We start from the raw sequence: 55,005 nt of genomic DNA on the forward strand, positions 1-55,005 counted from the left end.
TAACATTGTAATTATTAATGTTACTTTTGAAATGTAACTTAATTCTTCACTCATTATTCAAAAAGTGACCAATGACTGCACTAATTCTAATCAATTATTTCCAACCTGTAATTCCCCCTTAGTTTAATGAAAGTGACCTTTTTTTTTTGTTTTGCCAAGATTGAGAAAGGAGGTTCTACATGAGGGGTGAGCAACTCCATATGTTTTTTCCCTGCAGCTCCTATTATCCCCCAGTACTGGCTTACTTGGAACTGGCTGATGGGATCTGTTGGTAAACTATTAGATTTCCCTCCTTCCCTTCCCCTTCTAAATGGTGCGTGATGAAAGGATGCAACTTACTTTGCTCTCATTTGTTTGGTAGCTGCACACCTTTCGAGGCTGGAAGAGGGGGAAGTAAGGGCAGGATTGGGGGGAGGGCAAAGCAAGCAGAGAAGGAAGTCTGGTGGAGGAAGGGATGGAGAGATGAGGAAATGAAGATGATGAAATTTCACACTGAGAATTGTTTTCTTCAGTGCAGTATGTGCTACTTGTTATATTCTCTTCCAATGAACTCAGGACGGCTGTACATCACTTTTGTCCCTCCCACTTTACCTTCACAACAACCCTGCATGGTAGGTAAGTAGGCAGGGAAGCCAGACTTGGCTCTTGGTCATCCTGTGAGCCTAATAGCTCCAGGGGGGCTAGAACCTCATTTCCCCCCCAAGTCCCAGAGGAGCACTCTCTAACTATGGCACCACGCTAAGTGTCTAAGCCAGGGTGTTCTGGAAGCCCTCTTTTTCCTAGGCAATACTGTATGAGTTGCAAAGGGTTGTATTTCGCAATTGATAGGATCAGTACATCCTACCTAGTAAACAGGAATTAGGATATTTATTCATTTTGGGTCATGGTGTTTAAACATACCCTTTTTGAAATGGTTTACACACCGTCTAAATGAGTGCATACATTTCGGAGATGCTCCAGAGGTTGCTGGCTACCTGCGCCAAAACTAAGGGGAGCAACCTGATCATTATCCTTGCCGCGCTCCACAGAACTGAATGGGCACAAAACGCGTAAGGCTGAGCGAAGCTAGGCAGGTTTGCACGCCTTAGATTACACAGGGACCGTGTTTATGACGACTGCAACGAAGGGAAAGTACGTAGTCCCTCATCATCGATATATCAAAGACAAGAGTCAAAGCACTCCGCTTAAGTCACTCAACCTATTCCGACGGCGCTGGACCGACACCGAAGGAACGCCGCCGCTCTACCATCTGCCCAGCCCTACATATGAAACCCAAAGGTAGCTCCCCGTCACGTGTCTACAACAGAGGGCGGGGCGCTCCTCGCCAATGGCCCACCTTTTCCCGAATGAAATCTGGAACTCCCAATCGCCTTCTACTTTGAGGAGCAAAAGGCAGAGCTTGGAGAAAAGGAGATGTAGGATTCAGGAGGTGTGTGTGACTGACAGCGCTGCGGCTCAATCCCCGCCGGGAGGTTCCCCCCGGCCCTCCTACCCGTCTCCAACCATGGGCGGGGGTGGAACAATGGAAAGAAAAGGAGGTGGAGGCAGAAAAATGGCAGCGGCGACGACTGCGGCGGTAGTATTAACGGCGGCGAGAGGCGGCGGTCTGAGGCGAAGCGCGACGTCTACTGCCTGCTGTTGTTTTCCCGCGCTGTTGCTGGCGGCGTCGCTGGGCTTGTGTGAGTAGGGGAGAGCTTTCCGTGTCGAGGTGGTGGGGGGAGAAGGGAAGGGAGGAGAACAGGGCGGGCGAGCGGGGAGAATAAGCCCTGTTTCCCCTCCGTGAGCCCCGGCGTCGTAGCCAGAACCGCCTTAGGCGGAAAGAAGGAAATGCTGGCGGGCGGCGGCGGCGGCGGCGAAGCCCCTTCGGCTGTGAAGTACCTGAGAGCACAAGCGGGCGTCGTGGGGAGAGGGTAGTTCGGGTTGGGGATCCGAGGAAACAAGCGGAGTGAAACGCGCCTTCTGTGAGAGGGACGGTGTGGGGTCGTGTGAAGGGGTCGAGCTCCTTCCCATCCCCCTCGCAGCCCCTCTCTCTCCCTGCGGTGCCCCCCGAGGCGCTCCTGCCGCCTCATCCCTCACTCTCATCTTTTTCCTCCGGAAAGGGAGGATGGGTGTTGGTGAACGTACGTGTCATGATGGTGGCTGCTTCTACGTGTGAATTGCTTTGCAAAACAGCCAGGTCTGAAGAGGGGCGACAGAAGAGGAAGCTGTTCCTATCCCTTCCCGTTTTTCTTCTAGCCCTCCGCCGTGAAGGTAGCCGCGGGCACATGGTTTGCTGTGCATAGATAACAGGCATTAAGTGCTGATCCCGGGGCGGGATAGCCTTTGCGTCCTTGACTCTGTAGTAGATACGCGGCACATATCTTATCTAGTATTGCCGAGGTTGGGTATGGTGCTGTGAAGGTTGCTTTTCGGCTTCCTGCGTTCACACGTTGCAGAGAGTTTTTGCTCAAATGAGAAATCTGGGGACAAGAACAATCCCAGGAGCTGGTATAGCTGTATCTGGACCCAGTCCGATTTGATGAATAAGGATTTGTTTCTTTGAGTTCATTGCAGGGCTCAGCCCAGAACGGATCAGCATCACAGACATATATATCCTGCTTGTGATGTCTCAAGTTTGAAGGCACCATAAGACCTGAATAATTATTATTATTAGTAAGACATGAACTGCTTCTTTACATATGCTGAGAATCAGCCTGCTTCTCATCAGTACACTGGTTTGTTACCCTAGCAGTTGGTCGCACGGACCTTTAAGGTGTTTTTTCAATGCAAATAGATTTGGGTCAAGACAGTTAGTTATGGTTATCCAACCGTGAAGAAGTGTCTCCAGTTTGATGCGCTATTTTGAGCCCAAGTAGAATTCACCATTGCATCTTTGAATACTTAAATGCCTTATGTTTCTATGAACTGCTTCTAGTATATGTATAGATGCTGTGTGCTCACAAATATTCTCTTGCCCCTTCTTGCAGACAATATTGGATCCTTCCAGTCTGAAAAAGGATTGATATAGAATAAATCTATTTGTTATATGGGGAGCGGCTTCCTGTACTAAGTAACAAAGTTTTGTTTCTACAACGGACTGTGCTTTTAGCTTATGCATATTCCATCCTAGAAGGATGCTACCAGTTTGAAACAACCTGTTATTACTATCAAGCTGTATTAGAATGAAAGTGTTGGTATTAAGTCTAGTGGACACTCCAGGTAGTACTCTGTTTATTTCTTTAGGAGCCAGGACATTAAAGAGCAGTTTGCTAATGAACACTTTAGGCTTAAATGTCTTTCTTGGATGTTCCAGGTAGTTCATGTGGAGACCTGTTTTGAGTTTGTAGTAATTTTCAAGAGAGGTAGCTGTGCTAGAGGGGCAGCTACATTAGTTATTTACAGTGCTGTTCTCATCAGATTTGGCACAGACAAAATCTAATTTTAAAAAGTGACGACACAGTGTAAAGGTAAGCATGGGGAAACCTGGTGTTTTTCACTGAGGAATCATGCCTTTTTGTTCAGCCAGCTGGGTTTATTTTGCTATGATTTGGATGACATTGCTTTTCTCTGCTTTCTGACATGCATAATTGACTGATCCAATGCAAAGGTGCAGTTGTGGAGATGTCAGTGGGTTCACTTTTACATCTACTTCTTCAGCCTAGTGCAGACCTGGGCAAAATGTGGCCCGAGGGCCACATATGGCCCGCGAGCTGCTTCTGTCTGGCCCGCCGGACATCAAAACCATTCATAGCTTTTTTCTAAAGTTGATCAGTTGCTTATCTTTAACATACAGCAAAAAACCTCTTTAGTATTTGTGAAGATTAACAAGTTTAAAATAAAAACAATCTCAACATTACTGTTTCATTTTATTTTTAAGTAAAGTTGGTTCGGCCCCCGAACACAGTTCAGATTTTTCATGTGCCCCCCCCCCTATAGAAATAAATTGCCCACCCCTGACCTAGTGCCTGCTGTCTCCCCTCTTCCAAATAATTTTTCAATGTTTTTATTATGCTTGCAAAAGGTAGTGCACTACCAGAAAAGTATTATGTCACTTCAGAAAAATCAAAATGAAAGAGAAGAGAAAAGGTAATCCTGGTGGAAATTGCTAGTGTTACAGCTTTCTGCCTCTGCAACATGTGGACAGCTGCAGCAATTATACCTATGGAAAGCAGCATATATGTGGTCAAAAAACCTTTGAATCAAACTGGGTTTTCCCCACTGTCTAGTTGCACCCATAATTCGTTAAACCTAAAACAGAGTTAGTGTGGTGTGGTTAGGCCAAATAATTTATTAAAGTAATGCTTCTTTACAAGTTGTTGTACATAGTTTTTCTTTCTTTAATAGACTGTTGTGTATGTCTATACCTCTGAAAAAATGATTAAAATGTTGGATATTGAAAAAAGGATATTGCAGAGGCAAACATTATTTTAGGTTACAAAGAGCCTATTTTCTACTTGTTCCAACAGATCTTGTAATACTTGTCCATCTACTTAATTTGATCAGAATTTAGATTTTTGTCACTGCTAAACTGTAGAACAGGCTTGTCCAACCTGCGGCCCATAGGCCGCATGTGGCCCAGGTCGACTCGTAATGCAGCCCAGTGCAATTTTTTATTTTTAAAGAAATTCCAAAGTTTCAAGTTACACTGCCGGCGATTGCGGCTGGAATGCGGCCGGGGCACGTCACAACGGTAGGGGGGGAGAGAGGGAAGGAAGGAGCGGGAGAGGAGGGGATGGGGGGCTGCGTGACTGTATTGCGCTGCCCCTGTCAATAGGTGGACCCCCTCCCAGCCCCATAAAGCCACTGGAGTCAAAGCTGGCAGCCTCTGCTATCTGAGATCGCAGCTGCCGGTATGCGCGCTTGGAGCGGGGCTGCGGAGGACGGCTAGGGCTGCCCCTCCATGCGGCCCAAACCAAATTTTCATCTTCTAATGTGGCCCAGGGAAGGTGAAAAGTTGGACACCTCTGCTGTAGAAGGAAAAGAATGGCAAAAATATAAGTGGGATTAGAGTGGTCATTAATAAAAAGGAAAGCAATTTTCTTCTGGTTTACTTTAATCTTGTGCCCAGAGAACATGATTATGAAGGTGAATGGATTGTTCTCTTTTTATAACCAAAATGTATTCGTAGTGTTTGCCGAAGTAGATTCATCTCATATCTCAGAAAGTCCAAAAAAATAACTTTCAGGATAAGCATGTGTAGGTGATACATAGCGGTTTTTAAATTCCCCTCCTGTGTTTCTAGTTCTTGTGCTTAATGTAACAAAGTTCCAGTTTTTATATTTTTGTCAGTACTTGTTTATGGGTGGGAAATGACATCACAAAAATTAATGATGTTTCTAAAATTAATCATTGTTTGCTCTGAATGGGAACAGAATTTGCAATCTGTTGAACATGGGGGGCCTTTGTGTTTTGCTTTGAAGAATGTTTCTGTTAGACTAGTAGATGCAAACCAGTGAACAGAAACTTACTGAAAGGCTTCTCCAAAGCAACAGTTTGGAAAACAAGATGGAAAATATTTTCCCTCCAGTGAGCTTACTAATATAGAGCAAACTAAAGACACATTTGCTGCTATCCAGTAGTAAGCGGCAACTAAAATAAACCCATTGAATCGGTGGGGATTTGGTGAGTCAACACCCGTGTAAGTTCCATTGATTCAATAAGCCTACACTAGCTGCAACTTACTGTTGGATTTCAGCCATTATATTCTTCAGTTGAATTGCACATCTTTTTAAACATGACAAAATAAAGATAAAGGAAAAATTAAGGGTTGCTTGTTAAGGCATGGTCACAAAGTTCCAATCAGATAAAGGACCATTTCAACCTGGTTTCAGTTTTGTTAGAGCAGGATCATACAAATATTGTTTACACATAGTTTTGGGAGAACAGCAGCATTCTTTCCATCATCTTGTTCAATAAATTCTAGGAGCACTGGTTGGATCCATTAATTTCTATTTTTTTTCTGCTACAGATTATTCTTGTCAGCTAAACATTCTTACAGAAGCTATAGCTATTGCCATAGCTCATGCTGAGGCTGCAGAAAATAAATTATCCAAAAAGCAACTATTAAGATGTTTGTGCATATGCACACACCTTTGCTCTGTTTATGTATGTCTGCTAGTTAAAAATATAATTTGGATTACAGTAGAAATTGACCTTTAGTCTTGTGCTCATGATTTTGCAACAATAAGGTAGATGAGTAAATTATTTGCCTGATGATGATGATAGCTGACTTTGTGACTGACTTGTCAGATAGTGGTTTGAGAAGACATTACATTAAGTCTCAATTTTGTTGCCTCTTGTCTTTCAGCTAGTTGAATGTTGGATGTTTATGGGACACATTCTGCAAAGATGAGTTATAGACTAAGCAGGGCAAAGTGAAAAGATGAGCTGTAATTGTAGTAGTAAAGATGAATCATGACCAGGAAGGTTGTTGTTATGAAACATGAAGTAAGGTTTGTCTAGAAAAACTTCTTCCAGACCAAGTAAGATTTTTCCCCTCATCTGAAAGAACTGTATGTGGCTCTAGTCATGGAAAAACCTGTTTGTGACCCGTTACTCTTTACCTGTATGCCTGGAAGTCAACTATTATTTGTTGCAGATGATAGTTATCTTTGCTTATGTTGGGCCTTTAGAAAGTAACCCATGGCACTCATGCTCTGTCTTGTAATTTTCCATGCTAGACTTGATTATTTGGACTGCTGACTACATCTAAGCATCTTTCAAAATGTTCAGCAAAGAAAAAGTGATGTGGTCATTATGCACAGTCTAAAGACAAGGATGGGTGGTGTCTTTATTTTAAAAAATCACAAGCCTAAGCAAGCTTTCAACTCTGCATGAATCTTCATTGTGGGGCATAGCAGAGCTGTGGGTTGTGCTGAAGAAACAGCAGTGGCAAAATCCATGGGCAGATATGCAGGGCATATTTCCTTGTTTAAAGCAAGTTCCAAAATGGTAGCTGCAGAAGTAGTTCAGAGGTGGTAGGTGTGATGCCCAAGCCTCCATAAGGAGCGTTTAGCATTCTGTCAAGAGAGTTTGATAGGCCACTTACCTACCACCTTTGCACTGAGGCAAGTCTTAAGACCTCAGCAATGCGTAGCGTAAGCCCTTTGAACAAATCTGACCTTAAAAGAACACTTTGCTTTTACCCAGTACTTTGCAAGTAGAGACATATGGGCTTGTGATTCCTTAGAACTCACAACAGCCCAGTTAGGTAGAACTCTTAAAGATAGCTAGTTTGTGGCCCTTTCCACCTCCTGGATTTAGCCAGACCCTGCTGTTCAAGAGACCAGTTCTTTTGTAAGAGTTGTTACAATTAATTTTTATTAGAAAAATAGAGTAGCATAGAATCAGTTTATATTGCATAAGCTTTAGCATAAAGAACATATTCAAAGATAATTACAGTTAAATAAAATAGCTAATCCCCATTAAAATAATAAACAGTACTAAGGTGGGCTACAGTGGGCTAGCCCCACCTCCTTCTTTCTTTTTACTTACATCCTCTCTCAATCAAGTTCCTTTCTCTCCCAACTTCATGGAATTGAATCCCGGAACAGAACTTCTTTCACATAACCCATCCTCCATTTTCTACACTCTCTAACTCCTCCCTTCTTGACAATTCTGGATGTTAACCAATTAGTCTCAAGGGGCTGTAACACCTTCCTCTTCCCTTAATTCCCATGAAAGTTCAGGTGTTTTATCTCTTCTCCCATTAGCTTGGAATGTTGTCTTCCATGGCCCCTTGATTCGACCTTCAGCTCTATCTCGAACCATGTTGTACCAATCTTCAGGAAAACACTCTCATGGCACTTAGAAAAACACATTCCAATGTCTCTCAAATCATCTTCACACAGAACTTGTCTGACTCCATCTTACATTTCTCTGACTACATAACCTATCATCATGACACGCCACCCTTTAAATCATGACAGTAGAGATAATGTTTAACCTCTGATGGTGTGGGTTAGAATGTCACTCTCAGTCTTGTTAGACAAATGCTTGTTAGTCACTCAGTAGCCCCATGGTCCTGTATTAAAACACACAGTCCCTTTTAGGCTGGGAATAGTTTGCAGGACTGCAAACTGGGGAAAACGTCCTCCAGTGGCTAGGTTGTACTTCTCATTTGGCTACAGTTGGCTTGTCTAACATGTGGACTAAATTTTATCCAAGCTTTTCTGAGGTGAGATTTTCCACTTTCTGGAAGCCTTTTCTGTTTGCCTTTCCTTTTAGAGTGACCTTCCTTAAGGGAAGCAACTTCAAAATACTATAATCTTAATCTAAGAAAGAATATATTACAAGCCAGGAAGTATACATTTTTATTACAAGTAATGGTTATTCTAATTGTTTTACAGAGAAGGGCAGTTCTCATTGTATTCGCGAAGGCTTTCACGGCCGGGAGCTAATGGTTGTTGTGGGTTTTTCGGGCTCTTTGGTCTTGTTCTGAAGGTTGTTCTTCCTGACGTTTTGCCAGTCTCTGTGGCCAGCATCTTCAGAGGACTTCAAAGTTCCTACTCCAGTCCTCTGAAGATGTCAGCCACAGAGACTGGCGAAACGTCAGGAAGAACAACCTTCAGAACATGGCCAAAGAGCCCGAAAAACCCACAACAACAAGCAGTTTACATTTCTTGTAATAGCAGATTAGTTTAAGGGAAGACACATAATGCCTGAGAGTGGCATTGTTCCCACAGGCATATATCCCCATCTCCCTGTGAAGTGTTCTGCTGATACATGTGACCGTTTTTTAAAGGATGCTTTTTATTACATAAGGGGAATTTGCATCTAGGAAATGTAAAGATGACAGGTAGTTGAAGTCTAGCATTTGTCTTGATGCTTTTTTGGCCACTATTACTTCAAAAGAAAGGAAGGAATCAATGGATCAAGTGAGTCTCTTTGTTCAGATTTATTGATAGACAAGAGGCCTTAGAGATTGCAGAAGAATATGAGGGAGTAACAGAACCAGTGGTGTGTCAGGAAATGGAAATATTGAATAAAGATTAAGGAGCTAATGTTCTCTGGGAGGCCCTCCAGTAGGCTGTTGGTAGGACTTAAATAGATAACTGTTCTTGACTGGAAGGTCCAGAATCTTCCAGCCAGTATGGGCCAGTGGCTAGAGGATTTTGGGGCTGCAGTACAGACATTAACTGATAAAAGCTGCAGATATAGAATATTGTTGACCTTTCACTCTGTGGCCACTCTTCAGCAATTTGGGTTAGAATTGGATGAAAGAGACTTGGGTTCAGATCGCTACACATTCATGAAGGTCACTAAGTGATCTTGACCCACTCACTAGCGTTTTGTATATCTCACTTTACAGGATTGTTGTCAGAATAACAAGGTTGGGGAGAGACATTTTTGTGCTCATCAAAATGGAAGAATACAAATGTAACAGTAAAAATCAGTAAAATGCAAATGGGTCTGGAGAAAGGCCTGTATATAGGGAATATCCAGCTCAGGGAATATCCAAAGACGCTGACAGTTTTCCTTGACATTGAGTAACAAGGAGCAGTAGAAGTGGGTGTCGTAAGCATATTGGCAGCACCTCACTCTAAGGTTCTGAATGAACTCTCCCAGTGGTTTCATATGGATATTAAATAATCTAGGACATTAGATGGAGCCATAAGGAATGCCCTACGCCAAAAAATCATGGCCTGTGCCATCAGACAGTGTTTTCCCAACATTGTGTTTTTAGATGGATTACAGTACGTTTGCAGTCTGACTCATGCCATTTGTCTTCCAGTGAGGTTCCAGTCGCTGCCACTTTGGTTTCATTGCTTTCAACTTCTGTTGAAAAAGGAAGCTGAACCAGCTCAGCCGGGGTGGAGCCATGAGGGATGCCACAGGCCAAAGAATCATGGCCTGTGGCATCAGACAGTGTTTTCCCAACACTGCTTTCTGAGTGTGTCTTGATAAGGAAGGATTCAAACCAGTCTCATACACTGCCCCAATATCCAACCTGACCCGGTGATCCACGAGGATGCCTCCAGTAGTATTGAAAGCTGCTAAAAGGTTTGGACAAACTAATAAGGTCGTGCTCCCCTTATTTAGTCTTCGCCATAAGTCATCTACCAAAGTGACCAAAGCAGTCTCTGTTCCATATCCTGGCTGAAAGCCAAAATGAAGTGGGTTGAGAATCATGTGTCATCCAAGACTGCCAGAGGCTGGAGAGCTACCCCCTTTTCAGCCATCATAGCCAAAAATGATAAATTTGAGATTGGTCTATAATGAGTAATTTTTTGGTCAAGGAAAGGGCTTTTATGGCAGCTTCCTTTAGAGACGAAGGGACAGAACCTTCCTTTAAGAAAGTATTTATAACCTATCTTAACAGTGGCATTGGTCCTATTTTGATAGATATGATTAGCCAGGAGAAGCAAGGGGCAAGAGAGCAGGGGATAACCTTTGCCTGGCAGCCTGTCCACATCCCCAAGATCTACAAGCTGAAAAGAATCCCAGCTAGAAGGATTAGCAGTTGCCAAAGTTATATCAGTGTCACCTATCCAATTATGAGAGTCCAGGTTAAGGTGAATCTCATGAACTTTATCTGCAAAACTTATAGCAGTTAGCTCAAAGTGAGGTTTGGCAGTTCCTCTCTGTTCACTGGTGAAGAAGGCCTTGCAGGGTTTGGAAAGGCATACAGTGGTGCCTTGCTTAGCGATGTTAATCCGTGCAGCAAAAATCGCTGCTAACCGAAAACATCGCTAAGCAATTTTTAAAAGCCCATAGGAATGCATTGAAACCCCTTCAATGTGTTCCTATGGGCTTCGCACTCACCTTAAAGCGAAAATCCTCCATACGGCGGCCATTTTTGCTGCCCGGTATGCGAGGAATCCATCTCTAAACACAGCGGGCGGCCATGTTTTTTTACCTGGTGGCCATTTTGGAACCACTGATCAGCTGTTGGGAAATCGCTATGTGATGATCGGTAAGCAAAACAGGGTGCCGATCATCGCAAAGCGATTTTTTCCCATTTAAAACATCGCAAAGCGATATTTCCCCATTTAAAACATCGCAATGCGATCGCAAAAAAGATCGCAAAAAGTTAATTGCTATGTAATTTCGTTGTTAAGCGAGGCACCACTGTAATTGGTCTGCGGTGTGCAGAGGCAATAGTAGGAGAGACATAGGCTTCCTTAGCAGCTTTTTTCTTTGCAGCATGCAAGGTTCCTCATAACGTGTGTGCCTGCATTAACTTTGCTCCCTCTGCACAGGGCTCCTCCCCCTCTGTGTGCCAACAGCAATAATTTTCAGCCCTTTTGGTTGAGGTCATGACAGAACCCCACATGGAATAATTACACATATGCTCAAGGTAAATTAGAACGTTGGTGGTATGCCTTTTTAGATGGATTACAGTAAGTTTGCAGTCTGACTCATGCCAGTTGTCTTCTAGTGATGTTCCAGTTGCTGCCACTTCGGTTTCATTGCTTTAAACTTCTGTTGAAAAAGGAATCTGAACCAACTTAACTGGGGTGGGGTGGGGGTGCTTTGGAGCAGTCGTGTCATTTGCCTAAATATTTTTTTAATCCACAGATCAGTCAGGGCTTTGACAGAACCACCAAGAAATAAAGTAAGAAACTCTTCAAGTACATTCAGGAAACAGGATCCATCAGGTTTCTGTGCAGACCATCTTAATTGGCTCATCATCCTGCAGAGGTTCACACCAGCTGTCAATCTAAAATTAGCCAGATGGTGATCTGTCCATGACAGTGGAGTCACATGTAACAGATCAACCTTCAAATTACCAACTCCACTAATAGAAAATATATCCAAAGTATCCTGCTTCATGCATGGTACCGGCTAATAAATGTCAATAGTTGTCATGGTAGATATGAAATTTTGAGCCACTCCTGGCTGAGCAACGTCGATATAAATGTTGAAATCCTCCAGCAAGCCTGGGTAGTCCAACACTAGACCATTGATCACCGCAGACAGCCCAGGAAGGGAGAGTGTTGGACAGTGGGGCAGTAGAAAGTAAACTGACTCCCAGAACTTCCGCAGGTACCTGTCCACAGCAACATATATTCAGAATGGGCATATTGCTGGATAGAACATAGGGTTGGTGAGACTGAATATTCATAGACTGTAGCTATGCTACCTCCCTGCCCTCCAGCCCTAACCTGCGGTACCACAGAGTAGCCTGGTGGACATTACTGGGCAAGACAGGCTTCTCCCTTCTCTCAGCCAGGTCTCTTACAACCTAAGACAGTGCTTTTATTCAGAATCAAATCCTAATTGATTAATATTTTTCTTGCAACTGACTCTTGTAGTAAAGAAGAGGATTTTGGGGCTGAAAGGTCTACTTTCATTGTCACTGTGCCTTTTTTGGCTAGATTCTAACCTGAAAGGAAGGAAGGACAACAGCCAATGGCTTGCCCTTTCCTTATAACAGGTTAGAATCTCTCACTCTTATCTTTTCCTACCTGTACTTACCGTATTTTTCCATTTATAAGATGACCCCCTTTCCTAAGCCCCCAAATTAGAAAGTTGCTGCCTTCCCTGTACAAAGCGATCCCTTTTTTTTTTGTTTTATACACGGAAAAATACGGTATTTGAAAAAATGGTTCCTACACTCTCTTCATGTTTCCACATTCCCAGATACATCCTACTGGCCATAAAGATTAAGGCATGGCAGTAAGTTTAAGTAAAGAAGGAAGGAAGGAAGGAAGAAAGAATGTAAGAAAGAAAGACACCACCCCATTCTTGCAAGACTACTATTCTGGGCAGATTAACAACAAATTAAAACATATGTTAAGCAATCAATAAACAATAAGATTAAAACATGTAACAGCATAAAAATAATAATCTCTTTTAAAGCCACTCTTTTTAATCCCCATAAGTGGCTATCCCAAAAGGGGAGCTCTTATCAGGTCACCTTGGTAATGGTGGGCCTTGTCCTTCACCAATCTAACTGATATCCTAGTCTCCAGAGGTGGAGGAATTCCAGATGGGTCAGAGTGCAATTGCTGGCTGCAGAGCAGCTGACTCACAGCAGCAGAAGGGGCCTGGTCCTATGACACACTGAACTGAAGGTTACATAGGTAGGTGTTCTCCAGAGAAGAGCAACCATTAGATGACAGAACAGCTGCCATACACCACCTTCCCTTGGAATAGATGGCAGTGCTTCTGTTCCTGGATGTGTAGCCTACTGCAGGACACAAAAAATGTAGTAGTTCCAACCCTGTGATGAAATCTACTAAAGAGCATAAGAGATTAATTTAATTCGGTGCTTGGTGTTTACCTGCAGTTGTTGTAAACACCAAGAGACATTTTATTTTTAGTCAGAAACAGCAGATAGTGTTACGAAATCTTTGCTGTTTACTCCTGAGGAGGTGGCTTGCTAAAACAGTCACCTGTGCCCTTAAATCTTGGAAGCCCACAACTGGAAATAAAAGGAACTATAACCAGATGTTACAGTTAAATCAGGTCATGCTTTATGTCTGCTTGAATAATGAAAATGGACAATTATGGCAGCTTCACAGAGATATAATCTATTTCCCGAGCCAAGTTCTGAAATTGGGCCTCAGTCTGTCAGCTTAACTACTATTAACTTGCTACCAATCTGCCAAGAAAGTCATAGTGACCTTTAAACAATCTACTATTTCTTATATTTTGATAAACGTATTTCATTTCACCCCCTCTGACCCCCCGGGTGAGTCTAAAGGTTCCTGGAACACACCATAGGACCCTTTGGGGGCTCACCCCGGCCCCCCTCGCTCGGTCAGAGGGTTCGAATTTGCCACCTTCTGGGACTCTTTTGAGGCTTGGACGTGGTGGAGCTGCGGGTTAAACCGCAGAAGCCTGCTGCAGGGTCAGAAGACCAAGCAGTCGTAAGATCGAATCCACATGACGGAGTGAACACCCATCGCTTGTCCCAGCTCCCGCCAACCTAACGGTTCGAAAGCATGCAAATGCAAGTAGATTAATAGGGACCACTTTAGTGGGACGGTAAGTGTTCCATGTCTAAGTTGCACTGGCCATGTGACCACGGAAGATTGTCTTCGGACAAAAACGCTGGCTCTATGGCTTGGAAACGGGGATGAGCACCGCCCCCTAGAGTTGAACACGACTGGACAAAAATTGTCAAGGGGAACCTTTACCTTTACTTAAGTTTCAGAAGAGTCCCTGAAGGTGGCGATTTTGCCCCTTCTGACCCCCGGGGGGCAGGGTGAGTCTCTAAAGGGTCCTGGAACACACCCTAGGACCCTTTGGAGGTTCACCCTGCCCCCCCGGACCAGAGGGGGCAAAATCGCCACCTTCTGGGACTCTTGAGGCTTGGGAAGCTTCAGAAGAGTCCCTGAAGGTGGCGATTCCGCCCCCTCTGGTCCCGGGGGGGGGCAGGGTGAGCCTCCAGAGGGTCCTGGAACACAACCTAGGACCCTTTGGAGGCTCCCTCCACCCACTATGGGGCCAGAGGGGGCTAGGGTGTGTTCCATAAGACGGACCTCTCCGTAAGGCTCACCAAATTTTTAGGAGAAGAAAACAGATTAATTTTTCCCTGTTTTCTTCTCCTAAAAATTTGGTACATCTTGAGGAAGATGGTTTACCACTGAAAATTAGCTGGCAATTTGTACAGTATTTAGTGGTCTAATAAAGGTATCATTTGCCCTTACATCTATAAATAGTGGAATAGAGGAGAATGTGGGTGGAGGGAAAGCATGAAAAGGAGAAAGATGTTTGAATGGATCTTGAAGAAGGAAAGGGATGACAGGAGATGCCACACATACCTGCTGCTTGTAAGGAAACTTGGGCCAAGAGAATGTGGCCTTCAGCTTTAAAAATGTTCCTCATCCTGATATACATGGACACATTTGGTGTTATATTTTGTCAAGTAGCATCTGACTTACAGTGATGCTGTAAGGGCTTTGAAGAAATAGGAGATATTCAAGAAGTGATTGTCTTGTGTATGTCTTAAACCAGTGGTCCCCAACCTTTTCTGAACCACGGACCAGTTGGGGAGGGCAGGGTGTGTGTGGAGGCATGGCACCCTCATGCTTGCGGATGGGCGAGGCACACTCGTGAATGTGTGGATGGGCGGGGCACTCTTGTGGGTGCACGGGGCACCCGTGTGGGTGAGTGGGCCGTGCGTGTGTGTGGGGTGTGGGGGGAATGTGGGGTGGTGGTGGGAGATCTGTCTCTGCGGCCCAGTCCTGCCATGGACTGGCACTGGGCTGCAGACTGGGGGTTGAGGACCCCTGTCTTAAATAATGAGTTTAAGAAACCCGCTGGTTGACTTTTCCATTAGGACCACCAGGTTTTACATTCTATTTTTCCAGTTTTTTATGAAGAGATTGTGACTCCTCTTATAGTTTTGTAGTATTTCTAGATCTTCAGCTAAATGCATAAAATACCGTATTTTTCGCTCCATAAGACGCACCTTTCCATAAGACGCACCAATTTTTTAGGAGAAGAAAACAGGAAAATATAATCTGTTTTCTTAGCTCCATAAGACGCACAGACTTTCCACACCCCTGTTTTGTGGGAAAAAAGTGAGTCTTATGGTGCAAAAAATACAGTAGATTTTTATTTGCTTCAGTAAAAAGAGACAAAATCATATTGATTGTGGGGGGAGTTAATTGACTGTTTTCTAAGAATTCTTCACATGCCTAATTCAGGGTTTTCCTTGCTTCTTGCAAGTGAAGATTTTGAAATGCTTATGCAAGGGATCCTGCACCCGATCAGTAGTATAGAAAAATGCTAGGCAAGAAACATTCACATAATGAGGCTGGTTTTTGCATCAAAAATTCTGAAATCTAACTTACTACTACTACTTTCTTCTGTGTCTAGTTTGACAGAGCAGTGGTTCTTCAGCTCCAGATCTGCAGAGGTACCAAAGAAGCATTGTGCTTGGATTGTTACAGAGAGTCTTAAGGAGCCATAGTATTGGCCTGTTTTAAATTAGATTTAAATACCATTGAAGTAGTGATATTGAACGTAAATTTTATCTGAAGCTACAGACAACCTCTGGAATTTAATGTAGTTACTGCTAAACTTATAGGCTAATTGACTGATTCTGTGTAAGGCAGCATTCTGTGTTTTAGTAGCTTGCCACTGGTGTTCATTGCCTATTCCATGTATCCATTATTTCTCATCATTCAATTTCAGCCACTGTTTTTCTTGAAACATGAGGAAGCATAGTGGCTTGAAGTTCCACCGGAGGCTTCTCCTGTTATAACCTAATCTGAGGTTTCATGTTCTGTTTCCGACTACCAGTACTTCACTTGTGCTATCATGTATATCTTATTGTAAATGTGCAAATCTGGGAGGCTCAAATAATGATATGGCTATTTAGAATAGGTATTATCACCATGCCTCTGGTTCCCTTAGGAATTTCTTGAAGAGTTGACCTATTTGTCTAAAATATTTCTGAAGTATTGTGGAGGGTAGACCTGTGTGGATATAGTCTTGATAGAATGTGCATTTGAGGGGTGTGTACAGTTGTGTTCAAAATTATTCAACCCCCAATGCTGTAAAGGGGTTTAGGGACTATAGTGTACATTTGGAATTGTATTCAGAATGAAATCCTACAAGGACGTTTTAAAGAACCAAATGCAACTAAAATAACATCAATTGTTTATGTAATACAGTAGTAAATGTTTCTTTTGTGGTTTCTTCATTGCCACAATTATTCAACCCCTTAAAGACTACCACTCTGAAGAAGCGAGGTTCATTCAGGTGTTTTTGATCAGGTATTGAAAACACCTGTGGATGTCACCGAGCACCAATCAAGCATAATAAGCACCAATTAGGCAGCTTTAAAATGACTGTGATACTCAGCTCCTTCTAGACATTTACTGGTGTGGTTACAAACATGGTGAAGTCAAGAGAATGGTCCAGGAAGACAAGAGAAGAGGTGATTTGTCTTCACAGGAAGGGCAATGGCTATAAGAAGATTGCAAAGAAGTTAAACATACCAAGAGACACCATAGGAAGCATCATTCGCAAATTCAAGGCAAAGGGCACTGTTGAAATGCTACCTGGTCGTGGAAGAAAGAAGATGCTGACTTCGACTGCTGTGCGCTACCTAAAGCGTAGAGTGGTGAAAAGTCCCCGTGTGACTGCTGAGGAACTGAAAAAAGATTTGTCAGATGTGGGTATAGAAGTTTCAGCTCAGACAATAAGGCGCACACTGCGTAATGAAGGTCTCCATGCCAGAACCCCCAGGCGCACCCCCTTGCTGTCTCCCAAGAATAAGAAGAGTCGACTGCAGTATGCCAAAAGTCATGTGGGCAAACCACAAAAGTTGTGGGATAGTGTTCTGTGGACTGATGAAACAAAATTAGACCTGTTTGGGCCCATGGATCAACGCTATATTTGGAGGAGGAAGAACAAGGCATATGACGAAAAGAACACCTTGCCTACTGTGAAGCATGGCGGAGGGTCAATAATGCTTTGGGGCTGTTTTGCTTCTGCAGGTACAGGGAAGCTTCAGCGTGTACAAGGTACCATGAATTCTCTTCAGTACCAGGAGATATTGGATGAAAATGTGATGCAGTCCGTCACACACCTGAGGCTTGGGAGACATTGGACCTTTCAACAGGACAATGATCCCAAGCATACCTCCAAGTCCACTAGAGCATGGTTGCAGAGGAAAGGCTGGAACATTTTGGAGTGGCCATCGCAGTCATCAGACTTAAATCCGATTGAGAACCTCTGGTGGGACTTAAAGAAAGCAGTTGCAGTGCGCAAGCCTAAGAATTTGACTGAACTGGAGGCTTTTGCCCATGAAGAATGGGCGAAGATACCCGTAGATCACTGCAAGACACTTGTGTCAAGCTATGCTTCACGTTTAAAAGCTGTTATAACTATAAAAGGATGTTGTACTAAGTACTAAGATTGAATGTCACTTGGGGGTTGAATAAAAACTAATAATGATGTGAGCACAGAAAAGACATTTGTGGTTATTTCATTATAAACTTAAGGTTATATTTCTCTGACCTACAAGTGCTTCTTTCATGTAAATGTAAGCAAGATGACTGAATGATCAAAATCAATGTCAAAATGGCCAAAACATTCAATTTCAGTGGGGGTTGAATAATTTTGAACACAACTGTATTTTGTCCTCAAGACTTATTATAGCTCTGACCAGTTGGTTAATTCCATCCTTATTTGGATTAGTAGTGGTGGGGGAAAAGAGGTTTTTTTTGGTTCCACTTTAGTACACTCAGTTAAAGGTAGTGAGATTAATAAAGATTAAATTCAGAATATGAATTCTTCATTTGGGATCTATGTCCACCATCCATCTGTATGTCCTCTTTTCCAGTTATGATGAATTACATGGCATGCAGTGAGAATGCTGAAAATTGTCTGCTTGTTGACATATGTTTTTGGAGGAGCGGTGTTGTTTTGCAGTTGTCTTTTAGCTCATGTCCAAATTGGACAGGTCTCTGTTTTCAGGATTGCTTCAGATCATTTGGATGGAACCAAACATACTGTCTTTAAATTTGCTCTTTAAAACTAGTGTGTATTAGTGCATGTGTGGTTCTTTTCTTGTCTGGATTCTGCCTCCTTCCCTATGCTGTCAGCCATTGTATATGTAGCTCCAGGCTCCCTCTTCCCCACCATTGATCTGCAAACCCTGAATGTGAGGGCAAAGCAAAGTCAGCATTCTGCCCTGAGGTGGAGATGACTGTATAGCATCTACCAGTGAAGAGAAGAGTGTTTTTGAAGGATCTGTAGTTGTTTGCATACCTGCTGCCTTTACTTCCCCTGGTGAAATGTGGCCTGTAGATGAAGAATTGGGTCGTCCTTCCCTGTGCTGGGAGTCTTCTTCTGTGTAGTTCTAGGTTCCCTATTCCCCACCCTTGGCCTGTAACATTTGTGTGTGGGAGAAGGGTATAAGGACGGAGGTCTTGTAGAGTGGGGCTGCTGCTGCTGGGTTTGCTGCCAAAGGTACTGAACTTGTCCATGTAGGTGCATGTACCTGTTTTGGGATTTCGATTTAGAGAAACATCAAGGTGAGGGCTAGATACGCTACTGAAGAAAGGGGAATAGGGAGGAACCCAAGCTTATTTTCCCATTTGCCTATGTTTGTTACTGTTGTGGAGGTCATTGTTTGCAGGCAGGGGGATATGCTTCCAAAAGAGGGAGGGTTGTCAAGAGGACAGAGAGTAGTCATTGTGACTACAGAAAGGAGATGAGATATTTAATAGGAGAACAACTTTGTTTTTATGGGGCAGAGGTGAGGAGTAGGCTGATGATTTTCTTGAAATTGCCTTCTAGTTCAGATAACCTAGGTGGCAGATTCCTGGATTGAAGATGTAGGTAGGTGCTGTTAAATGCTATACAGTGGGGTCTTGACTTAAGAACGGCTTGAGTTAAGAACATTTTGACTTAAGAACCACTCTCATAGGAAAATATTGACTTGACTTACATACTTAGATTTGAGTTAAGAACTGAAAAAAAACCCACGTGGGAGGCAGGGAAAGTGCAAAATTTGAACTTTCAGTTAACTGTTGGCCAGTGAAAAGGGTGCCTGTCTGCTTCTTAACGCCTCCCAGCGTTTAGAGAGTGGATTGGGAGTCTTCAGACTGCCTGGTACTGCCTGGACTGTATTTTCCCTGCCTTCCCTGAACCTTTCTTGACCTAAGAAAAAAAGAAACAAAATATCCCCCTCTAGTGGTCGAAGGCAGAATAGCAACTTCCCATTAGTTTCTATGGATGGAAAATAGCAGATACGGATCAAATGGTTTTCAATGCATTCCTATGGGAAATGCAGATTTGACCTGAGAACTTTTTGACTTGAGAACCGCCTTCCAATACGGATTAAGTTCTCAAGTCAAGACCCCACTGTATTGGTGAAGGGTGAGATCACAATCATTCAGAATCTGATCATGGATGAATACACTGGCTTGGCTTGTGTTTTAGAAACCAGGCCTGATTAAGCTGGAGTGTGGGTGTGTCAGTCTCTTTTAGTTTTGCCTGTGTTGGTTCTCTATACAGCACCAAGCAAGACCTGGAGTGGGCGTAGAACAGAGTTGCAGTAATGTGTTGAGATTCTGTCCCGCTCACCAGGTGCCGTGTTCTGCCGTCTATTGGGTTTGAGTATGTGCACTTGAAAGTGGGTGCTTGAGACAGAATAGGGATTATCTTAGTGTATTGTCATCCTGCTACATGGCAGCCTCTTTACCTATAGTGGTTTCAGTGCTGGTGTTGGAGTCCTCTTAGTTTGTCCCGCTGGACAACTTCAACATCTATGCTGAGGCCACCTTATTGGGAATTGTGATACTATTTAAAGAGGGAACATAGTTTTGCAGTTTTAGTAAAATCCAAAGCTTTTGTTTATCTTGGGTGGGAGTGAACCCCATTCTTCAATCTCCTTTCTCAACATTTATTTAATTACTGATGTAAGGATCAGGTTGGCTTCATTTCTACTAATGGCAGCTCTTTAATTGATTATTGAGTGCTCTGTAACCATTCCTCAATCATTAGAAGGCATTTAACTTTGTAGTATTTGCTAGCATTGTTACTTATGGGTGCCATTGCTGGTTCCTATTGGTCAACACAACTTTTTGGTAAATATATAATGATCAAATTATTTAGACATGTGTGATCAAGCTTACAGAGTGTCCCAGTTTTCAGAGAAGATGGAAATGACAAACATATTGTGAGTAGATAAGCTATGTGCATAATTTTTCCACACCTCTTTGACCCCATTTGACAGATTGTTTCTTTTGGGTTGTTAAACTTGTAGCGTGTATCTTGCCTATCTTTAATATACCAGCATTTCATTCTGAATTTACTATAAAGAGCCTAGTATTCTGATTTTTGTGGTGTTCTTCATAGTCCAGGTTTCAGCTGTGGACATCTACACGCCAGGAGAACTCTCTGTGGAGAATGGGACAGAGGCAAAGCTTCCATGTACTTTTGCATCATCAGAAGTGATCAGCAGTGCAGCTTCCGTCACCTGGAGCTTTCAAGCAGAGGGATCGACTACATCTGTTTCGGTAAGAGGTTGTGAAGAAACTTGTACAGTGGTGCCTCGCAGAACGGACGCCTCGTAGAGCGATGAATTCGCTCTACGGGGCCGTTTTTGCGATTGCAAATGCGATCGCAAAACAGTGCCCGTATAGGCGGGAAATCGCAGAGCAAAGGTTGGTTAGCTCCTCGCTTACCGACCTTTGCTTTGCGACCCGACAATCAGCTGTTCCGCGGCTTCAAAATGGCCACTGGAACAGCCGAAAGGGGCCGGGGCGCAGCGTTTTCGCGCCCTTGGTAAGCAAGGGGAGAGCGCAAAAACGCTGCGCGCAGCCATTTCGGGGCTTCCGGCAGCGTTTTCGCGCCCTCCCCTTGCTTACCAAGGGCGCAAAAACGCTGCGCCCTGGCCCCTTTCGGCTGTTCCGGCGACCATTTTGGACCCGCTGGATAGCTGATCGCAGCCATTTTCGCGCCCTCGTTCTGTGAGGGGAGGGCGCAAAAATGGCTGCCGGCATCGCTGTACGGTAAGTAAACGTGCCGATTGGAACGCATTAAACTACGTTTAATGGGTTTCAATGGCTTTTTTACTTCTGTACAGCGATGTTTCACACAGCGAGGGTTAATCCGGAACAGATTAACCTCGCTGTGCGAGGCACCACTGTATTTCTAGAAAAGCTTGTACAGTGGGGTCTCGACTTACGAACGTAATCCGTATTGGAAGGCGGTTCGTAGGTTGAAAAGTTCGTAGGTTGAATCTGCATTTCCCATAGGAATGCATTAAAAACCATTTAATCTGTATCTGCTCTTTTCCGTCCATAGAAACTAATGGGAAGCTGCTATTCTGCCTTCTGCCACTAGAGGGGGATATTTTCTTTTTTTCCTTAGGTCAAGAAAAGTTCAGGAAAGGAGGGGGGAGGCAGGGAACAGTTTTAAAAGCACTTTTGAAATCTTTTTTTCAACGAAGCCAATTCTAAAGCAGCTTTAAAGCATGTTGTGCTGATTTTTTCAGCACAAAGACACACAGGCAGGCTTTTTAGGTGCTGAGCAAGCCTCCCCAAGCCTCTTCAGAGCCAGTCGATCAGCTGTTAGGCGGGGAGAGGAGGGGGCAGGAGCAGAGAAAAGCACAAAATGGCTGACAGGCTCCCTTCTGGGTGTCGGCTTTTATCTGTTTGCTGCTCTTTTTCCTGCAGTTCAGGGGCTACTAAGGCCTGGTAAGTGACTTTCTTTTATTTACTTTTAAGTTTCTGACCTTTTTTCCCCCTCCAGAAGCCTCTAAGGGGAGGGAGGGGGCACTTTTTTTCCTGTTCGCAACTCGAGGGAAGTTCTTATGTTGAGTATGTAATTTCCTATTGGGCGGGTTCGTAAGTCGGAAAGTTCATATGTAGAACCGTTCGTAAGTCGAGACCCCACTGTACCTTAGGAGGTTATATATTTCCTAGTATTTTCCCCCTGTCTTTTCTGCTCATTTTCACTGCAGATAAAAGTATATGTTTGGATTGCTGTCTTGGTATAATATCTCACTATTGATCATGTTCTGTTTATTCTCATAGATAGTCCTTCTTTTTATGCTACAAAACGGTTTGCTGGCAAAAGTATTGCTTGGGAGAAGGCTTGTTTGAAGCTGAGGGCAAAATGAGAACAAAATGTTTGCAATGGTAGTAGATTTCGAAGAGCAGCTGTGTTACTGTGTTTCAGCATGTGGAAGAAAAATGGAGTGGGGAGAGCAAAATATTTTGGTCTTTGAAAGACTAACGAATTTGATTGGTGTTTGAGGTCAATCCATTTCTTCAGACAAAAGAAGAAGGTGGTGATGGCTATAGATCCTAAAGAAAAAACTAAAAGCAACAGCAAACTGGACTCAGTGGGGGAGTGTTACATCTCACCCTGGCTGCTCACAGATCCTTCAAGATCTCACTTTTGTGTTACTTGGTTCTCAGTGCTTCTTGTTCTTTTCAAGGGGCTAGAAATCTGTTCTTTCTGTTTCTAATGAAGATTGGTATCCTTGAGCATCATCTGATAAAGCAGTGGTTCTTAACGTGGGCGATAATGCCCCCCAGGGGGCGATTTCATTTTTCAGGGGGGCAGTAGAACGAAAAGGGGCGGTGTGGGGGTGCTGGAGCAGAAGGGGGGCGGTAGGGGATGCTGGAGCAAGCCAAACCTGTGAAGATGGCTGCAGCCTTTTTACAGTGTGCATGAATATATATTTTCCTCCAATTTTAATTTAGTTTCAGACTTTTTGTCTTGAAATTTTTAGTTCCTGCGTTTCTTTTTAAGCCCTTTTTATATTTCTTTTTGCATCTTAAAATTCACTTGCAACTAAATAATTAAATGTTACTTTTTGGGGGGCATTTCATTTTCTTGGAATTTAATTTTGTTTTCAGGGGTCATTGGATTTAAGTGTCTTAAATAAATAAATAAATAAATAAGATATCATCACCGTGGGGAGGGGGGCGATGATAACTTCCTCAATGGCTTAAGGGGCGTTTCTTTCAAAAAGGTTAAGAACCACTGTGATAAAGCACCAGTATTTCAATTTAATATGTGGTGTATTGAAGAAATTCAGCAGATGTGATAAATGTAGTAGGAGATAAATAACTTTTTAATGTATTATAATATTTTGTATTTTTTTTATAACAGTTCTTCTATTATTCCAATGGGAAAGCATATCCTGGAAAGAGTACACAATTTAAGGACAGAAGCAGCTGGGCTGGAGATCTTAACAAGAAAGATGCATCTATAAGTATAGCAAACATGCAGTTTCAGGACAATGGAACTTATATCTGTGATGTTAAGAATCCTCCAGACATAGAAGGGACTCGGGGAGAAATCAAAGTCAGAGTTGTGGAGAAAGGTATAGTAGGCCCTGGTAAGAACATGCTGCTATGAATGGTTGAGTGAATGCTTTTATTATGTGATGAATTATTTCACCAGAATTTCTCAACTACATTTAAGAGTTCTATTTCTGTTGTTTTTGCATAAAGTTTGCTATGTTTATTCAAATTATTTTGTCCTGGAAATAACAACATCTCCTTAAAGAGCAATGGGAACAAATGTTAAAAGACATTCACAGTTAAAAACATTGGTCTGGTTTTCACAATCAAGTTTAGCCAGAAGAGTTACACTTGGAAACTATGATGTTGATGCTGGCTTTGAGGAAGGCTTCTGCATGAAATTATCAGGGCCCATCACTTGATGTCAGTCTTGTACACAAAGAAAGTATTCCTCTATAGTTACTTATCAGTGAAATGAGAAAGTAAGAAAAGAAAATAATATGGAATTACTGCAGTATTTAGAAGAAGAGATATCCTGAATGTAATTGTCCACCTTAAACTCAATGAATCTCTGGGTCAAAATGACATGGTGGAGTTTTTTGTAAGAAACTTATACCCTATACACTTCCCCATTGGGTAACTAGTTCACAAAATTCTGTAATATAAAGATGTTTCACAATCCTGAAGATACCCCAACTTCAAAAATGTAGACAAAATACAGAAGTGTGGGTTTATATAGACCAATAGAGTTAATTATTCAAGATACAGAAATCTTCACTGCAATCCTTACCAGAAGCCTTACACTGGCCCCTGATTACACTGATGAAGATAGGCTCCAAAACATTTGAATAAATGTTGATCAATCAGACAACATCTAAACATAATTGATGTTGCCACAAAACACAATACCAAAACAGCTAATGTTATTGTTGTTATTTTCTAGGCATTTGAGAAATGAGAATGGATTTTTAAAAAAAAATTATTTAAAAAAACAATTTTGGAAATAACTTTTTACAAATTATTGATGGATTAATCAAAACTCTGATACCCAAGGAATCTCTAGGTGGCAGTGGTGAATTGGGATTTTTTAAAAAATTGTAATTTGCATGTTTCCCAATTAGAGATGGGGTATTCGTATTTGTGTGGCCTATTGTTGTTTGCACCACACTAATCGTGAAAGTAGCTCAGCCAGGGCCTCCCTGCACTGCTGACCAATCTGTTGAGAAGGTGGGATGATGAGGCTTAGTGCTCAGCTTCTGAGTGGTCTGCAGCGCATGGAGGTGTGGTGTGAATGATGACGGGCTGTGCGCAGCACTGCAAGCAGTAAGTGGACAGACTGGTTTGGGGGGGCGTGTCCAACCCAGCTACCTGTGGTGGTGGTACTAGTATTCATCTCCCCTGGGAGACAAATACGGATATTCCATCTCTATTCTTGATTGTGTCAGTCTGTTAAAGTTATTTGCCAGAAATAACAAAATAATTTTTCAGATTAGATTAGATTAGATTAGGAATCCTTCAGTCTCAAGAGACTATGGTAACATGCCCTGTATGGAGGACTTGGAACAGCATCTAGTGTGGCTGAGAAGGCCAATTCGAGAGTGACAGTCCCTTCCACACTGAAGACAAATATAATCTGTACCCCGTCCAGCTCCCTGATTTTGTTGTTTTTGTGACTGCCTGTTTGCCTCGGCCTGCTGTACAAGTGTCTCTTCAAATTGGGAGAGGCCATGATGCACCACCTGCCTCCAGGCTGAACACTCAGATGTCAGGGTTTCCCATCTGTTGAGGTCCATTCCCAAGGCCTTCAGATCCCGCTTGCAGATATTCTTGTATCGCAGCTGTGATCTCCCTCTGGGGCGATTTCCCTGCACTAATTCTCCATACAGGAGTTCTTTTGGAATCAGACCATTAGCCATTCTCACAACATGCCCGAAGACCTCGCTGTTTCAGTAATGTATACATGTTAAAAATTCCAGCTCGATCTAGGACTACTCTATTTGGAACTTTGTCCTGCCAGGTATTACCAAAAATGCGTCAGAAACAACGCATATGGAAAATGTCCAGCTTTCTCTACTGCTGTACACAAAGGGTCCAGGACTCACTGCAACACAAGAGTGTGCTCAGGACACAGGCTCTATAGACCTGGATCTTGGTGTATGCTATCAGCTTCTTATTGAGCCATACTCTCTTTGTGAGTCTAGAGCAGGGGTCAGGGAACTTTTTTACCTTCTCTCCCCCCCCCCATTTATATACACTGGCATTATCCCCTTGATTCAAAAGGAAGGAAATCATACAATATTTGAATTAAAAATATTATTGAATCTACACGGGCTGTGTACCGAACTAGCAGGATGCACCAAATTTAATAAAGATGTGCACTATTTTTGCTGGAGCACATTACACTTCAGCCATGGTGTGGCATAAGCAGTAGTAAGGTGTCCAATGTGCCTAGCAAGTTGCATTAAATTTTTGCTAGCTCACAGAGGATTTAATCATCATCAGTGGCTGCCAGAGTGGTGCTAGCAATGACATGCTTGCTAGAGACAGCCAACGCAGAATTGGGGGGGGGCTTTCCCTACCACTTTAATCATTCTGTGTGTGGTGTGCAAAAAGGAACAAACCAGGCTAAAGGTCATGTCACACACCCTGGTGCCATAGCCCAATATCAAAGGACCAGTGTGCTTTTTTATCATCATCAATGGAAAACTCAGCAGTGGCCAGAGGATTGGAAAAGATCAGTCTACATCCCAATCCCAAACAAGGGAAGTGCCAAAGAATGCTCCAACTAATGTACAATTGCACTAATTTCACACGCTAGCAAGGTTATGCTCAAAATCCTACAAGGTAGGCTTCAGCAGTATGTGGACCAAGAACTCCCAGAAGTAGAAGCTTGATTTTGAAGGGGCAGAAGAACTAGAGACCAAATTGTTAACATGTGCTGGATTATGGAAAAAGCCAGAGAGTTCCATAAAAACATTTACTTCTGCTTCATTGACTATGCAAAAGCATGGCAGAAAGTGAGGAAAACTTAAGGAACCTCCTAATGAGGATGAAAGAGGACTGCACAAAAAATGGTCTGGAACTCAACGTCAAAACAACTAAGATCATGGCCACTGGTCCCATCACCTGGCAATAAAAGGGGAAGATAGGGAGGCAGTGACAGATTTTACTTTCTTGGGCTCCATGATCATTGCAAAGGGCCACGAAATTCAAAGACGCCTGCTTCTTGGAAGGAAAGCAATGATAAACCTAGACAGCACCTTAAAAAGCCACCCTTCCCCCCACCTTAATTTAAGCTTTCTCTTTTGCTTGCCTCTTCTTTTTCATAGTTTTGAGTCAGTCTCTCTCACTTCCTCTCCCTCTCACACACATACACATCCACCCACCCACCCTCCCTTTTCTTCATACATTTTCTCCATACATTTAAATAAGCTTGATGAAGCCGTCTGTCTCTTGCACCTTCCTTCCCTCCTTCCCTTGTTAACATCCTTTCCCACCTCCTGCTTGCTTGCAGTCATTTACGGAGGAATCAGTTATTCAGAAGCCCTGGATTGATTGATTGCCCGGGCTAATCCACAGCTGTAATCAATCAAGCAGGCTTATCTCCGATCTCTCTGAAAGAACAGGATTTAGAAGTGCCCTGCTGCAACCAAGAAAGTAACAGGGAGAGGTGGCTTACAATTTGAGGTTTAACTGCAAGGGGAGGGGGTGGGAGGGAGGGAGTAGCATTCTGTTAATTACCCCCAGGATCTTAACTTTTACCCAGTTTGGTAATTTACCCCTATTCCCCGACCACTGGTCTAGAGAACATGGTAGCTGCTTTGCCAATGCGTTTATCCGCTTCAATATCTAGGGAGAGAGTGTCAGATCACTGAGCCAAGGTACACACATTCATGAACAACCTCAAATTCTTGTGTGGAGATGGTAATAGAGGGAGGTGAGTCCACACCCTGGCCCATGACTTGTGTTTTCTTCAGGCTGATTGTTAGTCCAAAGTCTTGGCAGGGCTTGCTAAAATGAGTTGTTGGAGGTCTTCAGCATAGTGGGCAACAATGGCTGTATCATCAATGAAGAGGAAGCCCCACATACATTTCAGTTGGACTTTGGTCTTTGCTCTCAATCTAGAGAGATTAAAGAGCTTTCCATCTGATCTAGTCTGGAAATAGACACCTTCTGTTGCAGTTCCAAAGGTGTGCTTCAGCATGACACCAAAAAAGATCCCAAACAGGGTTGGCGCGAGGACACAGCCCTGTTTCACTCCGCTTTGGATGTCAAAGGGATCTGATGTTGAGCCATCAAAAAGTTCAGTGGTCTTCATTCCCTCATGAAAGGACCTGATGATGTTAAGGAGTCAAGGTGGACATCCAATCTTGGGAAGGATTTTAAAAAGGCCATCCCTGCTAACCAAATCAAAGGCCTTTGTGAGATCTATGAAGGCCACAAAGAGTGGCTGTTGTTGTTCTCTACATTTTTCCTGCAACTGTCTGAGGGAGAATACCATGTCAGTGGTGGATCTATTAGCTCGAAATCCACACTGTGATTCTGGATAGACTCTGTCTGCAAGCACCTGGAGTCTCTTCAGTGCAACACGGGCAAGCCGCTTCCCCACAATGCTGAGAAGAGAGATGTCACGGTAATTATTGCAGTCACCCCTGTTTCCTTTGTTCTTATGCAATGTGGCGATGTTTGCATCCTTTATGTCCTGTGGTAATCCCCCTTCCCTCCAGCAAATATGAAACACTTCATACAGTTAGGTGGTAATGATCTCTTTACAGCACTTCAGCACTTCAACAGGGATGTTATCCATTCCAGGCGTCTTGCCGGAGAAGAGGGATTCCAAGGCTGCTTTTATTTCTATTAAAGATGGTTCGCTGTCCAACTCTTCCAAGACAGGCGGGCACTCAATGTTATTTAATGCTTCAGTGCAAATAGTACAGATTCAAACCTAATTAGCATTGGTTATGATACAAAACTGGGATGTCTGTGATCTCTCCTTTTATTGTCTTTTTCAATGAATTACTGGTGTAAGGCTTTGTGGTGTTTGCCCTTGTGGCCCCTGCTTGTCTTTACCTCTACCTATTTTCCTAACCAGCTCTATCTCTCTCAGTATCTGTTCCCTCTCTCTCTCTGACTAACCAGCCCTATCTGACTCCTCCTTCTCCCGCCAAGCCTCATGTAGCTGCTGACTCCACCTCTCCAGTCCTCTCATAGGTTCATTCAAATCAATTCATGAATATGAATGGTATGAGTGATGTGGGTGATCGTCACAGGCTTCTGGAAGAATATAGATACTAAAATTAATAGCAGATAACACAAAATTAGTTTGTTTGCAGATGTTTTAGCAGCTGTTTATAAATACTGTAGAATGTAAAGAATCATTACATGTAGCATGAAATGAGGTTGAAGAGTATGAATGTCGTTACAGTGGACCCTTGACTTACAGATGGCTTGACTTACAGACTTTTTGAGTTACAGACTTCTCTGGCCGCAAAATTTAGATTTGACTTGCAGACTGAGATTTGACTTACAGACCAGAAAAAAACCAAAATGGAACAAAAACGGCCTGTTACGGGATTAATTGGTTTTCAATGCACTGTAGGTCAATGGAGACTTGACTTACAGACTTTTTGACTTGAGAACCGCCTTCCAATACAGATTAAGTTCTCAAGTCAAGACCCCACTGTATATCACTGGTTGTCAAATTTTTTAACATCTTGCACCTCCCTTTGACTTCTGAGAAACCTCCACTTCCCTACTTATTCTTTACTATTAGTTTTATCGCCGTGGGTTTTAAATCCATAATTTAATATTACAAATAAGGAGTATAGCAGAAAATTATTTTAAATTAAGAGTAAGTACAAATAGTTCTTGTCACAAAAATAATGAACATATATACCCATTATATTTGTTGCTATGCAAATAAAATCAATGTACTCAACTAGCAATTTATCACAAATCTTTATTTACTCTTTCTAGCCTATAGATAAGTGTTCTGTTCCATATTCCTCACTAGCCTGTACACAAAAACTACTAAAAGCAACAATAATCCCACCATATTGCGAAACTTTTTCAGTTCTTCAGAAGTATTTTTCAGGTTTGGGTGACAAAATAAAACAAAGGGGCTGAAATCCTGTTGAGTAGCTATGAGGGCAGAACTCAACATTAAGGCTGCAGTAGCTACAATAGCACCATGGCAGAAAGTGCTATCCAGAAGCACTTTTGCCAGCACGTTGCACTGTTAGTTGCAGTGGGAAGCATTTAACCAATTGTGCAATTGAATTGCAAAATCTCTGTTGCCTGGGTGTAGTGCCAAGTAAAGTTATGCCTGTGTAACTTTACATTGGGTAGTAATGATCTGGATTCTGACCTGTATTATGGAAGTGTAGTTTGTCCTGAAAGTCTTGCCACTCTGAGGGATTTGCACTTTGTTTAATTCTAGTTACTTCATATTTTTGTTGTTAGGACTAAGATGGCTCAAAAGAGGAAACAAACTTCCAAATTCTTTAGAATACTTTGTAATAGAAGAGACGGGAGATCTTTAGGTGTTCCCCAAAGGGGAAATAAATGCAACTAAGAAACAATAAATGTTGGCATTTAAAGATTAAATGGGCAAACTTTAATTGTCCTTGCTGAGAGAAGTAGTTGCCATAAAAACAAACATTTTTGCCAAAGTTGTTATATTTCTTCTATGATCTGCTTATTTATATCCCAGACAAGACCTTAAGAAACTAGCAACAGATCATAATTTTTTTTATTCATGACAGTAAATGACAAGATTAAACAAAAAATGTGTACCCCAGTTGGTGGAGATGTAAAAATCTAGAATGTTGCTCTACATTATGAACCATTCCTACAAATAATCATCGTTATACACAACACCTGGGAAAAAGTTAACAAACCATGGAACAGGATGCTAAAATATACATTCAGTGTTTTGTAATTTGTAAACCAGATATTTTAAAAAAGATGGAAACCCCATTATTATGTCTCACCATAAAAATTTATGAAAAATTGTATATTGACTTGTTCTTCTTGTACTTCCAATTCATCTTTTGTAATATGTGTTATTCTACTGCCCTGGAAAAATAATAAGTATAAAAACTGAAACTATTTAGGGGTCTGCCACAAAACAGGTGCTCAGATTAAAATCCATCTACAAAAACTCAGTATTGTCCACCAGATTCTTCGTTCTAGCAGAAATCAGGAAGTAATGCAGTTTGAAGAGATATTTAAGCCAATTACAGCCAATATAAAAATTTGTAGTCACTTTAATATAGAAGCTTTTAATATCAGAATTTATAGGCACAACAAAGTTAAAAGGGATAGGAAAAATACCTAAATGAAACCAGAAGTAAAAAACCTGGCACTTTTTAGGGACTTAAAAATAATTTCAATTCTTTTCAGACAGAATGAAAAAGAATGCCATAAATAAGTTAACTATTGGTATTTTTATAAGCAACAGTAAGCCATATGTATGGCACAACCTTACCAAAATATTAGAGGGGAGTTAATAACACACACATACTCTGTTGAAACTGTAGTGTTGTCAACACACTGTGAAACTAAATTATTTCAGGAATGTACTAATCATAAATCAACATGTTTGTACAATAATTGTACAATAGCACTGCTGTTTGTATTTGATTAAAATGCAAGCTTGCCTTGTGAAGAAATATTGACATTTGTGATGGTAGCAGCCAGCCGAGTCATAACAAAAATATTCAAAGAAAAATATAACTGTTTCATTGAGTCTTTGGTATTATTATCTGTGGACAACAGAACTAATTGAAAAATTTATTAAAATTCAAAGTTTTGTGGTTGCACAATAAATGTGTAGATTACTTCATTAAACAATACAGTAGTACAGTACACCTTCATCACCTGCAATAAGGAATAATAGTCACCACTACCCTGTTTTCCCGAAAATAGACAGGGTCTTATATTCATTTTTGCTCCAAAAACGCATTAAGGCTTTTTTTCAGGGAATGTTTTGTTTTTGTCATGTACAACCATCTACGGTTACTCAAATGCAGTCATGTCATCTTCTGGTTGCTGCACAATGGTGGAGGGTGGGATTTCACTTAACTAGGGCTTATTTTTGGAGTAGGACTTAATAGGTATTATTTCTCTCTGTCTCTCTCTCTCTCCCCCGTGTGTGTGTGTGTGTGTGTGTGTGTGTGTGTGTGTGTGTGTGTGTGTGTGTGTGTGTGTGTGTGTGTGTGTGTGTACACACACGTACACATGCTCATATGCTGCCCCAGGCATTAGTCTGTCCTGTTTTTATCAGTCTCTTGTTTTGTGAGCTTACCTACCACATGCTTATATATGTGCATATATTTATATATTTTTGATAGAGACGCCCATAATTTAATGTAATCTCTATTCCCTATGTAACATCCTGCTATCTGATAAATTGTTTCTCTGATGTTGAGCCAGCTGTCAAATAGTATAACTGTGCATGCAAAACATGGCATGTGCTTCACAAAAATACTGAACATGGGCTCAGTTGTTTCATAATTAATGTTCTGAATATTTTGAAGGGCATGCCTTGTGTTGTGTGTGTTCGTGTCCTTCATGCTTTACAAGAGGCTTTTGTATTTTATACTGTAATGTAAATACAGAGAACAGAATGTTTACGCAAGAAGTGGTATCCAGTGGGTAGCTGTAGGCACGTCCATCTACTTTTCATAATTTTCTCATGGGTTGCTAACAGGTTAATTCTACTTTTGTATGTTGAAAAATGGCACTGAAACTTAATAATAAAAGAGGAATATATATCTGCAGAACAGGCTAATTGGTGTTACTTTGGTTTTGATATGTAAAGACTGCAATGAACATACAGTTAATGCTGGTGTATCCTTAATTTATGCATTTAAAGTTGAAGAAAAATGTTCTGATCATTTGAAAAAAATGAACTAAATGATACAAAAATGTGTGTTTTTTATCTCTCTCTACAGGTAACTTGCGTGTATTTCCCACTGCCCTTGTGGCAGGAAGCATTGGTGGAGTTTTGGGTTTCATTTTGCTCATTGCTCTTACTGTGTGTGCTGTGTATAGAAAGAAGAATTCTAAAAAGCATTACTCTGGGTAAGATTCCCCCTAATTTATTGTTTAGATTTTTTAAAAGGCCAGAATAAATGAACCTGGAAGAGGAATTGTTAATTTTTTATTTCCTTATACTACTAAATTGACTGAAACTGCTGAGAAGTTAACTTCTCTAGACCAAAAAATGATAATTTCTTTGTGCACATACTTTTCCCATTTGTAAAGGTTCTAATAGATCTTTGTACATATTGGGTGGGAAGAGTATAACACAAAGCTGTCTAGAAAGGCAGTCTTTCTCTTTCACTCTTTTCTAAAAGTAAGGAGAAGAAAGACCGGGCACATTTGATATCTGGTGTTACTTTCTTTTTGAGTTTGGGGAATGGCTGCCAACTTCTTTACAACAGTCTGCTTGCCAGAGGTTTCCAACTACAGCTTTGGGAAGACGGGTCCTCTGCTATCTTCACTGGCTTCACCATTTGCATGAATTCCCTTTTTGTTCTTGCACTCAGGCTAACTTAATTTTGCTTTGTTTTGAAGAGCTCTTATTGGAAATTGTTATCTAGTTAGCACATATAGTTTTTGATCCAGGGCTTTTTGAATGTCATGAAAAATGTTGGGTGTGTATGTGTCCTTTTGTGAAGTGATGGTGGATCTTTTAAGTCCACTTGATGGCACATTATTATTATCACTTAGCTCTAACAGAAATACAGCTGTGTGCTCACATCCATACAGTATATACAAGCCTGAATGGCCAGTGCACACATACACAAAATGTCCCTTCTTTGAGGGTTAGCTATTTCACAGCCCAACTCTTTCCTGCTACATTTAGATCCAATAAATTATATCAGTAAAGTCTTTAACTTGTCAAATTATTGATGGGTGTTTTAATTGGCAACTTCTTGTATTTTACCTTTATTTCAGCTGGTGATCTTAGTAGTTGCAATAGAGATCAGTGGTAAGACTGAATGTGTGCAGTGAAGTTGTGTAAGCTTGGACTGTAGTGTGGAAAGCTTATTTCCTTTATGCACGTGTCCTTTGTGTTAACAGCTAAATGACAGCTTACACTGATCTGCACCCAAATATCCCAAATCCTAATACTAGTAAATAATTTCTGTCCACTGAAACTGTTCAAGGATACTTTGAGAGTTTGATACAATATTACTTTTCACCTAATTTTTCTATTGCTATAATAGTCTTTCAGCAATATAAAAATTGATCATGACTCTATTAGTCATTCTCAGTTCACACCAGTTCCATGTTTCTGCTGGTTACTAAATGACAATGGGGAGGGTGTACGTGAGTGTGTGTTCTCCTTAATTACTGAGAGCAGCCAAAACAATGTTTGATCTGCTTCCTAAATGAAACTAACACTATTAGTATAATGGATTGATTTGGGGTGGGTGGGTGGGAATCCTTGCATGGCTGTATACAATTTCTGTTCTTACTCTGATGTTTTGGTTTTTTCCTTTCTGCTTTGGTGTACTGCGATCGGATCCTGCTCTTATCTTCCTCTACTTACAGAGATCCTGATATAGACGCAAGATTGGGAATGTAACAGGGCTGGGTCTCCTCTTCCAGTCCCACTATATATCATGGTAACTAATCACCTTGGTGATTGCTCTTTGGTACTTTGTTTATGTGAGTGTTCACATTTCTGCTTCCTTTGCTGATTACCCGCCTAACATGACTCCATCACTTGTGCTGGAATTCTGTTTTGTAGACTGTTGGTGAAGGGGCAGCACATCTCACATACTGCTTGAGTTTTGTTGTATCATTTCTCTGTTCATATCAACAATGCTTCTTATCCTCAGAATCACTGACCCATTTTGGCAACAGATTCATACTTGTAAATGAATGTGGAAATTCAGAATCTTTCCACTGTGAAGGGAGAAAACAAAGTAGTTTTCAGTATTTCAAAATTCTCTGTGCACAGATAGTTCAGTGTTACCTTTCTATTTAGTACAAAGCTGGAAAGAACTCCAGACTTTTTTCCTGGCCTCTTGGTGTGCGATCTTTTAGTCCCAGTAATAATAGAAGCCCACATATTGGTGCTTTCTCAGTGCTTTATTTCCTTGTGTACTGCTGCATATATCATTTGTCTACTTATTTTCAATGTTTAAATATTCTTGTTGGATAAGAGAAAATAATGGCTTGCAGGAAACTGCTTTTTGCTTCAAGTCTTCGTCACATTGTCATGATCCATGTGTGCTTGTCCATGCTATGTATGTGTTGTGTTGAGAGGAAAAGAATGTGTTGGGGCAGCCTTCCTCAACAAAATATCCAGAAGCTGTTTAGATCACAGCTCCGGTCATTACAGACCATTGACAGTATTGGTTGGTATTGACATGGGTTGTAATTCAAAACATTTTATGGGCATTATGTTGAGGATGGTAGATTTATGGAAAGGGGGTTAATTGAGTGAGGTTATTTTTTTATCATTGGATCAACTAAATGTTTAGTGGCTTGTTCAACAGGAAAAGCCACTCCCAAAGGGACTGTTAGGGTGGGTGAACTTGGAAAGGGAATTTAGCTTTCCCCTTCCACTGTTTCCCCCCTCGTCAATCCATCCCATGTATTTTGGCACCTTCCTTGTTAGGGAAGAAACTTCTTTAGAAAAGAAATTATCAATCATGCAGTTGAAATTCAGCAGGAGAAGGAACTAGAAGGCATATTCGGCTGCCATGTGTCTGATACCAGCCATCCCTCCAGATGTAGACTTTTTACTCTTAAGTCTACATGTGCACATCGCCCTGACTACCCTTTTTGTAGTTGGCTTTCAAGTGTGTGTGCATGTACATTTTAGGAATTATGTAGGGAGTCAGTGTACTATTTAATTTAGATATCTGGTTCTTACTTTTTAAAAACCAGCAGACAGCTATTTCTGAGATGATTCCTGCTGTTTAAAGTAACAGTGAGAGAGTGCCTGTTCAAAGACATTGCTCAAGCCCTTTCCAATTGACTGGTCTCTTGAGTTTCTACAGAAACTTAGCTTTTACAATCAGCAGTTCAACTGATTGAAGTTGTTAATATTTTAAATATAAACCTTCCCAAGTCAAGACCTGTTTTTTGACTTTGGCTACCATGAAAACACAATACGTGTGTTCTTATTTCATTTAGCCAATGGTTTTATTTAGCCAATTCCGTGGGACAGTCCTTCATAATAGCTGTCCCACGGAATGTTTGTTGTAGGTTTTTCAGGCCTTCAGGAATACATTATCCCAAGGAAGTTTCCAATGCAAATTAAAATTAAATCAGTTTAAAATATAAAATACTTGAAATAGGAGTAAAAATTTCATTTGTGTGCTTAAAATGCAATATCCTTCCAATAATAGACACAAACATAAAAAATGTCCAAGAGAATAAGTGGATGTCTGGCAAACCGTTTTTAGGAAGGGAATTTGGTAGTGGTTGAAGTTGTGTTGTTGAGGGTCTGTTCTGGCTGGTGCAAAAAAAAAATATAGCCAGTAGACATTAATTTTCTGCCTAGGAAAGAAAGGAAGTAATCTTCAAGTATGTACAATGGTGCCCCGCATAGCGACTAATCGTCGCTATCCGGAAACATCGCTATACGGATGGAAAAACCCCATAGGAACGCATTAAACTTCGTTTAATGCATTCCTATGGGGCCCAAACTCACCGTTCAGCGAAGATCCTCCATAGCGCCGCCATTTTCACTGCCTCGGTAAGCGAGGGCAGTGCGAAAATGGTTGCGGCAGCCATTTTGGAACCGCCGATCAGCTGTGTGAAAATGGGGCCTTTGGGAGGACCAAAGCCCCCATTTTCACACAGCCGAAGCGCCCGCGGCGAAAATGCCGTGAAAAACACACGCACACACCACAAACATACCCCCCCCAGTCCAAACCCACCCTCCAAAACCCACACAGAATTTTTTTTTAAAAAAGGACTTAACAGTCCGAAGCCTCCCGGCGCTCTGCTGGCTCCGCGCGGCTGGGGACGAGCAGCCAGGGGCCTGGCCTGCTCTAGCCTCCTGGCCCTGCGCTGGTTCCGCGCGGCTGGGGGCGAGCGGCCAGGGCCCTGGCCTGCTCTAGCCGCCCAGCCCTCCGCTGGTTCTGCGCGGCTGGGGGCAAGCTATACGGATGGAAAAACCCCATAGGAACGCATTAAACTTCGTTTAATGCATTCCTATGGGGCCCAAACTCACCGTTCAGCGAAGATCCTCCATAGCGCCGCCATTTTCACTGCCTCGGTAAGCGAGGGCAGTGCGAAAATGGTTGCGGCAGCCATTTTGGAACCGCCGATCAGCTGTGTGAAAATGGGGCCTTTGGGAGGACCAAAGCCCCCATTTTCACACAGCCGAAGCGCCCGCGGCGAAAATGCCGTGAAAAACACACGCACACACCACAAACATACCCCCCCCCAGTCCAAACCCACCCTCCAAAACCCACACAGAATTTTTTTTTAAAAAAGGACTTAACAGTCCGAAGCCTCCCGGCGCTCTGCTGGCTCCGCGCGGCTGGGGACGAGCAGCCAGGGGCCTGGCCTGCTCTAGCCTCCTGGCCCTGCGCTGGTTCCGCGCGGCTGGGGGCGAGCGGCCAGGGCCCCAGCCTGCTCTAGCCGCCCGGCGCTCTGCTGCCTTTAGAGCTTTCAAAGGGGTTCCTCCAATGTCGGGGAAAGCCCTTTGAAACCTCTGAAGGCACTGATCGCGGCAGCGAGGACCCCCAGGGAGGTCTCCCATGGTGGCCCTGGGAGACCTCCCTGGGGGTCCCCACCGCCGTGATGGGCTGCTTTGGAGCTCTCTGAAGCCAAAAAGGCAGTGAGAAAACGCGGGAAATTCAAACTTCCCGCACTTTCTCCCTTCCTTTTTGGCTTCGTAAGCAAGCCGGCAGCCAGGGAGGAATCGTCTCCCTCCTTGCAAGCAACGCTTGGTACTCCTTGTGCCGGCTGACCTCAGCCCAGCGTGAGGAGGACCCAGCGTTGCTTGCAAGGAGGGAGACGATTCCTCCCTGCCTGGCTGGCTTGCTTTTCCAAAGGAGAAGCAAGCCGGCGGCCAGGGAAGAATCGTCTCCCTCCTTGCAAGCAACACTGGGTCCTCCTCGCACCAGCTGACCTCAGCCCAGCACGAGGAGGACCCAGCGTTGCTTGCAAAGAGGGAGCCGATTCCTTCCTGGCCGGCCCTCCCCCCGGCCGGCATTTTCAGGGTGAGCGCATCGGAGTGGCCGCGGGAGAGCCCTCTCCTGCAGCTGCTCTGACGCGCCCGCCGGAAAATGCCGGCCGGCCGGCGCTTCAGAGCAGCCGCGGGAGAGACCTCGCCTGTGGCCGCTCCGACGTGCCTGCCCCGAAAATGCTGGCCGGCCGCCGCTTCAGAGCAGCCGCGGGAGAGACCTCGCCCGCGGCCGCTCCGACGCGCCCGCCCCGAAAATGCCACCCGGCTGGCTCTTCAGAGCAGCCGCGGGAGAGACCTCGCCTGTGGCCGCTCCAACACACCCGCCAGGGGCCTATGGGGAAACATCGCAATGCGATCGCTTTTGCGATTGCAAAAAATGAATCGCTATGCGGATTCGTTGTTAAACGGGGCGCTCGTTATGCGAGGCACCACTGTATTTACTTGGAAGCAAATCCTGATGTCTCAGGCAGATATGGAAGGAACTGTGCCCCTAGATTGTGTCAGGGTTAGTCAGGTGGTTGAGAACAGCTGTTAGAAATCTTGTAAAAGCTTGTGAAATCTGCTGTTCTCTAGTAGAGTTTTCTTCTAAGGCCATATTAGATGCATGTGAGAAGGAAGAGAAATAGGAGTGACTGTGTTGAGCAGAAATAGGAAGGTGATGTATGAGCTGTCTGTCCCTCACTGAAATCACCCTTTACTTTGGCATAATTTGCCATGTCATCCTGCCATCACTTGCCTTTGTTTTTGTTTTGTTTTTTGTTTTTTGTTTGCCTCTTGAACATTGTCCTGCAAACTCTGCTCTGCCACCTCGTCAGCTGCAGTACCTCTGAGAGCTTGGTGTCTCCAGTTAAGCAGGCTCCACGGAAGTCCCCCTCCGACACAGAGGGTCTGGTAAACAGCGTGCCCATCCGATCACACCAGGTAAATGGCATCATGCTGCTTTGAGAACTCTTAACATGGAGACCACCTAGGTGACAGGCAGTACCTTTTTTGAGGGGACATAGATGTCATTGTTGAAAGGATTATGGACACAGATATGTATGTGTACCAAAAAGCTGTGCTGTAATGAAAATGAACAGAAAGCTCTTGTTATTTTTGAAACTTTTGTCCTGGCTTCAGTATTTTCAGGATCTTGAAAAGATTTGAACGTGGCCAGTAGATAGCCTTGTTGAATGAAGAGCAGCTGCAGTGAAAGCAATTAGATAAGCCTACTTTTATGTCAGTTTGGGGCTCCAGAGAGTCAACTGATTTTTCTGGATTGCTGTGCATAGGGTTGAGAGGTTGAATGATTGTTCTGTCATATGGCACAGGTTTGCTAATTCATAGCCTTGTAGCTCCTTTCAGTTGTACTCCTTCATTCTCAGCAATGCTGAGTATTTAAGTCTCTTGGATTCTTACAATGATCTTTATTAGAGCTAAGAATATTCTAGTCTTCTGTGCTTCATTGTTTTTTTCCTACCAACAGTGTTGAGTGGACATATTTGAAAGCCCATGAGGTACTAATCTACTCCAGAAATTCTAATTCTAGAGTATGGTCTGACAGAAAATGGATATTAGCAGATTGCACAAAAATGAATGAAGGCTTTTGGCAAACAAGGATATGTTGATTAGCAATGGGATTTTTGTTGGACTACAAATCCTGTAATTCTTCATTCTGGTTCTGCCTGACAGACATTTTGCAGACACCAAAGTGTGGCTTATCTGGGAGAAAGGCCTAAATTGGAAGGCTTTAAGGCCTACCTCCACCCAAGCTTTCTGTTCCTGCTGTGGTGCTAGTTGGGAGCTTTCTTTCTGAACACCAAGCTAGGCTGAACTTGAACTAGGCCTCAGAGCATTCCAGTTTAGGTTTTTCTTCCAGGTGAACCACACTTTGGCGTCTGTAAGATATCTTGTCTGGTAGAACTCCCAGCATGAAGAATTAGAGGGTTTGTGGTCCAAAAAAATCTAGCTTTGTGTTATTTTTAAACTATTATGAAAATTGGCCTGTAAACATAAAGGGATGTTCTTCAGAACTGCCTCTCAGTTTTAAGACAGTTTGTTCTTAAAGCTCTTCTTCACATGTTTGAAGCTGATTATTACAGACTCGTATACAGACCCACAAATTAAATAGTCTGCATTGTTCTTTTTTAACTAGTCAGTTGGAGGTTGGCCAAGGAACCCCTTCAGGCAGGCTGCTGCATTTCAATGCTGGGCATAAAAAGAAGGGATGAAAAGAATACAGTGGTGCCCCACTAGACGCTTACCCCGCATGACGTCGAAATTGCTTAACAATGACTTTTTTGTGATCGCTATTGCGATTGCAAACCGATGATCAAATGGGTTTTTTTTTTTGCTTGACGACAGTCGGTTCCCTGCTTTGGGAACCGATTCTTCGCATTACGATGATTTTAAAACAGCTGATTGGCGGCTCTCAAAATGGCTCCCTGCTGTTTTGCTGACCTCATTTCACAAGATAGGGAGCGGAAAATGGCCACCTTATGGAGGATCTTTGCTGCATGATCAGGTATATCCCCCATTGGAACACATTGACTGGTTTTCAGTGCATTTCAATGGATTTTTTTCTGCTTGATGATGATTTTGCTTAACAGTGATTTTGTTGGAATGCATTATCATCGTCAAGCGGGGCACCACTGTAGTCATTATCTTCTGTCATTCCATTCATCTGAATTCAGTTCCCTGTTGTCTGGGGCTACCTTGTAGATACTTAAATGTGGCAGCATGGGTGACAAAAGAAAACCCTGAGGGATGCCACAGGCGAATAGCCAAGGTCCCCTCCACCATCTTCTGAGTTTACCCCACCTGGAAGAACCAGACCCACAGTGCCTCCATTCTAGACAGTTGACCTGGAAGTATACCATGGTTGATGGTATCTGAAGCTACAGAGTGGTCAAGCAGAATCTTTAGGGAGACATTCCCTCAGTTTGTTCCCAATGTAGACTGTTCACCAAGGCAACCAAAACAGTTCCTGTTCCATAAACAAACCTGAAGCCTGATGCAAATAGATTTAGATAATTTGTTTCATCCAGGAATCCTTAGCTGAGAAACCTTTACATGTTCCAAAACCCTACACAGAAATAGGATATTTTGAGATAAGCCAGTAGTGTGGTGTCCAGGGGAGGGATTTTTTAAGTGAAGATCTTACAACTACTTCCTGGAGATATGGTGGAATTCCACTCGCTCCAAAGAGTTGTTCAGCACTCTTCTTACCCATTCTGCTGCATGCTTTCTAGCTGCTTTTATAATACGTGAAGGCAAGGATCCAGAATACACATGATAGCTCTTACCTCTCTCTTAACTATCAAGGATCCTGACCATATCCTTGTGGTCCACGAGTTAAAAAGCATTAGTGCTAGAGCCAAAGTTACATCTGCAGGATCTGCATTAACTCCGTCATGCAAGTCAGAGCAGAATAGAGCAAATTTATTTGCAATGTGTTTGCAAGTTGCAAATGGGCTATAGAGTGGTTAACATTCTTCATTTGCAGGCGGTATCACAGTAGGCCCTTGACCACTCAAAACAGTTCTACTGGACTACACTGCAGATGCAGTGATGATGAAGGAAGACTTAACTCACTGCTATGTGACCAATGTGGTATCCTCAGCCAGTGTAACTGCCTCTCATTGGAGAATCATTTTGTCACTTTGCTATGGAACAGATCTTCCAGTGGTCTTTAACTAATGTTCGGTTAGACTTGCCACGAGTTTTCTACCATTATCACTCTAGATGCTGTTTGAAAGGAACAATCAGATTAATGGGAGCAACTGACGTTCCTTGTTCTTGCTTGGACAAGCAAATATCTGCTGTCAAAGATAGTTCAAGTCTGGACATTCATTTTTTTCTGCCGTGAACTTCTTAGGACTGCTTTTATCACTTTGGATAGGGGGTGCAAGTGTGTAGGCTTTCACACAAGTCAATTGTCCTGTGCCAATTTCCTAGTAAAGACAGTTTCCCTTTTCTCTGCAGAACCTAGGTGCACATGTACCACAATACAACTGTGCATCTTATAAGGTATTTCTGTTACTTAACAAGAATATGAAAGGAGCCACAACAAGTATCTGGGCAAGGAGAATTAATTATTTGCTTCTAGTCTGCACAGGAATGAACAGATTTGCATGCCTAATGTATTAAAGTAAGAGTTGATCTACCTGGGAATTGCAAATATTTTTTTTGTTGTGGTTCTGTTTTTAATTATTACAGAAGAAGTTTGACTTCCATATTCAAGTTTTTGGTTTTCTTCCTACCGATAATGGTGTTGTGATATAAAAATATGTCACAATATCACTCTCAGTAGGAAGAAGAGTTTGGGCATTATCATTATAGCAGTCTTCAGCCCATTTACCAGGATTTGGGTGTAATATCTTAGTTTTCCACAGTAGAACAGGATGCTGATATTGTTAAAATAATGATAGCGATTTTAAAACCTAACAAATGATTGAAGACAGGAATCTGGAGAACTTAAATACTTAAACACTATACTTAAACATCCCGAGGAGGAGCTTGCACATTACTTGTTTACATATTTGCATCCTGATATTAGTTAATGTTGCCTGTTATGAAACAGGAACTTTGCTAACTGAAGTTATGTTTCTAACAGAATGCATGGAGCCTCTGTCTCGTTTGATTCATTACACCTTCAGGATGTCTGAATTCATCAGATTTGTTTTCAGTATTGTTCTGATTAGTAAATTCGTTTGAGGCATCATCTCCTCATAATGGTTCATGTCTGTCTTGTACCAAATATCCTGGTGATTCTCATCCTTTTTTATGCATCTGGCCATAGAGCATTTGTTTGTTTTGAATGCAGTAATTGTTATTGTACTCTGATTTCTAGGTTTAATGCTAATATATCTCATTTTCTGGTTTCTGTATGTCTAAAAGACAAAGCCGAAGACATTATCCCAATTATATTTTGTTCTAGAGAGCATTTCTGAATTCTATATGAATATGAATATCCCCCCACAGGTGCAGACACTACCAGGACCTTCAGACTAACTAACAGGCTTTTTGTATGCTTTCATGGTCCTCATAACAAAGGTCCAGCTTTATTCTAATCCATCTCTAGATGGATAGTCCAGACTATCTATGGCTTATCAGCAGTCAGGCGAGTCACCGTCTAATAATCTTAAAATTTTTTCCACCAGAATGCTGTCCACCTTGGCTGCATTCCAGCGTAGAACCGAAATTCTCAACATCTACCATGCAGCAGCATGATTCATGCTATCCACCTTTGCAAAGCACTACCAGCTAGATGTAAGGGTACACAATGATGCTGGATTTGGCAGAACTGTGTTGGCATCCTTCCTACCATGACATCACACCGGCCGATAAGTGAAGCTTGCTAGTCACCCATTTGTGTGCATTCACAGAGGCCATGAAGAAGAAAGAAAGGTTACTTACCTGTAACCATGATTCTGCGAGTGGTCCTCTGTGAATTCACACTACCCACCTGTCCTCCCCTCTGTCCGTCATGGGTATCTTATTTATTATATAACTCTCATGCCCGGCGGACAAATTTTAGGAACTGAGAGGAATCTTGGTTGGGGGGAGCATGCGCCTCATTGGGGATCAGCCCATAAAATTGTTACTTTTAGCTCTAGAATATTCCGAGAATGTCAGTGCAGGTGCAGACAAGACCCATTTGTGTGAATTCACAGAGGACCACTAGAAGAACCATGGTTACAGGTAAGTGACCTTTCTTTTCGCCGCCGCTGCAAGCTCCATGGAGCCTTCCTATCTCTCCATTGCTCACAGTGGATTAGCCATTCTGCGACCTGGCAGAAAGGCTCATCATCCCGCCTTCTGCCAGGACTGGCTAATCTGTCACAAGCAACGGAGCGATAGGAAGACACCATGGAGCTTGCAGCAGCAGCAGAATCATGAGCGGCCAGTATAGCCCCAAGGGGCCGGACCCTCGTTTATTTTGTGTGTGTGTGTGTGTGTGTGTGTGTGTGTGTGTGTGTGTGTGTGTGTGTGTGTGTATTTATTTATTTATTTATTTATTTATTTATTTATTTATTAGATTTCTGTCCCGCCCACCTAGACCAAAGGTCTACTCTGGGTCATTATCTGCACCTGTGGGGAATATTTGTATATGAATACCCCCATCTCTGTTCTAAAGTCATTTACCCAGGCTTCTCCTCTGATAAGCAGATGCAATGTCAAGAGTAAAATGTTTCTAATTTTTGAGCCAAACATACTTGCTTTCTTTTTTTTCTGAGATGCAGATACTTCTGCAAAACACTCCATACTTATTTTATTGTGTGGAACATATATACATCCTTCAAATTCTGCAGTAATTGTCTTTCTGCTGAGATTTGGGGGAAATAGATAATGGAATGCTAACAAGGAAAGCATTTAGAAAATGGAAGGCAAGGTATCTTCAGTGAAGAACCTTTGGATGGGTATGAGTGATTTACAGTGTGTTAAACCAAATACTGTCTGTACTAATTAAAATTATTGTAGTGCTAGAGCAATTATAATTATTGTAGTTAGAGTCACTTATACTCTGGATCAAATAATCTTTCAATCCAGACAAATAAATTTTGCCTCCATTTATAATTTGATAGACGTTGGTGAATAGAAATAGGATATTCATATTCATAGAAAAATACAACTATCTTGGGCCCAGGTGGCCAGGATCCCCAGACCTACCTACCTGAACCAACCTGTCTACTTACGGGTGGCCATGCAGCATGCGTGGCCGGTGTCCTTCTTGTTGTGCCAGTGCCAGATGAAGCCAGGCTGGTGTGCTCTGCCTTCTTGCTCTTCTGTCCACACAGCAATTCAGTGGGGAGACTCATCATCCCGCCCCTGGCTGGAGTGGCCAGAAGAGCAGGAAGGCAGAGCAGTACCAGCCAGGCTTTGTCCAGCATTGGTGCAACAAGAAGGATGCCAGCCATACATGCTGTGCAGTGATCCATAAGTGGACTGGTCAGTTTGGCGAGGCACGATATTTGTATTCGTCTATGAATATGAATATTCCATCTCTACTAGTGAATCATCATTGGGCAAGAAGTCTACTATAACTATGGGGAAACATTTTTTTGTAGGACTAGTAATTTGGTATTGAAGAAGATACCAACCACTGTTCTTCATCTTGATGACATTTCAGGAGCCAGTTATACAAACTATAGGGAGGTATTCTCTTGTTTAAAGAGATTTGAAGTTTTGCATAAAAAAGAAACATGTTACAGTGGTGCCTCGACTTACGACCGTAATTCGTTCTAGAAGATGGACGTAACTCGAAATGGTCATAAGTCGAAGCACCATTTCTCATTGAAATGCATTGGAACACGATTAATTCGTTCCGGCAACCCCCCTCCCCCCCCCCAAATAAAATAAAGCACACAGCAAGCTTGCTCACTGGAGCTTTAAAACACACACCAAAAAAAAAAAAATAAAAAAAATAAAGCACACAGCAAGCTCCGTCGCTAGGGCTTTAAAAAAGCAACCAAAAATAAAGCACAAGCAAGCTCCGTCGCTGGGGCTTAAAAGAAACTCCCCACCAAAAATAAACAACACAGCAAGCCCCATTGGAAGGCCCTGGGGCTGAAAAAATAAACACACAAAAACACACACAAAAAAACCACAGCACAGAAACATAACCCCCCAAGCCTAAACCCACCCTGTGAAACCCTGTAAATGTACTTACTCAGAAGTAGAAAGCAGCTCCAGGCAGTCCCAAGCCTCCTCCAATGCACACACTAACCGTTGGGGTGAAAGAGCTATAAAGAAGCTCTTTGCCGACCAACAGTTAGCCCTCTAATTTGAATTCCCCGCCTTTTTTCCATGCCCCTCTTGATCGCAACTCGAAGCTCCAGATGCAAGTCAAAGCAAAATTTTGCAGCTGGAGCAGGTCACAACTCATAATGGTCATATGTCGGGACGGTTGTAAGTTGAGGCACTACTGTAGTTTGTAAATCTAATAGGAAGGTATAGGTGCAGAATATGACCCATTCTTATGACTTCTGCATGAAACTTTCTTAGTTTCATCACCAAGTAAACTTCAGTGTTTTCTGTAAAGAGACAAAATTATAGGGCACATCTCATACCTATCTAGTAGTTCCTATATGGAGTGCTAAGACGAATACTTAATAATTGCATATTTTTCTTCATGGTCTCTGATGACTCACACATGTCAGTCCTTTTCAGTTGGTGCTGCAGGTATGGAGTTCTAGGCCAACTAAAAATCGAAGAATGTTATTCTAAGTTGACAGAACTACCCTCTTGATTTCTTGAGGGCAACATATCTTACTAAAAAAAAAATGCATATGGATTATTGTCAATTTTTTGCCACTTTCTTTGTTCCAGTGCTCTGTAAATCTTGCCATCTACAGAAATGTAACTGCCCCCATCCCAACCCCACCCTGCAAAATCCTGTACTTACTCCAAACATGCATTTTAAAAAGCAGAAAGCAGCACCAGGCAGTCTATAGCCTTCTCCGATGCACTCTCTCTAACTGTTGGGGCAAAAGAGCTACAAAGAAGCATCCTCTTCACCAACCAACCATTAGTAATTTAAATTCCCTGCCTTTTCCCCCACCTTTTTTCTGATCGTAACTGAAAGCTCCGGTCGCAAGTTGAAGCAAAATTTTGCGGCCAGAGCTGATCGTAACTCAAATTGGTTGTAAGTCAGAGACGTTTGTAAGTCACCACTGTAGAACAGTTGCTAAGAAGGCATTTGTAGTCAAGGACTTCATATTGCATTGTCTTTATCAACATTGCAGGCAGATAGAGAGATAAACTATATTCCTATAACCCCATAATTTTCAGGAAATGGATGTAATTGGCTTGGACTGCAACTTAAGGAGCCACATATCGATGCATTTTGGATGACATTATCATAGCTTATGTGAAGGAACTGTAGAGGAAAAGGAGAAAAAAGAGTGAGCCGTCCCCTCAACTAGTGACGCCCGAGCAGAAGAGAACTATGGGGAAAAGGGGGTAATAGAGGATGAAGAACTGAATGTAGAGAAAGAGAAGGGAATGGAACCAAAGGAGAAAGGGGGACAGATTGAGATATGTCTGGTAGAAGAGGGAGAGAGAAAAGGAGAGGAGGAGCTAATTTTGCCAGTGTGGGAAGAAGACATCGGGCAGTGATGGCACACAGAGCCCTTTCTGCTGGCACACAAGCTGTAAGTCGCCAGATCGCTACTTCCCTCCCTGCGCAGCTAAACCTCAGGAGGCAGCTGCAGCCAGTGCTGGGGCTTCGGTAGACGGATCCGGAGCAACTGGTGCTGGCAGCAGAAGGGCCTTGAGGCACCTCCATGCCGGAATTCCCCCTTCCACTGCCAATTCCTTCCGTGTCCCCTGGGTAACGGAAGGAAGTGGCCCACTGGTTTTTGTGGGTTTTTTTTTCCCATTTGGACATACAAGCCCAAAAAGGTTCACCACCACTGATATAGGGGAACCAAGTGGGAGGAGACAGTTCAGTGTACCGATGACCAGGGAAAGGGAGAAGAAGGAGAGAGAGAGAAGGAATAATTGGAATATGATAGAATGAAGGGGTTGTTGGAAGATTTCCCTAATCTAAAGGTGGGAAGATTGTTACCTGATTCGGATGTGTTTACGGGGAAAGGGACATTGACGGATACTTTAAAATGGACAGTTGCGGTTTATCCGTGGGGACAAGGTCACTCGAAGGTGATCCGGCCAGACTCTTCCGTCAACCATCCACTACCAGAGGGAGATTGGGCCAGACACCCTTGCTGTGGCACAATTTGCGCGGTTCGGAGTACGCTGATGAGGAAACTCACAGATCGAGAGCGTTTTGGGCCAACCCCTCAATGAATCCTGTCAGTTTTGGGACAGAGTTGTTGTCCTCACAATATGGACAGTTATCTGACATTGGTTGTTTTGAACCTGTAGAAGCTGTTATATATTCACCTAATACTAAATTGAACAAATCTGTTGACATTCGAAAAGAGACTCAGTTTGCATTTCCTGCCAAAAAGGAGGAACTGCTTCAGATCTTTAACGAAACTAATCACAGCTTGGCAATGGATATCTTTAATTTAATTAAAAACTTCCTACCTGTTTCCCTGAAAAGAAGACCTAACCTGAAAATAAACCCTAGTATGATTTTTCAGGATGCTCGTAATATAAGCCCTACCCCCCAAAATAAGGCCTAGTTAAGTGAAAACCTTCTCTCCACCATTGTGCAGCAACCCAAAGATGACATGACTGTATTTGAAAAAACTTAGAAGGGGAAGATATGGAGGCAGTGACAGATTTTACTTTCTTGGGCTCCGTGATCACTGCAGATGGAGACAGCAGCCACGAAATTAAAAGACGCCTGCTTCTTGGGAGGAAAGCGATGACAAACCTTGACAGCATCTTAAAAAGCAGAGACATCACCTTGCCAACAAAAGTCCGAATAGTCAAAGCTATGGTTTTTCCTGTAGTGATGTATGGAAGTGAGAGCTGGACCATAAAGAAAGCTGACCACCGAAGAATTGATGCCTTTGAATTGTGGTGCTGGAGGAGGCTCTTTAGAGTCCCCTGGACTGCAAGGAGAACAAACCTATCAATTCTAAAGGAAATCAACCCTGAGTGCTCACTGGAAGGACAGATCCTGAAGCTGAGGCTCCAGTACTTTGGCCATCTCATGAGAAGAGAAGACTCCTTGGAAAAGACCTTTATGTTGGGAAAGTGTGAAGGCAAGAGGAGAAGGGGACGACAGGATGAGATGGCTGGACAGTGTCATCGAAGCGACCAACATGAATTTGACACAACTTCGGGAGGCAGTGGAAGACAGGAGGGCCTGGCGTGCTCTGGTCCATGGGGTCACGAAGAGTCGGACATGACTAAACGACGATGAGATTGTTTTACATGAAAAAAAAATCCCCTGAAAATAAGCCCTTATGCATTTATTGGAGCAAAAATTAATATAGGACCCTGTCTTATTTTCGGGGAAACACAGTATTTCCCCCCACCACCAACCTCAGGTTTCAAGGTTCCCCAGATATCTCTTTTACCTCTGAGAAGCCTTTGGAGCCTTGGGACTCAGTGGAGGGAGCCTTTAATGTTGGAAAATTGCCTCCAGTGGATTGGGAACTCTGGCAGCTATTTGGTGGGGATTTTCTAATATCAGAGGCTTCCCAAGGGCAAAAGGGATTTCTAGGGAGCCTTGGAACCTGAAGAAGAGCGATAGGATTTATAACACTTAATTTAATTAAAGATATAGGTCATTGAATGGTTACATTATATGGTTTGTGTGGTGTAAATGTATGCCAACAGGACTTGACCTTTGTTTAGTAATGAAAAGCAGGTTCCAAGAGTAATATGATTAGAAGCAGAATGCCCTTTATGGTATCTATTCCATGGCTGTGGGACAAATGGAACCCACAGAATGAATGGAGTTTAGGACTATGACTGCTTCATGTGCTTATCTCTTCAAATAGGAATATGTTATATATTTTTGTTGTTGAGTGCACTGTGCTCTAGACAGTCATTTACCTGAAGAGTGAGGTGTCATACGTACGTGAGGGAACATAAATTTTACAGTCACTTTACTAAGTCAGACTTCAGGAAAATTCCACTTCATTTGTTTTCTAAGCAACCCCCTTTTGAACAGAGATGTGTGAAAAACCTTTTCCATACATGTAATAGAGATTTGTCTACCTGTGATGTGTTCTCAAGTGAGCTTCTATTTAGCTATCCAAACTGTAGATAATTTTGGTGCTTTGTAAATTTTGCATCTCAGCAGGGTGCTGAAAAAAAAGCTCTTTTTCAGTTTCCTTACTCTGTGTTCCTTATTTTTCCCTCTCTGTTTTTAGGGACCAGTAATTTATGCACAGTTAGATCACTCCGGAGGGCATTACAGTGACAAGATCATCAAGTCAGAGTCTGTGGTCTATGCTGACATTCGGAAGAACTGAGGAGATCTCAACCCTACCCAAAGCTAAACAAAAATTCAAACTGGAATCGCTTGAAGAAAATTGACCCAGAGAACTCACATGTGGCCTTTGATGCCTAGGCTAGGACCAATGCATGTGCAAACAAAGAGAAAGAGATTATATATTGTGTGTAAATAGTCTTATTTAATCGTACAGAAATGAGAACAATGTTGCATGTTGAACTATGATAAGAATTCTGCTTATAAATTGCCCTTTTTGTATCTAGGATAAGGGGAAGACATCAAATATTCATTTGCACCCTTAATTTGTCTTGATTGTGGAAAAACTGAAAAATTCCTGCATATTCTAATTGATTTGATACCTTGGTGTTTTTTTAACAGGGTCTGTTCCTTTCGTTGAAATGGACATGAAGAACTGTTTTGGCATGAATCTTTTTCACACACGTTTTCGTATCCATATGAAAATCTTTCACTTGCCTTCAGCTCCCAGCATGTTTTTTTAAACTGAAGTTAAAGGTCTATTTTCAGGGCATTAATTAAAACATACATCTTTTGAAGGTAGTCTCCCATAAGAGTAAAGTGGTTTTTCCACCTTTATAAATTAAAATGGGGCATTTTTGATAATGCAGTATTGATAAGAGGTCCCCTTTTCTTTACTTTCCCCTTCCACATCTCTAAATGTGAATACTTCAGGTCTTATGGGGTATCAGCAATATGAGGGGGTGCTGATAAGTATTGAGCCTTTCCCAGAAAAAACTGAGCTAGGAAGCTGTAACTCCCACACTATTCCCCAGGAAGTCAATGCACCTGAGAGATCTGTGCTGCAGCTTCTCAAGTCCCACAGATAAAATTCTTCCGACTGCTGGTGTAACCCACTCGTTTGCAGCATTAGTTGCCTCCAGAACACTCCCAAATTATTGTCCCTTTAGGTGTTTTTTTAGTTTGGGGAACAGATAATAGTCAGAAGGAGCCAGGTCAGGAGAATAGGGTGGGTTGGGGCATCACTTGAAAGCCTAAGGACGTCAGTTTTGCCATTGTTTCACCTGCAGTGTGTGACGAGGCATTGTCATGCAACAGGATGACACCTTTGGAGAGCTTTCCTCGATGTTTTTCCTTGATGTTTTGACTCAACTTTGTCAATAAAGCACAGTAATATTTTGCATTGATGGTTGAACCCTGTTGGAGGTAGTCCACCAGCAAAACTCCCTTCTTGTCCCAAAAAACTGTGGCCATTTGCTTCTGCACCAACCTTTGCACTCAGGACTTCTTCGGCCTGGGGGAACCACTGTGCCGCCATTCCTTAGACTGTTCCTTTGTCTCAGGATCACAACAGTAGCACCATGTCTCATCACCAGTTACCAGTTTGCCCAGGAAATCTGACTCATTGCTTGCAAAAGGTTCCAAAACAGCCACCGATGACTCCACACGTTTCCTCTTTTGTTCAGTTGTTAAAAGTGTGGGGATCCACTTTGCTGCCAGCTTTCTCATTTCCAAGTCATTGTGGATAATGGCACCAACTCTCTCACGTGATATTCTCAGATATATAGCAATACTTTTGGCTGATATTCAGCAGTCCTCCATGATCTTGACATGGGTGGCTTTCACATTTGCAAGCACAGAGACAAACAGGCTTTCCACTGGGTTTCTCATTTTCAACACGGAAATAGCAAGTTTTAAAATTGACAACCTGACGTTTTAACTGTTGCATATGAAGGGCTACTGTCACCCATAGTTTGTGACATTTCATCATGGATCTGCTTTGCATGTTTCCCTTGGAGAAACGGGAACTTGATTATGGTCCTATGCTCTTCCACATTGAACTTTTCTGTAGTTGCCGCCATGTTCACTTTGAACCTCAACATGAAAGATAAGTTAAAATCATTAATAGTTGATTTTTGCAGCATTGAATGCAGACAAATTGGCCAATACACCCTGCAATTTATAGCTTCCTAGCTCAATTTTTTTCTGGGAAAGGCTCAATACTTATCAGCACCCCCTCGTAAATGTTAAATTCAGTTTTATCTTTGAACAGCAACAAAAAACAGCTGAGTACTAGGTGAGCATCAACTTTCTTTAATATTTTTGCATTTGTCTGGTTCTAATAAGTAGAAAAGCCTTATCAGATATAGCCTCTGGTTAGAACTCCCAGTACTCTTGTTACTTGGTGTAATACCATTAATACCACAGAAAGGGCACTTCATGGAAATATGATGGAATAATAAATTTAGAGCTTCAAGAGGATGATAACATAACTCCTGTTGTCACTAGCCATTAGACTATATATGGATTTCCCTTCAAAAAGTGTCTGGAAAAGTGAATTTTGATCCACAGAGGCTCACACTGAAATAAATCTATAAAAGTACTACAATATTTTGCCTTTTTTTCCTTTTACCACATACCTTCAAAGAATAGCTATAGGTTTCTTTGCTGTGAGATAAGCTCTGTGGACCATGTCTTTGCTCTTGTAATGTTAAAACATACCTTTGCATCCACGTCTTTCCATTTCCCACTTTCAAGCAGGTTGTCTGCTGTTGCTTTTTCCAAATGCCTTGCATGTTTCTCTGTTCATGTTTGGTGAGTGGTTGTTGTTAAACTATAACAACTTTAAAACTTAAAACTGTTATAAGACTTGGAAATGCTTTTGTGATTTAATTAACTGCTGGCTTGACAGCAGTGTGTAAATCCAGAATAGGTTTCGTTTAAGCAAGAAGAGGAGAATTTTATATATGTCCGCCCAAAATGTGGTGTGAACACTTCCCTGGTAGGCTCAGTGCTACATTTCATCCACGTTTGTGTGCACCATTAATGTTGTGGCCTGTACAAGTCTTCTAGAAGTGGAATAATTAAAAGAAAGTCTTCAGTAATGACTCTTGTGCCATGCTGTGGCCAGCTTACTTTTCTATCCTGTCATCTCAGTAAAGCTGAGCTGTAATCCTTAGCATGATTTCTTTGAAGTATGTTCCATTGGTGAGGCTTCCTTTTGAATCAACATGTACAGGGTTGTGCTATTGCTGTCAACTGACGCTTTCTTGTTTTAGCAAAAAGCTGAGTATGGGTGGATATTGTGTCCTGAAAGGAAAAATGCTATTTGTTCTGGCTCATTTAGATGTTCATTTCTGTTATGTTGCAGAAAACAGAAGTCAGTGTAGTGAAATCAGCATAATGAAAGCAGTGATGTTGGTCTTTGATTCTTTTGTTTCTGCAAGTGAGAATGGAAATTTTTAAAACTGTCCTCATCATTGGGTGAGAAGAGTTTTTATGTTTTTTTTTAACTTTTAGGAATTTTTGGTGAAAAAATAATAGAAGTGATAACCTTACATTTTGTACTAATACCATGTTCTTTTAATCCAAAACATAGACTTTATTGCTAACACAAATTTACAAGGGGGGGGGGGTTGAGAAAGGCCCTGGCTCTTTCATTCTTATACAAGGGGGGGGGGGGAATCACAGCAATTGACAGGGTTTTTGACATTGTTTGGCCTCATTTGGGGGGGGGATTTAAAAAAATACACATCGGGCCTGGCATGCTCTGGTCCATGGGGTCACGAAGAGTCGGACACGACTAAACGACTAAACAACAACAATGAGCAGATACTGTACCCAGTGTAGTGTGCTGGATAGAGTGACTGACTAGCAATTGGGAAGCTTGGGTAAGAATCCCTACTCAGCCATGGAAACTCACTGGGGGAATGGAACTGATAAAACCACTCCTTAAATACCACACTTACTTTGAAAACCCTATTAGGGCTAGTATAAGTCAATTCTGACTTGATGGCACATAGCAGCAGCAAATAAAAGCAAGACTGAACTTTGGTCCACTCCCTCTCTTTTGAGTTTTTAACTTTGCAGTTTCTTAGGCTAATGACATAAAAATATGCTGAGTGAACAAGTTTGCTTCAATTTTGGAGATGTGTAGATGGCATTTTCATCCTCCTAGTGATGACTGCACAAAAAATAGCAAAATTATTGTATCCTCTGTCACCTGTGCCTCAAGTTTAGCAATTCATTTCTCTAGTAAACTTGAGAGTTTGTGCCCTGTTAAGAGATATAATCTTTCTAACTGTCCCAGAGAGAATTCTTCTATTGTCCTTTTTCCTGACTACAGTGGTGCCCCGCTAGACACTTACCCCGGTGGATGATGAAATCGCTTCACAATGAAGTTTTTGCGATTGCTTTTGTGATCGCAAAACGACGTTTTAATGGGGGGAAATCGCTTTACGACAATCGGTTTCCTGCTTCGGGAACCGATTCTTTGCATTACGATGATCTGAAAACAGCTGATCAGCAGCTCTCAAAATGGCCGCCCGCTGTGCAAAATGGCTCCCCGCTGTTTTTAGGACAATTTTCGCTGTACAGGCACCAGAAAATGGCCACCCTATGGAGGATCTTCGCTGGATGATTAGGTATTTAGCCCATTGGAATGCATTGAGCGGTTTTCAATGCGTTTCAATGGTTTTTTTCCCCGCTTGACGATTTCGCTCTACAGCGATTTCGCTGGAACGGATTAACGTTGTCAAGCGAGGCACCACTGTATTGTCTTCACTCTTCATTATTGGAGCTTATCTCACCCTGTTTTGAAATTGTGAAATTTATGTGGTTGTACTCATTCATCATAGATGCTTTGGGCACCACTTGCCATAATTTCTTTTACCAGAAATGAAATAATCACATTATCATCAATCTTGTATTGCTCAGCATTACCCTGTTGGTTCTTACACATTGTATAACATTTTATTAAGACTCTCAGAGAGTTAGTTTCACAATTCCATTATTCTAGAAAACCCTTAAAACCTCTAGTTGCAGGACATGAGAGTGTACATCAATGAGAACTCTGTCAAGATTCATTCCATAAAATAGTGAGACAAACGTGAATGAGATTTGACACTATCTGGACTCACACTATCTGCTTATGTTCAGAACATGTTTCTATAGTGAATGGAATCTATACAAAATTTAATATTTGGTTCTTTATTCAGTGAAAGTCAATGTTCCTTAAAAGTACTAGTGTATTACACTGATCAGTCCACTGACTAGATCACTGACAAAACTAATTAGCTATCTAACAATTTGGGGAGCTACTAGGATTCTTATAAAGACTCCTGGACTAGATATATCCTGGCCTGATATGACTCTTAAGCAAGAAGATCATGTAATTAAGGTAAACCTTGCGTACTTCTATGGTATCTTGAATAAACACTCTTACTGTAAAAAGATAAAACGTCTGGATCGTAGGACTTGATAGCAAAAACAAAAAAAGTAAAAAACACAATAGATTATATCTGTTTTGCAACTACCTCTTGTGATAGATGCTTTGCTCAGTGAAG

At 42.3% G+C, this 55,005-nt stretch overlaps 1 protein-coding gene across 6 annotated transcripts; it reads left to right on the forward strand.

Annotated features, from left to right (window-relative positions):
* The first annotated feature begins 1,381 nt into the window (after positions 1–1,381).
* LOC110088286 (myelin protein zero-like protein 1) lies at positions 1,382–52,998 on the forward strand. 6 transcript variants are annotated; one of them, XR_013543288.1, is made up of 7 exons: positions 1,382–1,679; positions 20,752–20,912; positions 23,521–23,749; positions 32,612–32,741; positions 34,221–34,294; positions 38,640–38,745; positions 49,602–49,828. XR_013543288.1 is itself a non-coding variant. In XM_072993980.2 (6 exons), the coding sequence occupies exons 1-5, from the start codon at positions 1,505–1,507 to the stop codon at positions 34,252–34,254; spliced, it is 729 nt and encodes a 242-aa protein (XP_072850081.2). In that variant the 5' UTR covers positions 1,382–1,504; the 3' UTR covers positions 34,255–34,294; positions 34,420–35,274. The 6 variants fall into 6 exon arrangements, 5 of the variants coding, with proteins under 5 accessions (XP_072850081.2, XP_020666178.3, XP_020666168.3 ...); XM_072993980.2 differs by lacking the exons at positions 38,640–38,745; positions 49,602–49,828 and adding an exon at positions 34,420–35,274; XM_020810509.3 differs by lacking the exon at positions 38,640–38,745 and having other exon boundaries at positions 1,383–1,679; positions 49,602–51,462.
* Positions 52,999–55,005: the final 2,007 nt, after the last annotated feature.

The sequence above is a fragment of the Pogona vitticeps genome, chromosome 3 (assembly GCF_051106095.1).
Source record: "Pogona vitticeps strain Pit_001003342236 chromosome 3, PviZW2.1, whole genome shotgun sequence".
Lineage (NCBI taxonomy): Eukaryota > Metazoa > Chordata > Lepidosauria > Squamata > Agamidae > Pogona > Pogona vitticeps.

Bases quoted from the DNA above. Each gene is read 5' to 3' on its own strand.
- LOC110088286 (XM_020810500.3), top strand. From the start codon at position 1,505: ATGGGCGGGGGTGGAACAATGGAAAGAAAAGGAGGTGGAGGCAGAAAA. The intron at 20,913-23,520 runs GTAAGAGGTTGT...TTTTTATAACAG, and splicing joins GATCGACTACATCTGTTTCG to TTCTTCTATTATTCCAATGG. The intron at 23,750-32,611 runs GTAAGAACATGC...CTCTCTCTACAG, and splicing joins GAAAGGTATAGTAGGCCCTG to GTAACTTGCGTGTATTTCCC.